The sequence below is a fragment of the Cupressus sempervirens genome, chromosome 1 (genome assembly GCF_028749045.1).
Source record: "Cupressus sempervirens isolate cs-2001-9-10 chromosome 1, ASM2874904v1, whole genome shotgun sequence".
Taxonomy (NCBI): domain Eukaryota; kingdom Viridiplantae; phylum Streptophyta; class Pinopsida; order Cupressales; family Cupressaceae; genus Cupressus; species Cupressus sempervirens.
In genome coordinates, this window is record NC_143118.1 from 849,493,893 (window position 1) to 849,565,981 (window position 72,089).

Consider the following 72,089-nt stretch of genomic DNA (forward strand, 5'->3'; position numbering starts at 1 on the left):
TTTCATCTTTGCACTTTCAATCATTTTGTTAGTAGCTTTGTTCAAGCCTTTGTTGTTGAAAACAATTGTTTAATTGTATATTTTCTTTGATGTTACACAAAATGTCAAGTCTTTACCAGTCAGTGTTTTTTGAGCTCACTTGGGCAATGAAGACAGTTTCCAATGTTTGCTGAGAGTTCTAGAGATAATCAAGTTCAAAGACAATATCTATTGAGTTCACTTGAGCACCAAAGAGAAGTTGGCATAGAACTAGTGCTAACTAAACTCACTTAGTTACCAAAGGAATTCAGTTAAGGATGCAACATTAACCGAGTTCACGCAGTTAATAAAGGAAGTATGAAGAAAGTCTTTTTAGAGTTAGTGTTGACCAATCTAGGTCAACTAACAAAGGATTTTCTCGAGTCAACATATTTAGTTTGATGAATTTATTTGGTAAGTCTTAGCTAAATTAAGGGATGAATATTAAATACTTGTAAGTGTATTCAAGCCGATTTGACAAGGAAAAAGATATAAGTACAAGGTCAAGTTGTGGGATTGAAAAAGAGAAGCATGAAATTGGAAAGATAAATCAAAGAAGCGAATTGGAAGGATATCAAAGTATCCTGAGTTGACCGAGCTGCAAAGTCTTATCTAATCAAGGAGGATCAAGTATTCAAGCCAAAATAGAGATATGAAATCAACAATTCCATTGCATCAACAATTATGCCATATCATTGTTACTATCTAATAATTCTAGCAGTGTATCAAATATCTTAACAGAGTTAGCTTAACAACTATTTACCAAATCCTCTAACAAGGTGGCATTTCTATATTGAAGTATCTAAAGACCTCTAACAAGGTCACTCCTAATAGGGTGATTTAAATCATTTAATAGGATCACACCTAACAATGTGTTTTGTAACCTTTAATAGGGTGGGCTCCTAATAGGGCTCACTTCAAAAGAGTGAAAAATAATAACTAGTTAAAATTAGTGGTTTTTCCCAAATTGGGTTTCCATGTTAAATCCTGGGCTCATATGTGTACATGTTATTTTATTTAAGATTCTACAACTAAGTTAGTTAAGGTAAATCACATTAAACATCTTAAGAAGCATTAATTTCAGTGATTTTTGAATAACAATAATTCTTAGTGTTTGTCGAGTGATTAAGTGCTAAATGAGTTTACAATAGTATTTTCAATTTCAACAGAGTTTGGTTTTAATTTGTATTGACATCTAAGGGATTTGAGATTTATTTTAGTGGTAACCAATTTACCCCTCCCCTCTTAGCTGCTCCTCTTATATTTCCAACAATTGGTATTAGAGCTTTTGGTTCTTGCAGAAAAGGTCTCAAGGACCTAAGCTAAAGATCAAGATGTCTTATAGAAGGGAGATCCCTAATTTGAATAGAGATAACTTCAAGGCATGGTAGGAACTCATGAGATTTCATTTGGAAATCATTGGAGACTGAGGCCTAAAGTACATAGACACCAAGTATGTGACACCTACTAGAACTATGACTATTGAAGAAATTATAGAAAAGAAGAATCATAACATCATGGTGATTAATATTGCCTCAACTCTCAACTATGTTGAATTTGATGAATTCAAAGACTATGGTACTGCTTATGAGATGTGGATCAAGCTAAAAGCCATCTATGGAGGAGATGATAATGTCAAGAGAGCTAAGGCAAAAATTCTCAAAGGACAGTTTGATCAAATGAGGATGAGAACATTGCAAAATATAATGATAGAATTAAAGCCATTGTGTGCAATTAGAGCCTCAAGAGGAAATATAGAAGATGAGACAATGGTAAGCAAGGTTCTTAGAACCCTTCTTCCTATATATGCAATTAGAGTTTTAGCAATTCAAGAGATGAGATGCAATCCCAAGAATGATATAACATTGAATACAGTAGTGGGAAGGTTGACAACATTTGAGTTAGATAACTATGCTAACTATATTCCTAACACTAGAAACCTTGAATCTGCATTTCAAGCCAAGATATCACTCAAGAAGAAAGATGAAAAATCTAAAAGGCAATCTGATAGTGGGGATGAAGATGTTTCTAATGAAGATCTTGAAGTCATTGAAGCATTACTTGCAAGAAGATTTCCCAAGGGAAAAGGAAAGTACAAAGGTAAAATTCCTTTCATCTACTTTTCTTGTGAAGAAGTTGGTCACATTGCTATAAGGTGTCCAAACAGAGAAGGCAAAGAAGAAAAGAAACATGACAAATACAAAGGTAAGAAGGATTTCTAAAGCTACAAGGACTACAAGGATAAAGGTAAGAAATCTTGTTATATTTCTAAAGATTCTAATAGTAGTGAAGAAGAAGATGAAATGGTCTATATTACTGTTAAAGATAAATTAGATGATGAGAATGATAAGATGTCACTTATCTCACATATTAGCAAGAAGGATACATGGATTATTGATAGTGGTTGTTCTCACCATATGATCGGTGACAAATCTAAATTTGAGAACTTGGTATACTATGATGATGGTAGTGTTAGATTTGGCAATGATGAACCATGTTATGTGAAAGGTAAGGGTTGTATTGCACTAACTGATGATCTCATATGTGATAATGTTTATTGGTTTGAAGGACTAAAGAATAATCTACTTAGTATGACTCAATTGAATAACATTAGGTTCAAGGTAGAATTCATGAATGGAAAGGCCAATCTACTAGATGGGAAAGGAAATTTGGTTGGGACTAGCAAGAAAAGAAAAGGTAATCTATTCTACCTAGATCTTAATGGAAGTTCATGTTTCATTGCTTAAGTTGAAGAAAGCTGGTTATGGTATAAGAGGTTATGTCATGTGAATTTTGATAATCTGGTTAACATAAGCAAAAAGAAAAGGGTTAGAGGCATTCCAAATCTCAAGAAACCTAACATGGGTATTTGAAAGAATTTTCAAATTGGAAAGATACGAAAGATAAGTAAGTAAGAATTATCATTTTGAAGAAGTGTTGGAGCTGGTCCATACAAACCTTTGTGGACCTACTAGCATAGAAATCTATATAGGGGATAAGTAATCTATTTTATTTGTTTATGACTGTTATGTACCTAAAGTATAAATTAGAAGTTTTTCAAAAGTTCAAATGGTATTTGGATAGAGTGGAGAAAGAAACAAGAAAGAAACTGAAATGTTTAAGATCATGTAGAGGAGAATTCATTTCTAATGAATTCAATAAATTCTGAAATGAAAGAGGAATCAAAAGGCAAGTTTCTACACCTAGTACACATTGGAATAATGACATTGCTGAAAGAAGGAATAGATTAATCATGGATTGTGCAAGGACCTTGATGATAGAGAAGAATGTTGCTATCAAATACTAGAAGGAAGCAATCAACATTGCAGTTTATACCTTGAACTGAATTTAGTTGAAGAAAGATTTAAAACAAACACCTTATGAGTTATGGTATGGCTATAAACCTATTGTGTGTTATTTCAAAGTATTTGGAAGTAAATGTTATATTCTAAAGGAGTCAAGAAAAGGAAAATTTGATGTGAAAAGTGATGAAGATATATTTCTTGGATACTCAAATAAGAGAAAAGCATATAAATGTCTAAATCTATCTACTCATAAAGTTATAAAAAGTACACATGTGAACATTGACGAGTTTGCAAAAAAGAGTGAAGAACAAAGTAGTAAGTGTAATAATTTGGCTTAGGCCAGAATTCATCCAAGAAAAAAAGCACTCAACACAAGCACACAGTAGACCAAAATGAGAGAGAGTATGATCAAAATGACAATGTATTCAATATGCCATCATTCATGCAATAACTGGTTGAGAGTACACTAGGACTGCCTAAATATAAAGGCCTCAGGAGAGCTTCTAGAATGCATAGAAGTCAGCATCATGATATGTCATACAATCAGGCACATGTCCACCAGATATGGATTATCCCCCATTGAGAATGGGATTAAGTGTGATGATGTGAGGATAAGCCTACAATGGTGTAGCATGCAAATCAGTGGTGTAGACAACATGTGTTAAATGAGGAGTGCGGATAACTGTGTTGTCATCATGACAACTCAGTGAATGATGCATACTCCTGTGTTGTAGACACCATGTGCATAATTAGAGTTGCATAACTCAATGAGAGTACACAAACTCCTAAGTGTGTCACCTAAAATAATAATAAAATAATGCAAAATAATTAAATAATGCATTAACCTAAGTAAACTTAAGTAAGTGTAATAAGTAAATACTTATTTACACCAACACACCCCCTTAAGTGCAACTTAGGGGAATGTCCTTAAGCTTATGAAATCTAGGATGAAATGCAGAATGGGTCCTGGCTACTAGGCCATGTTAGGTACCCATGTACATAATGATATGCAATCTCTCATAAAGCGAGGAAAGAGGGAAAACCTCATGAGAAAAACCCTCCCCCAAAAAGAGAGATAAATAGGGATGCATGGATGGATGGAGTAATCAAGACCCCCCATTATGACATACATCTAGATATACATAAGAGAATGATAAGAAGAGGAAGAGAGACATGATAGGCTGCCCCCCCGCCACCAAAGAAGAATGCCGAACAGTGATTGCTCTGATGAAGAAGTTGATCCAAGACTATAGAATGGCGTTCCTCCCCTTAGGAAGAAACAATGCCAAGGGTACACATGAGATGCTTCCCCTATGCATGGAAATAATCCCATGGATAAGTGATGTCTCTGAAACCTATTCAACTGAGTGAAGAACCTATCCCAAAGAACTGTCTATCTCTACAACTAATGAAGAACCTTGCTGCAATTGCTGATCATAAGTATCCACAATCACTTCAACCTGTGAGGATTGATCATGTAGAGAATGAACAAGAGAGTTTGATGGAACCCTCGTGACAACCAAAGAAGGTAATTTTGCATCAAGAAGAAGAGGTAGATCATGAATACTGTCTCCCAAATCTGTCACTGAACCTGTATCTGGAAGACTAGATGTACCCTGCTGTTCTAGACCTATCAATATGGCGATGTATGCATGTGGACTGAATTGATGAAGTGACCCCTCATTGTAACTATCAATAGAACCCCATGTGTCTGAAGCTATTGAAGAACATCACTGGGGTCACTATCAATATCCACACTGTATGATGTGCGAAGAGGAGTAGAGGACAAGCTGGGTGAACTTTCCTCAAAGTATACATCCTTCTCCACAAATATCTAATGTGTCTTAGGATCTAGAAGTCTATATGCCTTCACACTGTCTTCATAGAAAATGAAAGTAAAAGGTCGAGATGACTATGCCTTGCATCTCTTGGAAGATCTCTTTGCCCATGCAGGACAATCAAAGACTTTGAAGTGTGTCACAATAGGTTTTCTACCACACCATGCCTCAAAAGGAGTTTTTCCATCTAAGGCTAGATGATGAGAATGATTAAGAATGTGAGTGGCACTAGAGATTGCTTCGACTTCTAATGATGGATCTAGAGACTTGGCATGAATCATGTAACTTGCCATAAACTTAAGAGTTTGGATCCTCAATGCTACAACATTTGTCTTATGTGGACTGAATGTTGAAGGAGTCTAAAGATCAATTCTCTAATGTCTACAAAAGTCCATAAGTCTTCTATTCACATACATGCTTCCATTATCCATGCGGAGTACTTTGATGGCTTTCTTGGATTTTCGTTCTACATGAGCCTTGAAGTCTAGAAATTTGTCCAACACTTCATTCTTACTATGCAGAAAGTAGACCCAAGTGAACCTTGAAAAGTCATCAACAAAGGTAAGTATGTAGCGACCCTAGCTGAATGCAAAAGGACCGGCCAATACCATGTGAACCATTTGGAGAACACCTATTGATCTTGAAGACTTCCCTCTCTGTAACTTCCCTTCTAGATGCATATTCACTGAATCTATTGAACATTCACCCTTAGAGAAGTTGATTTGAGGTAGACCTTTCACCATGTGGTATGTGCAAAGTTGCTGAAGGTAGCGGTAGTCAAGATGACAGACCACTCATGCCATAATTGCATGGTTGAATTTGATTGAGATAACAAGGCCTTTGAAGGAGACTTGGGCACAAAATGAGAGAAAGAGTACAACCTCTTGTGATCATTCACCTTCCACACTACAACCAAGGAATCATCTTTGAGATTGTGCACTTTTACTGAGTCTAGAAGGAACTCAACTCTATGTCCATCTTCGAGATGAGTGATTTGGTAGATTGAAAGGAAATTTGAACTTAGGTTTGGAATATAGAGAACCTCTTGAAACTCTGCATTTTCCATTTCCACGTTTCCTTTTCCTTCAACTTCCATTTTGCTATCATTCCCCATGAAGATGTGTGGTACCTTGGACTACTTCATTGAAGAAAAATCCTCCTTTGAAGAACCCATGTGATATGAGGCACCTAAGTCAAATATCCATTCCTTTGAAGAGTTTGAATTTGCCATGAGTGCTTGCCCTTTGCCCTGGGAATTTGAAGATGATCCTTTATCCTTGTAAGCATTAGGAAATGGAACATTATGTTTCTTCATGATATTGGTCAACTCATCAATCTTTTTAAGATAACACTCATGCTCTTCATGACCCGATTTCTTGCAATAAGCACACTTATTCTTCTCCTTATTGTTGTCCCCTTTCTTGTTGGAATTTGAGGACTTGCCTTGTTGATTGGATTGTGGTGTTGTCTTTTCTGCATCCTCAGATTTATCTATCTTCCACTTCTTCTAACCCTTTCCTTTATTTGAAGATTGTCTAGTTGAATGTTGAGAACCCTCATTGTTGACCACCAATGCTTTGGACTGAGGTGATTTGAGAATCCCCATTATTTTCAACTTCTTTTCTTCATCATCCAACAGTTTAGCATATTCATCAAAAGTGACTTTCTTGTAGGCAGATCCTAAGGTAGTCTTAGAGGTGTTAAAAAAAGATACAAATGTGGAATATTCAGATGGCAGCTTATTATGTATAAGATAGATTAGTTTTTCATCTTTGATTGAACTCTCACAATTAGTAAGCTTTTTCCTTAGTTCATTTACCTTGATGATGAAATCTTGTATGGAGTTATATGACTTAGGATCTAAGGATACAAGCTCATCTTCAATCTTGAACACATCCTCTTCAGACACTTTCCCATAAAGGCTTTTGATGGTATCCCAAGCTTCCTTGGATGTAGTGCATTTCTTGATTTGATACATGATCTTATCATCTACCCCAAAAAATATATCACCTAGGGCTTTTCTATCCATTGCTACCCTATCTAAAATTTCACTTGTTGATACATTATCACCTACTAGTTTAGGAAGAGTACCATCTACATATTGTGAAACTCCATTATGCATTAAGTGATACAACATTTTGATTGACCATGAAGCATAGTTATGAAGAGTTAATTTAGGAAATTTAAAGTTGCCCATAATGCAGAAAATGCAAGAAAAGTGCAAAAAAGAGAGAACACAACACCAAGAACACCCCCCCTTTTCACTAAATCAAGAAACCCCCCCAAAATAGATGCTTTGGGCACTTTATTAGTAGTGCGATTACAATGAGCCACTTACCAATTTTGGCCTTTGTGGACTTTTGATTTTTCTTGTTACAATTTCTATATGATATAAAAATCTAGAACTTTACAATGTGCTACAATTCTAAAGCACTACAAAGAAAAGAAGGCCCTATTACTGAAAGTGACAATTTTGTCCACAGAAAACTACAATCTAATGCCAAATCTAGAAAGTAGACAAAAAATAACGCACTTTCAAAAAAAATGGAACTTGTTTTCGACTCGAGATGTGCTTGTACAGAGCTTTTGAAGTTGCAAAATTATAGGATTATGTAGGTACAATCACCAAAAAATGCAATTTCTAAACAATCATTACACCAAAACTAGAAAAGAGCTACACCACTAATTTTTTTAGAAAATTTTATCTAATTTCAAAAAAATTGCACCTAATTTGGAGTCCGAATGTGCGAGTTATGGCCCCTCGAAGTCAGACTACAAAAACCAAAATCAATTTGGAGAGGGGTTGCATTAGCGAATCACGAGGTTAAATTTGACAGTCATATGGTTGTTGCAGCAATTATATGTTGGCCTGAAATGACGTCCAGATGGGCTTTAAATTTATACATAGGCAACATATGACATCAACAAAAATTTCACCCACTGATGACGTGGCAGATGAGTCAATGCCTACGTGGTACTTGTATGAGCTGGCAAAAATGCCACATGGCAAGGGCAGATTGGTTGCTAACTAGGCAATTCAACTGATGCCATGTGTCTTTTTTGGGAGCTTACGAAGAGATATAGTCACTGATGACTGTGTAGTCGATGTGGCAATATGGGCTGCGTGGGCGTATGAGATTCCATCACGTGGTGATGCTTGTGCGGAGCTAGAGAACTTTGTAGGGTTGCCAAGATTCTCAGCACTCCTAAAATATCCTTCTGCCTACCGAATCATTATTTAGCGATGCTGGAATGCTTAGCGTTTGCTGGAGAAGCCTTTTTTGATGCCGAGATTCGGGTTACGTGACGTCAAATTTTTTTGTTTAGTCCCACATATGTGGGATAAGCACTAAGTGCTGTTTAAAAGCTATGTGCCACAGACATCAAGGAAAGAATAGACCGCTACAGAGGTGTCTGCTGGAATGTGTGGCTAGGGTTTGATGGGGCTCGTCTCGGATTCTATGTAGAGAGTGCCGCCGGTAGGATTAGAGGGGCACGGCAAAATGACACAGAGATTATGTAGTATGGCCCGAATTAATTAAAATAAAAAGCCCTGCGATAAAATAATAATATTCTTCCAAAAATAATAGAGCCGAGATGGGGTGTCACAACCCAGTTTGGCAAAAAATATTTCTCTACTTGAATGAAAAAATAAATTCCAAAAATAAAATTACAGCAGAGATATAGATTCAAAAAAATAATAATCAGATCAATGAAATGATCATACCCGTATTGCAAATCGGGGCCTCCGGGTTCCGATTTGCAAAAATTTTTTGCCTCTCGATCAACTTTCACCCAATATAGGTAAATTTATAGTCGATCTTCACTAAATTGATGCTCCAGATGCAATGGTAAGGTCAGATCTGGCTCTAGACGATCCCAATTTTTGCAGATCCTTTGGATTTTTGTCGAGGTGATGAAGCATGAAAGGTCTCAAATGGTTACATGTAGAGAATCTCCCTTAGCTTTGATACCATGTAAGAATTTGCCTTAGGCTAAAATTCATCCAAGAACTAAAGAACTCAAAACAAGCACACAGTAGACCAAAATGAGAGAGAGTATGATCAGAATGACAATGTATTCAATATGCCATCATTCATGCAATAACTGGTTGAGAGTACACTAGGACTGCCTGAATATAAAGGCCTTAGGAGAGCTTCTAGAATACATAGAAGTCAACATCATGATATGTCATACAACTAGGCACATGTCCACTAGATATGGATTATCCTCCATTGAGCACAAGATTAAGTGCGATGATGTGAGGATAAGCCTACAATGGTGTAGCACACAAATCAGTGGTGTGGACAACATGTGCTAAATGAGGAGTGTAGATAACTGTGTTGTCATCATGAAAACTCAGTGAATGATGCATACTCCTATGTTTTAGACACCATGTGCATAATTAGAGTTGTGTAACTCAATGAGAATACACAAACTCCTAAGTGTCTCACCTAAAATAATAATAAAATAATGCGAAGTAATTAAATGATGCATTAACTTAAGTAAACTTAAGTCACTGTAATAAGTAAATACTTATTTACACCAATAGTAAGGAACCTAAAAACTACAAAAACTTTGTTTACTATGAGCCTGACACTTTATCTAATGCAACTAGGAGTCAACAGTCTTCACCACCCAAGTCCCCAAAATCTCTAGTTCAACCTGAGTTGTAGCTAGTGTAACTTGAGTCATCAAAAGGACCCAAGTTTCAACCAGTGGAAACTAAGTAATAGTATGAAAGACCCAAGTCATAGTTAGTGGGACTCGAGCATAATTCAGAAAATCATGGCGAACCTAGTGAATCCAGAAAGGAGTCCAAACTTGCTCGATATGGTAGAAGGCATCATACGCCTAAGAAAATAATTGGAGATCAATTAGTAGGTACAATGACAAGGACCAAACTAAAAGGTACATGTTTTCTTACTGAATTCAAACCTAGAACAATTAAAGATACATTAAAAAATGAAAGTTGGATTGAAGCAATGAACGAAGAAATTGATTAGATTGAAAGGAATAAGACTTGAAATCTTGTTCCTAGACCTAAGGATAAGAATGTAATTGGGAAAAAATGGGTATTAAAAAATAAGTTGAATGAAAGTGGAGAAGTTTCAAGGAACAAGGCAAGGCTAGTTTGCAAGGGTTATGATCAAGAGGAAGGTATTGACTATGGAGAAACTTTTTCTCCTATTGCTAGACTAGAAGGTGTTAAAAAACTCCTTGCATATGCAACACATGAAGGATTCAAAGTATATCAGATGGATGTGAAGTCAACATTCCTGAATGAAATCTTGTAAGAGGAAGTCAACATAGAGAAACCATAAGGCTTCATTGATCCTAGCAAAAGGGACATGGTTTACAAATTACAAAAAGATTTGTATGGTCTTAAACAAGCCCCCAAAGAATTGTATGTGAGATTGCACAAGTATCTCATAAAGATTGGTTTTCAAAGAACTAATGACAATAGTAGCCTATACATCAAAGAAGGACTAGATAAGAAGACTGTGTTGGAAAAAATCTTTGTGCATGATACATTATTTACTGGAAATGATGATTTGTGCAAATCCTTTTATGAGGAAATGAGTAAGGAATTTGAGATGTCAATGTTTGGAGAGATCAAATTCTTTGTTGGCCTGTAGATTCAACATAAGGATGGTATCTACATTACTCAATCAAAGTACATTAAGGATATACTAAAACAGTTCAGAATGGAGGATTCTAGACTAGTTAGAACACCTATGTCTAGTGGACATGATCTTTCCAAAGATGGTGATTCAAAAGAAGTAAATCAGACTACATACAGATCAATGATTGGAAAATTTATTATGTGGTGCGTACAAGACCTGATATAACATTAGTAGTTGGAATGGTAGCAAGATTCTCTACTAATCCAAAATAAAATCACATGATGAAAATAAAATGAATCATTAGGTATCTAAAGGGTACTAAAGATTATGGTTTGTGGTATAAGAAAAGAGGCAATGTTGAATTCAAAACATTCACTAATGCTGATGGGGTAGGAAGCATTGATGATAGAAAGAGACCAGTGGTGGAGCATTCTTTCTTGGAAAGAGGCTAGTATCTTGGACAAGAAAGAAGAATAATAGTATCTCTCAGTCAATAACAAAAGAAAAATATGTTTCTACAACAGTCAATTGTTCAAATATTATTTGGTTTAAATAATTGTTGACAGGTATGAAGGAAGAGATCAAGGATCCAGTTGTGGTTTTATATGATAACACCAACGCAATTAACATTTCCAAGAATCATGTGATGCATACCAAAACCAAGCACATTGCAATTAATTATCATTTCTTAAGAGAGTTAGTGCAAGATAAGGAGGTAAGATTTGAATATGTGAATGCAAAAGAATAGATTGCAAAAATATTCAGCAAGCCATTACCTAAGGGTGATTTTTTGTATCTAAGAGGTAAGCTAGGGGCCATTCACCTAGTTGAAGCTCACTAATTAGATATTAGTGATGCATCAACAAAGCATGTTGAAGATTAGTCAAGTTGATGCAATATTGTAAAGGAAAGATTGCATATGAGTCAGTACATCAGGTACATGGAAATTCATTGAATGCTATCTTTGGCATGAGATGTCAAAGAGGGAGAGTTTTCTATCATACATCAGAGAAATTTTATGTTTGATAAGGAGTGTTTTCTATCATATATCAGAGATATTCTTATATATGTTAGAGATGTCAAAGAGGGAGAATGAACTTGAGTTGATGTCAAAGAGGGAGAGTTTGATATTGTTGTCAGTGGAATTAGAGTAATCAAAGAATCATTCTAGAGGGAGAGATTGATGTCGGAGGGAGATCACACTAATAAAGGGAGTTCTCATGGATGAGAATCATAAGAAACTAAGGATACTTTTCTTACTTCTATTTTTCTCTAAAATTTCATTATATTATGCCATGTTGTATTACCATCAATGCCAAAGAGGGAGATTGTTGAAAATAATTGTTCAATTGTATATTATCTTTGATATTACACAAAATGTCAAGTCTTTACTAGGTAGTGTTTGTCAAGCTCACTCAGAAAATGAAGATAGTTTCTAGTGTTGAAGTTGATGAAAGATAAACCCCACAACTCCCAAGAATCATCTACATGCAAACACCTATCACATAAGAGAGAACCAAAAAAAAAAGGAGGCTAGAATTTATAGATCCATAGATGAGACACTCTTGATGAGCAAAAAGATAAATTTCTATAATTAAAATTGAATAAATAAATTACAAAGAGATCAATCCTTATAAAAGGAGATCAAAACCCTAACATGTAACTAACCTAGGTTGCATGATAATAATTAATAAAAGAATTAATTATTATATGCTTAAAGTTTAGCTTAAGTAAACTAGAGATAATAAGTAACTAAATAATTAAATCAATTTTTTTTAATTAATAAGAAAATATCTTATTACTCTAACACCCCCCTTAAGATAAACTTAGGGAGTAGCTAAAAACCTAAAAACTACTGCTGAAAGCAAATTTGGGTTCCAAAAACAAGGCTTGATGAGGTACCCAAGCACAACCAAATCTCTAAAAAAGAGGAGAAATAGAGAAAACTATATGGAAAAAACTCTACTCTAAAAAGAGATAGAAATAAAATGTTCCAAAAGATAGGCACAAAAGGATGATCATGAAGAACATCACTAAAGCATGAAGCTGCAAACACTACCAAATTACTGATCTGAAGGACCTCCATTATATAGAACATGACCAGGTAGAGAAGACTAAGTCTCAAGAGTTGATCAATCAAAGATGGAAGCTATCTTCATGACCTCCAAAAATAAGAATGAAAGAATGTCTATATTGTAAATGATTCATCTCACTGAAATGCATAGGCATCCAGCCACTACAATCACCTAGTACATATGATCAAATACTAAATACATAGCTCACTCCATCAAGAAAAGAAAGAAATAGAACTAAATAACCCCCTATAATGTTAAGAGGTAAGACATCAAAATTGAAACTAAATGCAATATCCCCTATATAAAGAAGAACCATGAACATCAAGAGTGCAAAAGAAGTACAAACACCTATAATGGCATGTGTTATTGACACATCATGAGGCTAATATCATGGAAGAAAAAATCACTTGACAAAGGAAGATGGAGAATATGGCCAACATGAAACCCCCCAAGGCACTTTATAATGTAGTGTGAGTGCAACAAAACACAAAGATGTGCAAGATCTTAAAATGCAATAAAGTGGCACTTTATCTCGGTGCATTTGCAAAAATACTACAAAAGGATGTCAACAAAGATCAAAGGAGACATAAAGATGATACAATATATAGTATAACCCATGAAAAATCATCTAAGACAACAAAATCAATCCTCGGACCTAAAACAACCAAGATATCTATTAGAATGAAAAAAAAATAAAAAACTAAATGGGATGTGCATGGAGCACAATCTAGAATATAGAATGTCTCAAAATATGTCTCTTGGAGTGGAAAATAGAACTTTTAAATTTGATAGACAAAATAGGCCACCAAACAACATCAAAAATGTAAATAAACTACACCATCATTACGGGCTCAGAATAAGCTTTCCGACACTTCTTTTAGATTGAAAAAAGGAGTCTAGATGAGCAAGTTATGGCCAAAAATTCACATGTAGGTAAAAAGAGTGCTAGAAATTTTTTAAAAATACCACCTTGGGATTCGTGCCAAATGCCTCAAAAAGTGTGCCCACCAATACTAGAAATTACCTCAAGAAGTGTCCTAGTTTCCTAACAAGACTATCTCAATTTGTGTGCCCAAAAAGTTTAATTTGCATGCCAAAAAAAATCTTGATTTTTGTGCAAAAAAGCAGAAAATTGCCGCCTTAGAAAATATTCCAAAATATTGATTTCTAAACAAAAAATTTCAATTTACGAATCAAAATTTAGAAAATCACTACCTCGTGAAATGTGCCCAATCCATGAGCAATATTTTTAAGCCTCAAATTCCAATTGTGTCCAAATTGGATAAATTTTTATGAAAATAGAGGTTTTTGGGTGTACTAAGCTCAACGGTGATGTCTGTTTGGGCTCAAGCTACACTAAAAAATGGGGGCTTCCCAGATTCAATATAAAATAAACTTTAAAAGATGAAACCCTTTGAAAGAAAAAACACATATATGAAAGCCAAGATACACTTCTCATAAACAGAATAGAGGCATGAAGATCTGGAGTTTTGATACCATGTTGAAGTTGATGAAAGATCAACCCCACAACTCAGAAGAATCATCTGCATGCAAACACTTGTCATAGAAGAGAGAAGCAAAAATTTATGGAGGTTGGAATTTCTAGATCCATAGATGAGACATTCTTGATGAGTGAAAAGACAAATTGCTATAATCAAAAGTGAATGAATAAATTACAAAGAGATCAATCCTTATAAAAGGAAATCAAAACCCTAATAGGTAACTAACCTAGGTTGCATGATAATAATTGATAAAAGAATTAATTATTATATGCCTAAAGTTTAGCTTAAGTAAACTAAAGATAATAAGTGACTTAATAATTAAATCAAAATGATTTAATTAATAAGACAATATCCTAATTCTCTAACATCAAGTGTTTGCCAAGCATTCCAAACGAGTTCACTCGAGCACCAAAGAGAATCTGGCATGGAATTAGTGTTAACTGAGCTCACTCGGTTATGAAAGGAATTCATTTCATGATGCATTATTAACCAAGTTCACACACTTAACAAAGGAAGTCTAAAGAAAGTCTTTTTTGAGTTAGTGTTGACTGAGTTGAGTGGGCTAATGAAGGATTGTCTTGAATCAACATATTTAGTTTGATGAATTTATTTGTTAAGTCTAGCTGACTTAAGGGATGGATATTGAATATTTGAATGTGTATTCAAGCTGACTTGACAAGGAAAATGATATAAGGTCAAGTTGTGGAATTGAAAAAGAGAAGCATGGAATTGGAATGATAAATCAAGGAAGCAAATTGGAACGATATCAGAGTATCCTAAGTTGAATGAGTTATAAATTTTTATCTGATCAAGGAGGATCAAGTATTCAAGCTAAAATAGAGATTTGAAATCAACAATTCAGTTGCATCAACAATCAAGTCATATCATTGTTACTCTCTAATAATTGTAGTAGTATATCAAATCTCTTAATAGAGTTAGTTTAACAACTATTTTTCAAATCCTCTAACAAGGTGGCATTTCTAGATTGAACTTTCTAAAAATCTCTAACAAAGCCACTCCTCATAAGGTGATTTAAATCCTTTAATAGGGTCACACCGAATAGTCTATTTTGTACAACCTTTAACAGGGTTGGATTCTAAAATGGCTCATTTTAGAAGAGTGAAAAATAATAACTAGTTGCAATTGGTGGTTGTTCCCAAATTGGATTTCCATGTTAAATCCTAGTATCATGTGTGTTTATGTTATTTTCTTTATGATTCTGCAACTAATTTAATTAAGGTTAATCACATTAAACATCTTAAGAAACATTTAATTCAGTGATTTTCAAATAACAATAATTCTTAGTGTTTGCCAAGTGATTTAGTGCTAACTAAGTTATAATAGTATTTTCACTTTTAGTAGAGTTTTCTATTGATTTGTATTAACATCTAAGGGTTCTAGGATTTATTTTAGTGGTAATTGATTCACCCCTCCCCTCTCAGTTACTCCTCTTATATTTCCAACATTTGTAAGATCTTCTCTTAGATAAATAGCCAAAAAATATACCTTCACCTCCTTTTGAATCAAATATTTCATTCCTTGCATCCTTATAAATATAACAAGTACTTCCAAAGATTTTGAAATAGTTTACTTTAGGTGTATGACCTTACTAGAGTTCATAGGGTGTCTTATTTTTTGTTTTCTTCAACTAAATTTGGTTGAGAGTATAAATAAAAGTGCTAATTGCTTCTCTCCAGAACATCTATGAAAAATATTTTTCAATCATCAATGTCCTCGCCTAATCCACAATTGATCTATTTCTCCTTTCAACAATCCCATTTTGTTGTAGTGTCCTCATTGTAAATAATTATCTCTTAATACCATGCTCAACACAAAATTTAGTGAATTCAATAGACATAAACTGACCACCTCTATTAGATCTTAAACATTTCAAATTTTTACCCATTTTTTCCTCAACTCTATCCTTATACCATTTCAACATATCAAAAGCACGTGATCATGAACATGAAAATCATTATTCTAGAATATTCATCAACAAACAAGATGAAATATCTATCACCATAATAACTTTCCATACTAATAGGTCCACATAAATCAGTATGCACTAGTTCCAAAATATCAGAATAACCTGGGGGGGGGGGGGGGGGGGGGTTGTGAATCAATTATCCAAGGTCCAAATGTACAAATAAAACTTTTTCAGTGGTCAACAAATATATGTGCATGCATTGATTAGATCATCCAAAATCTCAAACCTTTGTATATTACTACCCTAGGTCAAATGAACTTTGCAAAAATGTAAACATAAGTTACCACAAATACAATCACACAATTTTGACATAAGGATTAAATGTAGAAACCCAATTTGGAAAAAACTACCAGTAACATGTTACCAATTTTCACTCTTCTAAAGTGAGCTCTGTGAGAAGCCAACCCTATTAAAGGTTACAATACATATTATTAAATGTGATATTGATTAAAATATTTCAATCACCCTATTAAAAGTGAGCCTTATTAGAGGACTTTAGAACATTTCATTACAATGTCACCTGGTTAAAGGATATACTCATGACTATTAGGTCAACCTTGTTAGAATATATAGTCCACTGATATAACTGGTGGGGGGGTGAATCAGTTATCCAAAAGTTATCACAATTATCAACCTTGAATAGTCTTAACCATATGATTAATATAATCTAAAACCACAACAAGATACTCATACACAATAACACTAGATATGTTAACTAGGGAAACCCTTGATCAAAGGGAAAACTTCGGTGGGATGGTACCCAAAAGATGATGTACTAATATAAATATTCCTTATTAGAGGATGGACCCTGTTAGGAGTCTATGAATACATTTAGTACATATGAGTCCTTGTTAGGAAACTTTGAATCACTATTAGGAGATTTCAACCTTGTTAGGAGTTGTAGAAGACAGTTGGACCCACTACCCAAAAAACTTCAAAGGCAAGATCAATGAACCAATTGTCCAAATGATCTTTGTATTATTCCTTGTAGAATAATAGAATTGGTATTGTATTGTTCCTTTCTCTTTCTCTGTCCTGTCAACCAAACCTCTTCTCCTTTTGATCTTGTAACTAGATCAAAAATATTGTATCCAATAATCCATTGGATCTCTTACATACATTCTTCAAACACTTATCCAATAATCCATTGGATCTCTTACATACATTCTTCAAACACTCTACTCTTTTTTGCACTTCACACTTCATAAAACAATGGATACCTTTTACAATCAAGAAAAACATATTTTCTTTATACCATATCTTCATAATAATTCCTTGAGTTAGCTTTGAGGCTTTCCTAATTAATTAAAATAAGATAATTAATTAATTAAAATTATAATAGCACTATCAGCTCATAGTCTAGACAAAACTTCACAAGTACGATACTAAGGCTTGCACACTCACTGACATCATCAGCTGATTGTCCTTTGTGACTACCTGATTGTGCATTTCTTCATTACATCTTAGATGAAAGATAACAAACAACCACTACAAACTACTTTCCCAATACTCTATCTTTGATTTTCTCTTTGTAATTTAGGTACAATTTCCATACATCATTGACTCAGACTTTGTACACTTAACCATGTCATTAGTGTGTGCTGAAATATTGCCACACTTCTATGAGTCATTATATCAAATATTTTTCAAGAATGAGATCTCAAATGGCGATTCATAGCTCTCTATTCATGGAGTGCAAGGGTTTGTAATAGAGGCCCTTGGTTTAACCTAGTTTGTGCCCATACAAGTACACCATAAAATGAGAGATTCAAAAAGGAAAATATGCATACAAATGAAGATGCTCGCTAATTTAAATGATAAAAATGCAAAGTAATGTGAGAAAGAAAATCTAATCTATGAACGGAAATGACAATGCGAGATTAATCTATGAAGGCAAATATGACTCTAGGATGATATGAAAATGCAAGGATGAGGCATGATGATGGAATCCATGGATGCATGAGAGAAGAAGATAGGAAGAGAGAAGTTACAATGAAGCTCCAATGTCCAAACCCTAAGGCTCAAATCCTAATGCTCAAACTCCTTCTACAAACTCACTATCCAAACATGCAACACAATAATACTATAGCAACTAACATCTATCCTGCTTCTCCTTTTTATTCTCCTTATGAAATGAAAAGGAGAGGGCTCCTTATATGGTCAATTGTAGAGGTGGGAGACTTCTCACAACCAATATGGGATAATAAGGCTTGATACATGTGAGAAAAAATTCTAACAATGAGAAAATAGGAGTGTTTGACAAGAAAGTGGAAAGAGGAAATTAAGGAATCCCACTTAGAAATATGTGCATTTACGTGTAGAGAAAAAATGATTAATTTATTTTTATTTCCCCTTTTTTATAATCATAAGGAGAGATTTAAGTGTGAATTTCATTTAATTAAAAGGGAGCAAGTTATTTTAAATAAATAGAAGCTATTTTATTTAAAAAAAAGAAAAGTTTTCTTTTAATTAAATAAGACTTAGGATTACATGATCAAACCTTAGGAAGTGTTGAAATAATTAAATTAATTGTAATTTGATCAAGGAAAATGATTTGAATTGAAAATATTGCAATGCATTGATTCAGGAAATTGATAAATTGAAGAATGGGGCCCCATAGTCTAGGCGACCATTTTAGGGTGCATATATTTGCCCCTCTTTAATTAATGTGTGATCATTTGAAGAACACATGTAGTCAAAGAATGCAGTTGAAGTGTGAGGTCGATTTGGGATCACAAAACAACATAGATGTGTGGTCAACTTAGGAACACATTAGGACAAAGAATAAAATTTTTTATAACAATTTTTTCCTGATAAAGACAAGGCTGTTCCAGATAGAACAAAGATTGATAAAGTTGAATCAAGGACTGAAGTTTGATAGGTATTTCTCCCTTGCAATCAAAATTGAAATGAAATAGAGGAGAAACAAAAAATTGAACTAAAGATAAGGTTCTTGATGTAAAATGTAAAATATATGGTTTATAGAACCAAGGTAGATCATCAAGCATGAAAGATTATGCCTCAAAGTTGAATGAGAACAAAAGAAGTGGGGTGAAAGAAAATAGAATATAGAAGTTTGGAAGAGGTGGAAAGAAATGGAAAGAAGAAAGAGAATTTTCCTCAAGAAAGAGAATGCCTCAAAATCAATCAACTGTTTAAGATAGAAAATTTTGATTGAGATCAAGAAATAATATAAGGAAATGAAGATCAAGACATGACCACAATTGATTAAACATCCACAAGAAAGATGAAGGAAAAGCCTCTTAAACTCATTATGCAACCTAATAATGCAAATTAACATGAATTCTAACAATGCAAGCTATATGAAAATGCAAAGGTGTACTTGTAATAGAGCAACTGTAACATAGGATTTTGTGTTCATCATTAATTAGAGAATATTAGTGACTTATTTTCATCATAGGGACATTATTAATGAACATCAAAAAATAACACAATCATCAGTAATCACAAGTGCAACTATGAAGATATGAATGCAATTTATATTGGATTGGAATGTGGAAAGATTCCAACATAAGCATCAAAGACATAATGGTCAAGATGAATTTGATGTTAGCTTACCCAATTTAATGGAGCAAAACCATGGTCACATCAAGACATAGATGTTGATATGGCCATAAGAATGGTTGTACAAAAAAATACTCAAGGGTGATGCCTCAAATCTCCTAAGTGTTCCAAGGGGACAACAAGAGACACTCTAGAGTTTCAAGACCATGCACACAAGAAGAAAGAAAATAAAAAACATGCCCCATGCCCCAAGTCCTCTAGCTATGCATACCAGAGAGACTTATTCAACAAGAACACTCAATGAAAATCAATAATAGTCAGCACACAAAGAAAAAATCATGACATAGTTGAAGCATTAAGTGTTTGTATTTAAAAATTTAAGTGTGTTAAATGATATGGAGTTTTCAGGATAAGGATTGAGTGCTTGCAAGTAGGTAAGATCACACGACAAAATTAGGTAAGACCAAACTGATAAATGTTGAAAAACACTTGATGTTAGGGGTTGTATTGAAAAATACAGTTGGGTGGTGTTGAAAAACACTGTTCGTGATGTGTCCTAAAGACTAATGCATCCAAGAGACCAAAGCTAATACAGTTATGTCCCCTAGACAAAGACAAAGAACAATTCCAAACCAAGGAAACAAGGACAAGGAATGATGGAGAAAGGGTAAGTGTCGAGGAAATGTGCTAAGAAATAGGGGTGCAAAGGCCTCAAGTAGCAGTTGTTTCCAAGTTTTCACCACTTGGATTTTATTGCAATTTTTTCATTTTTTCATTTTTCATTTTTTTGTATTTTTGGAATATATAAATTTTTTGGAGATACATCAAAGCACCTATTACTAGGTTTTCACTAAGATGATCATTTTTTCAGGACATTTTCTGATTTTTAGAATTTTTCACAAATACATCATTGGATTTTTTGGAAATATATCAATTTTTAGATTTTTGAAATATATCAATTTTTGGATTTTTGAAATATATCATTTTTGGATTTTTTGAAATACTTTATTAATTTAATAAATGTTCTATTTATTTTCAAAAGTTTTTCTTTTTCTTTCTCCCTTTTTGAATTTCATTTTATAATTTTGAATTATTTTTCTCCTCTTTTAAAAGTTGATTTAGGTCTTGTTGATTTGATAGATGATTAATGACCTGATGTGATCCTTGATTTGAAAGTCTATTGTGTTCCTCTAATTTCCTCCTTAATTTGTGTTGATTGATCAAAATTGCATAGTTTAGGTCTTTGCCAATTTTTGGGTGTCTACAAATGCCCCTCTTTGAGCTAATATGCAAAGCATATTAGTTTAAAGACTATCTTGATTTTCGTATTTTAGGTTAAATTCTGATGATTGAATGTCTGTTCAATGATATTTTGATGTTTTACAATTGTCATGGTGTATGGTTGTTGATGGCATGAGGATTGTATCCATGGCCCCTAGAGGCTGTAGGCAAATTGTTAGCCATAGATCTCTAGGTGATAGATAGATGTGGGTTCACTTATTTACTACAGATGCCCTAGTTCTGAGTGAGCAAAGCATTATTAATAGTTGTGGCCAAGCGATAACACTCAAACTACAACACCTTTCATTTCCCTATGGGTGGGATGATTGTGATGCAAGAGGATGTATATTGATTATTGCAAATCTCAATAGTGAGAGACTTAGTGTACTACGATTAGACTACAGATGGCACTTCCTTCAAAGAATTTTTTGGAGATGATAGCATTGGGGATGACAATGTATCATGGTTCCAGATGTTATAGTATGAGCCATTAATGATAGTTTTGGCTGGATTGATAGGGGGGGTTTTGTTTCCAGATAAGTGAGGGTGAGGGTGTCCAGTTGGATTGGGCTAGTTGATGTAGGATATGATTGATCGGCCATTAAGATTTGCATGGGGCAGTTGCATATTGGTCCACTTATACCATGACTTACATCAGGTTGTGTATTCTAGAGCCTCATCGCTATCAACTGGGGTGATATTGTTACAGCTATGGACATGGGAGCATCTACTCATTACTTTTCTAATATGTGTGTGACAACATCCTCAAAATATGCCTTATATATACTGACTTCAATGTGATCATGCAGCCCCATTTGGGCAAGATGGATTATTGGTTGTAGACCATATAGGTTTACTGAGCCATGGGTCAAGGACAGTGATGAGATGATATATTTCTTCAATCTGAGATATTTTCTTCGTTGGATACCCATTGTGATAGAGAAATTTTGTTTTAGGTAGGTTGGGAGATAGTTTGGGAGGTGCTAGGGCATGCGATAGGGGTCAACAGATTATGCTTAGGTTCAGTTAGAGAGGGTAGTGTGGGGGCCAACCTTGGAGTATGAGGTTTTCCTAGAGAACTTTCTTCAGATGATAGATATGCCACAACCAGGGGCATTGAGAGATGGAGAGGAAGATGTAGGTATGGAGGGGGACTATGCATGATGGTTTCATGACCATCCATTCTTGAGGTACATAGATCCAATGAAGCCTATTCTTGGCATTGATGAGCAGTTGAGTGAGGGAGAAGATAGGGATGATAAGGGTGGTTTAGGGAAAGGTAGAGGGAGAGAAATAGGTGTGATTAGAGCATGAGGGAGATATGGAGGCAAGGCTGAGTAGTCATTGTACTAGCACAAAGGGGTGTGGCATGAAGTCCTATGTATAGACTAGGAGATGTAGGTACAAGGAGGCTTGGAGGAATCTAGGGCCATGGAAGTGCGAGGGTGAGAGGAGGGATGGGTGGTGGTGTAGGAGCTGGTCAGTGTGATAGAGGTGTTGGGTAGGGTAGGATAGAGCAGGTGAGGGCCAGGTTGCTCGATGATATACAATTTATCTAATGATAAAAGTCATGGTTATAGGCTCCTATCAGAGGTCCACATGATTTACAACCACAAGGGGAGCAAAAGATGCTGTCAGATGTCCAGCCACCACCAGAGAGGCCAAGAGGATCCACTAATTTAGAGGCTTAGATGAGTGCCATGGAGGCTCAAATGGGTGAGTTAACAAGTATTCTATAGGAATTTATAGCATCAATGACACTAAGGCCACCACTACTACCACTCCCACTAGGGATAGATGGGGCTTTGACTAGTCAGACAACCATAGCTAGACATATCATAGCAATGATAGATGTGTCCAAGTAGGCACCACAAGAGGATAGGAGTGCTCCCAGTGAGTAGGGACCTTTAGGTCAGCCACCTACACATAGATGAATGTATATTATTTGTTATGGCATTACTTATCATATGTGTTTTCATTCATTTGATGCTCATTTGATATTCATGCTGAGGTACTTTGTGATCTTTGGATGTTTATGTGGATAGATATTGTGACCTTTTGATGTTAGTGTTATTTGATCATTTGGATGTCTTGTTGATGCAGTCCATCTTATATTCATGTTGATTTGATCCTTTTTCTTTATGAGATATTTGAGTTTATTGATGTTCAGATGTATGGACTTGTTACATCATAGACTCATGCATGCAAGTGACAATTTCATTTGATGGGTATGGTAGCAGTAGATATTGATATGTATATGAATGATTAGTGTAGCATGATATGTGGATAATGATTGAAAGAATTAAATCGAAAAAATGAATTGTAATGAATGAAAATGTGATGTGATAGTATCAACTGAATGAAATAGGCATGCATGAAATGTGGTGAAATGAAATTTGATGTAATGCCATGTGTTGTAATGTATGAAATGTAATGGAATGAATTTGTGGTAACGTTGTGTGATGTAATGAAATTGGATATAATGGAATGTAATAAATGAAATGGCATTTATTGTAATGTAACATGACGTAATGATATGTAATGAAATGAAATGAATTTTGAAATGACATTTGATGTATTGAAATGTGATGAGATGAGATGTAATGTGATGCAATAGAATGAAATTTAATGTAATATGATGTAATGCAATGAATTGTGATAAATGAAATTTAATGAAATGAAATTTGAGGTAGTAATATAAAATGTGATTTGATATAATGGAATGTAATAAATGAAATGTGAGGTAATAATATGAAATGAATTGTGAGGTTTGATGTAATGGAATGTAATAAATGAAATTTAATGTAATGTGATGTAATGTAGTGTGAGGAAATGGATTGTGATAAATGAAAATGCAATGAATGAAATGTGATGAATAAGATATGATGTAATGCAATGAGATTCAATGTAATGGAATGAAATAAATGAAATGTGATAAAATGAAATGAATGTGTAAATAAAATGAAAATTGCAAATGAATGGAAGTGTGACAAAGTGTAATGGATTGAAATATGATAAAATGAGAATGAAATGAAATGGAAATGTGATAAAATAAAATGGAATGATATATGATAAAAAAAGGAAAGAAATGAAATGAGAATGAAATGAAATGGAAATGTGATAAAATGGGATGTAATGACATGAAATGATAATGTGATAAAATGCAATGTAATGACATGAAATGACAATGTGATAAAATGTAATGTAATGACATGTAATGGAATGAAACATGATAAAATGGAATATAAAAAATGGAATGGGAATGTAATGAAATGTGTAAAGGAGATGAGAAAATGAGGTGAATGAAAGTGAAAAACGGAAGGAAATGAATGTGCTAGAGATGAAAATACATGGGATGAGACTCAACCTTTGTGATTCAAAAGCCAATTAATGAACTTGAGACCCAAGTAAGAATAGATGAAGTGAATGCATGAACATGTGATGAAAGGTGTAATGAAGTAGTGATCATAATTGTTTGAGATTTGAAAGCCACATAATGCAATAGGTGGCATAAGTGATATGTGATAATGAAGTGTGATGCAAGGGGGTAGTGTTGTGATGAGACTAAGTCCACAATAATATAGTGTTAACCATGCATGAGTATGTGAATAACTACCAATCTCATTTATAGAGAAATTATGAGTAGGAGCAAGGAGAAGGGAGCAAGCGAGAACTTGATTTTGAGTTCCTCTATTGAAAATGTGACTACTCCCTCTAAGTTGGGAGTGCAATCTGAGTTAGCTAGAGATTCCTCTATTGAAACTAGCAACCTCGATGATGGTGGGACCTCGAAGGACTCAGGGGGGTGGGGCAAGTAGATTAAAAAATGGTCTAGCCTATTTGGGGTACATCCTACTAGAAAATCTATCTTCCCATCGATTAAGGATACCTCTTCAAAGGATAAAAGTATGTATTCCATTGAAATCCCTAATCAAATCATTGATAAAAACATATCTTGTATGGATTTGACTCTGGTTGGAAGGTTTCTAGGTATCAAACCCAACATTAATGATGTGAGGGCCTTTGCCCATAAGAAATAGAAATTGAAAGGTCAAGTGGACATTATAGTGATGGTCAAGGGTGTCTTTCTTTTTATTTTTCTTGTGAAGAAGACAAGTGAGATATCCTCTATTGTAGTCCATGGGTTATGGGGAAGCATACCTGATGTTATAGAAATGGACCCCAAAATTATACTTTTGGGAAGATTTGCCTATCCAAGCCCCTATCTGGGTTAGGCTGATTAGCCTCAGTTCTGGGTGGAGGATGTTTTTTAGGTCATTTCTAATACCTTTGGGGAGCTCCTTTCTTTGGATCCTATGACTGTATCTTAGAGGAGATTTAACTACATTAGATTTTGTGTTGGCATTTCTCAAGGTGTTGATTTTCTTAAAGTTATCTCATTAAAATCTAAACTATGGATCTAGGACCAACACATTGAGTATGAATCTATTCCTTTCACATGCTTTCATTGTAAAAAAGCTGGTCATTGGGTTAAGAAATGTCCTTCTTTGAAAGGGAGACCTAACAAGGTCAAGAAAGTGTGGGTGAGAAAGGCACAGAACAATATTTCAGAGAACTGAAAGGGAGGAGAGGTAGCTATGGGTGAGAATGCTCCCCCACATAATAAGATTAAAAGTCTAGATAGTGGTGTGCCCCTGGGTGTGGAGGTTCCTCAGCTTAGATCTTTGGGTGAGAATGCTCCTCCTTAGGAGCAGACCAAAAGTATAGATAGTGGTGTGTCCCTAGGTGTGGAAGTTCTTCAACCTAGATTAGATTTAGCTAATCAACATGACATAGGTTCCCAAGCTCCTACTCAAGACAATCTAATGAAACCTAATAGTGATTGCTTGGGCAAGACCCCAGAAGACAATGAGATCAACCCTAACGAGGGGAGATAGCGATAAAGGGGTGACCCATAAGGATTTAGTTGAGCCTTCTAATCACCCAGCTCAGGAATTTGTGTTGGTAGGCATCTTTGTTAGAGGTGAAGTTGAGGACCTCCTAATGGTTTCACAAGATAAGGAAGCAATGTGGGGGGAGGAGACTTCAGACGCTAACTAGATCCCAAGTAGCAAACCTTCCAAAGGTAGGAAGAAAGCCAACCTTAAAAGGGATGTGGAGACTGCTTCAACCAAAACAATAATAAGAAAGGCTCCAAATTTGAATTAAGAAAAGGGGACCCTAAAGCTAATATGGGTAGAGATCATTGTCTTTCTTCAATGCCCACTAGGATTATTCTCAAGAATGGGGATGTTGGTTCCTCCCCTTCCCCAACAGGAACACCTTCCAATTTGTAGAAAAGAACTGCTAAGGAAAAAATATGCATTGTATATGGTAGTCAGAGGGCCATCCTTGAATCAAAACATTTTCATAAATTATGAAGATTGTTTTATGGAACATTTGAGGGTTAAATAATCCTCATAAATGTGACATTTTTAAAAATATGATTAGGGATAATAGGCCAGATAATTTTTTTATTTAGGAAACCAAGATGCTAAAGGATAAGGTGGAAGGCCTTTCAATTTTTAGGGGTGGGAAGATTATAGGAAATTATTTTGAGGGAGCTCGGGAGGTATGGTAGTGTTTTGGATAGATAGGTGAATTCAAGGGGAGCTTATCTCTTAGAATAGAAACATGATGAATGTTAGATTTTCTAACTCAAAGGATGGCTTTTCTTGGGTTCTAACTAATGTCTATGCACCCAATTCCAAGTGGGGAAGAAAGGCTTTGTGGGAAGAAATTTATAAAAATAGAAAGCTTTTTGCTGATGAAAATTGGATTTTTATGGGGGACTTCAATACCCCTCTAAAAGAAGCTGAAAAATGGGGAGGCAGTCAGACTAATCTGGATAATAGATTAGATTTGATGGACTTTATTGATAGTCATTTTCTTCATGATCTTGACTTGCACGGGATTTAGTACACCTAGACTAATAGAAGAACCAAAAAGGATCTCATTCAGGTCAAGTTGGATTGAACACTTATTAGCAATGATTGGTTCCTATATTACAAATGTTCTCTTAGTGCTCAAGTCCATGTGGGATCAGACCATTACCCAATTTTTTAAGTGGTTGATAAAATTAACTATTAGAGAAATTTCCCTTTTAGATTTGAAAAAATGTGGACTCTTCATCCGAACTTGGAGATCCTCATAAAGGAGTGGTGGGGTGTTCATGTAGAAGGTACAACAATGTTTAAAGTAGCAGTTAAATTAAAAAATGTCAACAAAAATATAAAAAATGGAACAAAGACACCTTTGGCAACATCTTTGAGAATAAAAAAAAGATTTTGGAGGAACTAAAGGATATTTAAGATAGGATTTAGATTGATGGTTATGAGGCTGTCACAAGGGAGGAGGAAAGCATAAAACTAGTCAAATTTCATGACATTATCACTAGGGAGGAGATTTTTTGGAGGCATTATTCTAGAAAGGTTTTTCTGAAGGAAGGTGACTGTAATACTAAGTTATTTCACATGACTAATTTGAAGCATAGGATGGCCAATAGAATCTCAAGACTTAAAATGGAAGAGGGCTTTACTAAAATGAGGAGGTTATTAAAAGTGAGGCTGTGGAGTTTTTTAGTAACTTGCTTCATGGTAACCTAGATTTGGATTTGGAAAAGAAAAAATTATTTCTTGATTGCATCCCTTCTTGTGTCTCTAAGGATCATAATAATTTTCTCACTTCTATCCCTTCCTTGGATGAGATTTTTAAGGCTATTTTCTCTTTTAAGGGAGATAAAGCCCATGGTCCTGATGGATTCCCATTTTTGTTCTTTCATTAGTACTAGAACATTATTGGTTCTAATGTTTGTAATGGGGTTAAGGAATTCTTTGGCTCTAGGAATAATCTTAAAGAAGTGAATGGAACTTCCATTGCTCTTATTTTTAAGAAGTTGGAAGTGGATAGCTTGGATTAGTTTAGGCTTATTAGCCTATCTAATTCTTTTTATAAGATTATATCCAAAGTGCTGACCCTTAGAATCATGCCTCTTCTTCCAGTTGTCATTTCAAGATAGCAAAATGGGTTTGTTCCTAGAAAATAGATTTTGGATTCCATTATTACTATTAATGAAAATGTTCACTTCCTTTCAATTTCCAAGAAAGAAGGGTTTCTTCTTAAGCTTGATCTTTCCAAAGCTTATGACAGAGTTGACTGGAACTTCCTTCTCTGAGGTCTAGAAGTGTTTAGGTTTAATAAGAGATTTTGGGATCTGATCTTCATGTTGGTTTCATTAGCTTCCTTCTTGGTGCTTGTTAATGGTTCTTGTACTCCCTTCTTTAAGGCTTCTAAGGGTCTTAGACAAGGAGACGCAATCTCTCCTATTCTTTTCATTTTTTTGGTTGAATGTTTGGGGATATTTTTGGAAAATATGGTGATGAAAGGAGACTTTGTGGGCCTTAATCCTTCCTATTCTACTTTAATATGCTCCCATAAACAATTTGTTGATGACTCTATTGTTATGGGGGAGGCCTCAATTAGAAATACTAGGAATATTAAAAAAGCTCTGGTTGAATATGGGAGTGCTTCTGGCCAAATCATTAATTGGAGCAAAAGTGTAATGTACTTCAATAATGTGAGTGAGGCTAGGAAAAATAAAATCAAAAAGATTATTGGCTGTGAGATTGGCTCCCTTCCTAGATCCTATTTGGGGTTACCTTTGGGTTTAAACCCTCTTGATAGCTTTTGGAATTCATTGATTGATAAAATTCACTTGAAACTTGCTAGTTGGAAAGGGTTTCTCCTTAGCCAGGCTGGAAAGATAATTGTGTTGAAGTCTATCCTGCAAAGTGTTCCACTTTATGCTTTGAGTGTTTTAAAATTTTTTAGAAAGTTTTCTCTTGATATTGAAAAAATTTAGAAGATCTTCTTATGGACTAGAATGGAGATTAAAAGAAGATTACCACTCATTGCTTGGGATAATGTTTGTATGCCACTTTATAAGGGTGGGCTTGGTTTGAGAAGAATTACTACAATGAATGAATTTTTATTGGAAAATTATTATGGAGATGGCATAAAGAGGAAGGGAAATGGAAGAATATTTGGGCTAAAAAATAAAATAGGGATAGCTATGATTTTAATCATTTCCTTAATAGTAATTTGGAACAAGTGGGTTCCATGATCTAGAAAAACATTATAAGGAAAGGGGTTAGATGGAAGGTGGGTAATGTAAGAACAGTTCTCTTTTGGGAAGATATTTGGATATTGGACCACCCACTTTGTGATGACCCAAATTGGAACACTTATATGGAGTAATTTAAGAATCTTATTGTCACTCTGGTGGCATATTATTGGAAGAATGATATGTGGTAGGACCTTAAAAGGGTGAATGATAACTTGGCTGATCTTAATAAGTGTCTGAATGCTATCTTTTTAAGTCAAAAGGAGGATGATTTGATTTGGAAGTCAGATCCCAGTGGAATTTTTTCTATATCATTAACCTATGCTAATTCTTTTGAATTATTGAAGAACCTTGCTAGGCTAAGGCTTGGGTGAAAGGCTTGACACTTAAAATTACTATCTTCTTTTGGATTCTTCTATAGAATAAGATATCAACTCTTGACAATTTAATGAAGAGAGGCTTCATCATTATTAATAGGTTTTTTCTCTACAAGAATTATTATGAGTCAGTCAACCATATCACTTTGCATTGCCCCTTTACCAAAATGCTTTGGGATAAGGTTTTTAACTTATTGAATCTAGATTGGGTTTTCCCTGCCACTATTCAACTGTTCTTTACTAGTTGGAAACCTCCTCCCAAGAATGCTATGATATTAAAACTATGGGATTTTATTCTTCCTTATCTTTTCTGGGCTATTTGGAAGGAGTGCAATGACAAGGTCTTTAGAGGAGTGGAATCCAGTTTAGATCAAGTGTTTTGTAAAATCAAGGCCCTTCTAATAGAGAATCTTAAAACTAATGGTTCAGGACAACAACCTCATAATGATTAGGAAGACTGGGTGTTCCATAAATGGAACCTAAGGAGCTTGTGTAAGGATAAACAAGAACCTAATCCAAGGGATAGTGCTATATGGGATAACCCTTTGGTGAATTGGTTTAAGATAAAATTTGATGAGGCTTCTAAAGGGAACCTGAGCATTGCTAGTTGTGGAGTTGTTATCAAGAATTCTTATGGTGATAAAGTGGGTTGCATGGTTATTCCTATTGATCATCAAACTAATCATGTGGTTGAAGCCTATGCTTCTCTTCATGGTCTTATTTATGCAAAGAGTTTGAATTTGATGAAGGTTTGGGTGGAAGGAGACTCTCTCAACATCATAAATTTTCTTAATAAAATTATTCAGCCTTCATGGACTATTAGTAATAGTATTTCTCAAGCTATTCATATTATCAATTCTTTTGATATATGTATTATCACCCACAATTTTAGGGAAGCTAACCATGTTGTTGATTGAGCAGCTAACATGGCTTGCTTAAGTGAGCATAAAGTTATTTGGGATAATAATGAGCCTTTACCTGCTGATGGTCACCAATTTATTGATTATGATAAATTCAGGTGTAGGAAAAATGTTTTAATAATGATAATGTTAGAGATTTCTAATTATGTGTTGATTACTCTCGAGATGTGTTGGGTTATGATTTTTAGAAAGCTGAGCTTTTATGGGTTATTGTCATCATTTTTGTCCTTTGAATGTGGTATTGTTTTTTGTAGCAGTGTGTATCGGGTGCCTTAGAGAGAGAAATGTAGTGACATCAAAGGGGGTAACATGGGAGGAAAAATGAGGAGAGTAGAACCTACAAGTTGTAAGGAGTGGATGAAGAAAATAGAGGTCTGGGAAATTTTAAGGCATGGGAATTTCACAAGTTATATGGAAAGACTCAAAGGTAATAATCCTACAATTACTCAACATTTCATTAAAAATTGGAGGGACAACTCTATCATGGTTGGAAATTAGTGTATGGAAGTGACTGAAGAGGTGATAGTGGAGGCTATGGGGTTAGATATGGAAGGCATCAATATTTTTTGAGATAGGAAGCTGTCAAATAGAGTCATTGATGAATTTGTGGAGTTAGATTATGAGAGAAGCCAATAGGTCAAAATAGGTAATTCTTATTTCAACATAGCCTCTATTTCTTAACCTTGGAGATTTGTGTTGTTTGTCATTATGGAGTACCTTACTTTGGATGGTAGGTTTAAAAAGCTATATGGGTATCATTTTATGTTAGCTAATCACTTTAGGCATGACGTGAAGATTAATTTCCCCTTCTATCTGAGCCAATCTCTAAGCCTCTCCATATAGGCTATTCAAAATAATCCAAATGGTGAACATGTGTGTCATGAGGGCTTAATGGTTCTTGTTATGAATATGTTAAATTCCAAAAAGGCTATGAAACCTAGGGGTAGCTTGAAGGTAGCGAATTATGACATGGAGGGTAGTCTCCTAGTGAAAAGTTGTGACTTAGATACTCAAGATTATGCAGAGGGGGTTAATGAGAGTCTAAAAAGAGGTTTTGGGTGTAGCTCTTAGAAGAAGAAGAAGATTGTTCAAGGAAGTGCCTTTGAGCACAAAAGTGATTTTGTGGAGGAAATGGTGAGAGATTACCAGAAGAGGATTTGGCATAAAGGAAAGGGTTTCAAGGGTCACAATGATGGTAGGGCTTCAACCCCATTTGATGATGAACCTCTTGCTCACACAATGGAGAGGAAGAAAAAATCTTTGAGGCTTTAAGGGGAGAAGAGTCAGAATGCTTTGAAGGATGTGGAGCTAGAGAAAGAGGATGAGGGGGATTAGGAGAAAAATCTAGATTTTGATGTTAAAATAGAGGGTGTGATTGGTTCTTCCAAAGGTCTATCAGGAAACCTTGGGACCATTCTGGAGGAAATTGGCATCCTAAAACAAAAAATGCAGTTTATTGGTAAGGAAGTGGAGTAGGTTAACAAACTAGCCAAAGGAGAGCACACCTTATGACAACATATTGACCAGCTCTTGGAGGTAATTAGAAATGCTGAAGAGATTAATAACCTCATGCACAAGATTCCACAGCTTGAAGTTAAAATAAGGGTGTTGGAGAAGGGCAATAGTGATAATCAAGGGAAGGTTATTAGACTAGAAGCCAAACCAAACAATATTGAAAAGATGATCAAGAAAATGGTAGATAATAACAACAAATTTGTAAAGGCTATGACTGATAAGGTGGGTTATCTTCTAAATAAGTTTGAGCATGATAAATAACAAGATTCCCCTTTAGTGGTAGAGAACCAAGGCCCTAGTAAACACACTCGAGATCACTCTAAGAAGAATGAGGAAGTGAACAAGATGGAAGAGGGGAAGGCCACTGTAAAGAATATGCACATTCTAGCTAACCAAGCTACTGACATGACAAAGACTATTTAGCTGGTAGGGTGCTAGTCTTTTGTTGTCTTTTGGCTATCCCTTACAACTTAGTTTTTGGTTGGCCTTTTGTATTCTTTTCTTGGAGGCCTATCTTTTGTTGATCTGTGTTTCTAAACTCTATTGTTAGCTTTTTGTTTTTCCTTTTAGACTTCTATTTTTGTACAAGGTTTCAGGTCCTTTAAAACTTTTTTTTACTTAATCAAAACCATGCATGAGTATGTTGGTTTATGACCTTTTGTTGGATAACCTTACTTGAATTTTTTAGCCTTTTTGTTGAACATTATTGATGAGACTTGCGTATGTGTTATCCTGATTTATGTGCCAACCATGTGTTCTCAAGGGACCCAAGATGAAAATGAAACTATCTATCACTTGTTTTGTAAAGAGATGCAAATTAACTGTCATCATAGAGAATTTAATAAAAAGTGACTAAATACAACCACCACTATCTTAGCTATGGTGATATGAATACTATGTCACATTAAGAAGTATCAGCAAACATGAACAATGTACATGGAAAATATGACAACTACTAGAAAACAAAAGTTATAGCCACAGAAGAATAAAAATAGGCACACAAATAGTCACATGTTAGATGAAAGACCTCACCTAAGATATACAAAATTGGTCAAGGTACACTTAGCTTTCCAAATGAGAGGAGGTGCTTACAAGTGGACACCAATGATGCATGAAATCCGATGATCGCTGGAGTTAAATAATAAAAAAACTAAGGAAGAATAAAATAGCATGACTTCATCTTAGTACCTCTAGTCAAACACATCATCAAGGTACTAGAAGTGCATAATAGTAGAAAAACCCATTATTTGCGGACTAGGCATGCTAATAGTTGTGTGTAATAGTGTCAAGTTTGTCCAATTCTTCCTAGAAGAAACTATTGTATAGGTCAATTAATAAAGCATGAGATGTGTTAGCGGTGATTCAATAGTAGATTCTATCTGGTGATGTGTCTCAACAGGAATTAGGGTGTCTAAGTATTAGAGATGAGGGTTAAGTGTACCTAGTACTAGTACAGTGGGATGCAGAGAGTAGATGTATGGTAAGACTAGTAAAGAACGAGTCCTAGGAAAGTGATGACTATAAATAGGCAGATATCATGGAGATGGAATGAAGCAAGGTGAAGAGTAGAACTTAGCCATTAGGTTTATTGAGAAGTTTAAGGAAGTGTGTAAGTGAAGTCATGTTGGGCTCACTAGATCAGTCGAAGTAGGAGGGTGATGCTAGTCAAGGAAGGTGGAATAGGAAAGGGCAAAGAGTGTAGCACATTTGGTGAACCTATGAGAAACTAGTGTATTAGTCTAAAATTCAAGAATTAGTTTAGGAGCAAGGTGACTCAAGCTATGCTAGATGGGGATCAACACACCTTGAAGATGTGGGGGTCAAGGTAGAAGAAACACCCTTGTTAGTGTTAATGGTGTTTTCAGGAACAACAGTGCAATAGGCAGTGCAAGTGGTATTGGATGATGAACTGATGACGAAGGTGGAGAATAGTCTACTTGGGAAGATAAAGAGTATGTCAAGAGTAGTAGAGGAGTTGGGGGAGATAAAATCTCTTGAAAAGTCTATAGGAAAAGCTTCAAGGGATGCAAAAGATGTTCGTGTGGGTGAGGTGATGAGTAGAGCACACCAGTTGATTAGTCTTAAGATTCTAGGACTAGGGTCAATGGAAGGGGAAGCAAGTGGGGTAAATATGGAGGATCCATGACTAGAGATAGGGGGTGGAGATCAATTAGCATGTAACATGGAAGAATTACAAAAAATAATTGGCCATAGAGAGAGTTTGAGTAGAAAATGCCAAACAAGAAGCCACATTTTTGCTAGGGTTGATGGAGAAAGCATGAGAAGATGGAGTGCAAATGGAGGCAAGATGGCTCATAAATGGAGGCAAGATAGCTCAAGTAATGGTGAATACAGAGCTAGCATGGGTAAAATCACTAGAAGTGGAACTGTGTGTGGAACAATCACAAGCAGAGGGAAATGACACGAGGATGTAGGTAGAGAAGTCACAAGCTTAGAGGTTGCGAGAATCTCTAAAGATTTTGCAAGTGGGTTTGGAGAGTGCACAAAATGAGTTGGTGTTACTCACTAATACATTTGGAGTGAAATTGTGATGGAAATTTGCGACGACGGGAAAATTTTATGTGTTTTTGGCTCATTTTTTTCAATTATAACCCAACAACGTCGCAATTGCAATGCTAATGGGATATAAGAAAAAGAAAAGAATATGTTGCTCATTTGAGATCAAATCTGCCTGAATCATCGGTCGAGACTGGGCTTGCTATAAATTTGATGAATGTTGTTGCTACGGTAAGGGGAAATGAGGGTTTGTGCTTTGGATTTATCATATTATGCCCCTTTTTATGATCAATTGTTTTCATTTTTTTTCTTTGGGGTTTTCGTTTGTGTAAACATTTTGAGTATCCTTTCAAAAACATATCATTTCTTGTCTGATGCATGTCGGTAGTCTAAGTTTGTGTGAGATAATCACTGTTTTTTATTTTGTCTCTATTTTGTCATATAGGGTTGTGGTGCAAGTCCTGATGCTGATGAAAATGTGTTCATGTGGAGTGCTACCATCTTTGGTCCTGACGAGACTCCCTAGGAAGGTGAAGCTGGTTTTTGTTCAAAAATTATTTTATTTTTGAATGATTTTGTTCATCAATGATTTTTATTTTTTTCGCTTGGATTTGATTTTGTGTATTCAGCTCAGGTGGAATTTTTGGCCTGAGATTGAGTTTTGGGGAAAACTATCTAGAGAAGCCTCCTCCTGTGAGATTTACATCGGATGTGTTTCATCCCAATGGTAAGTATTGTTGTTGTTTTGGATTTATATGGTCAATATAATCTTTCTTTGTAAACCTAAATCTCTGCAACAAGTGTTGTGGATCTGTTAATTTGATTAAAATGGAGCAATTTTTATGGTAAATATAGTTGAAAAAGTTTGCAATTGGCTGAAATCTCGTAGGGTTTTCCCTGGCCTTAAAAATTTAATTTAACCTCATCCAGAAATTTACTAAATATCACTCATTTAGCCCAACTATTAATGCTTGTTTTCAGACTAATGATGAGTTTTTAGTTTTTATATATTACATCCTAAATTTGTGATTATAGGAGAGTGAGGCGATGTGCTCGAAAATCTATTGAATCTACATGATGATCAACAGAGTCAACATATGACTCCATGCAAGCTGATTGATGTATTTTTGCAAAAAACTATTCAATTTTTCCAAGATGCACAATTCTCTATGCACTGGAATTAATCTTTTCATATAAAGATAAATCACCGTACTTCGAAACATTTTGGGTCAATCTTCCAGTTGTCTCTTCATTTCTTTTTTCTTAGAAGAATGGTATCTGCTAGTAATATTGAACATTTTAATTTATGAAAATAATAGTGATCATCGAAAAGGATTGATTTGTTATAATCTAAAAACATTTGTTTTAGTAAGAAATGTTTGTCGGTGGGTGACTTCATAACTCAAAAGTTGCTCTTGAATGAAGGCCTAACATAAAGCTTATGTTCACTACTTACTTTTAAGGTAGATCATTGGTGCTAATGAATCAATTTTTTCATCTAAAAGATAATGATGAAACAAGATGATCTTGAATGAAGGTTAGAATATCTCTTATGGGTACCCAAAATATGTGCAATAATGTACTATATATATATATATATATATATATATATATATATATATATATATATATATATATATATATATATATATATATATATATATATATATATATATATATATATACGGTAATGCTATCTATGCTCACAGCATATAGAATGGTGAATAATTCTCCTCCAGAATGTATCTTCCAGTGCTCTAGATCTCTCTCTAAAAATGCTGCAATAATCAAAAATTGGATGACACCAAAAAAGAAAGTGAAAGATGTGACTGATAGACATGCTGGGTATTTCTTGAGGATTGGCCCCTGCATAAATGATCACATTATAGATTTTATGCCCAATAAAACATATTTTAGCAATAATACAACTTGAGCTTAACACATAATAATAATGAATCTCAACAAATCTTGGCATTGGCCCATTACCTGTATGACAATCCAGCCTGACCATTGGCCCATTACCTATATGACAATCCTGCTTGACCAGGCCAAACAATTTCCAAGGAGGTAAATGCATCCAAGTGTCCAGTTCTCAAATCTTGAAGAGAGATTAGGATCTTGGAATGCATGGAAATGATTAGCAAGGGTAAAACTTGGCTGAAATAGAGTAGATATTGGAGGACTTTTGTAAAGTGTGATAATGGTTGCACTACCCACACATAATACAGTCCCTATTATTTTTTCCAAGCCATCTCTTCTCTTAATGTGCACTTCTTCCAGCCTATTTAAAACACATAGAATGGATCAGACTCAGTAGAAATGCTTTAAACAATATAAAAGCCACTTTTAATAATTGGTAAGTTTCACCTCAGAGATGCTGCCATTATGAATGTGATTACAGGTATAGAATTTTGTATGGCTGATGCAAACATTGGAGATGTGCAGTAAAGCCCCAATAGGTAAAATCCTTGATTGGTAGTGATTCTGTCATACAATTGCAATTATACAAAAGTATTCTTCTTCTAAAGTGTGCCCATATCTAAGCTAAATACATTTATTATTACATGGTATTGATAACTTATCTTACTCACCCACATAATGCAAGGAAGAAAAACTGAATCAAGAGAGAGTATGTTAGAGGTGGACATTGGTGCCTGCACATGTGGAACAGTTCAGCCATACAATAAAAACTCATGAATCATTAAGGCTGACCTACATAGCAGCAGTAGTTGAAACATGCACTGATTTGATACTTATGACTGGTCTAAATACATATCATAAATTGGTTATAAGCCTTTTCTAACTAGTAAAAATACATGTGAAATTTTTTTATTTATTCTTCTAAATGAAATGGTTGGTTCTAGGTAGGGTACATGAGGGCCTTTGCTTAGAAACTGTATAGTGATATTCTTGAAGATTTCTTGATTTTAACTCATTTATTTTTTGAATCAACATTTCAGATCAATTTCTCTTTCCTAACTCTCTATTATAATGATGGGTCATATAGTATGATTTGAAACATTGATTCAAAGAAAAGAACAACTAAACTATAGAAACCTTCAAGAATATAATGATAGACTTTTGAAACTTAATGTCTCTAGACTCTAACAGTAGAGTGTATCAGCTTACTTCTCAAGAAAGAAAGCAAAAGGTCCAAGCAGCATCAAGGCAATGATGTTCCTATAAACTGGAAACACCACCTCACTAACTCCCATATTCAGAGCTACTCTTGAAACAATATGAAACCCTGCATACCCAAATTGTAGAGAAACCCACTATTTTACCTATAGAAACTACTCAATCCTATAAAGGAATACCCAAATTGTAGAAGAGCAAGCCATTATTTTACCTATAGAAACTACCCAATCCTATAAAGGACTACCTGCACCCAGATTTTCTTTCAATAAGTGATCAATTTACCTGTTGAGTTTCTGTTCCTCATCGCTTGTGTAAAATGATCTGAGCTTTTCTAACTTAAGCAGTCGAATGATGGAAAAATATACAATATCTAGTTATGGTTATCTAATATTGCACCATGCATTCACTGAATATTATTTTCTTTTGATTCCTACATCAACTAGGTCTATGGTATAAGAGGCGGGTGACAGTGGGATTTTGGTAAAGGTGAACGGGATTGCCTAGGTTGGTGTTCAAATTCCAAGTATACCTAAGTATGAATTTTAGATCTATGTTGTAAGGATGGACTCCACATTTATAATTAATTTTTGTGACTACTTGTTTAGGGTGTTATTAGAGTGCTTACATTTAAAAGTCCAAGTTTTAGGGTTTATCTCTATTTGAAAGTTCTCAATTTGTGAATGGTTGAATTGAAATATTCCCCTGTCATCACCTGCATCAATGTATCATTAGACCAGGCTTCTATCTCATAATATTTTCATGGGCTGTGCACTCATTTGGATATGCATATCGTTAAATTTATAAAGTTTTATGTTTGTAGTTTATAATGATGGCTTCATCTGCTTCTGCGCTAGGATTTAAGTTAAGATTAACTTGCCAATTTCTTTTTGTTTTGTTAGTTCAATTTTCAATAATCTATGGGTGGATGAGCCTTTACATGCAGCTGAGTCCAATTGAGTTTTTATTAGCAATCTAGGAAGATTATCCAAATTCTACTTTTTTAATCTGTGAAATGAGGGTTAAAGGGGTCCCTAGCCTGTCGAAAAGGACCAAAATCTTTCACAAAGATAAAAAGGCATCCATTTATACTTTTCTTTTCCTTTTTTTACAATAGAGATTCTTCGACCCACTTTCCCATCTGAGAAAGGGACAAAAAGAACTTTTGCTGTGAGGGGTAAACCCCATTATATCTGGCCTACAGATTTGCCTTGCTGCTTGAATAAGCTTCCACATACAGTTCTTTATTTATTTATTTAATTTTAATAAATTATGCATTTTTGAGTGCTCGATTTGACTACTCAATCACTTTCCAAAACTATAAGGCAAGGATACTATGCATTACCTATCATTGGTCTAGCTTATTGGCATTTATCACAAATCAAAATAAATGCTACGACTCACAATTCATAATAATTTCATTAAGAATGTTAAATTAAAATATTAAACTTTTTTTTTGCATATAAACAAATATCTACCATTTCATTCAAGAATGACAAATTGACATTAAAGGAGTATTTAAGGTAGTTTTGGTGTGTTGTATGGTAAATCTCAACTTCATGTTTGATATAACTTGTAAATTTCTATATATTTATGATTTTGTATAGATGAACCTAGGACATAGCCAGCTACTCCTCATTTTTTCCCTTTTGCTTACTCTTGTACTGTATACATGCTCCGAAATCTACTTCTTATTTGTATTTTAGGTTTCAGCCATATGATCTGTCTAGATTTTTCTTTTTGATGAGAACTTTGTTAAAGTAGCAATCTCCTCATCAAGGTTTCTGACATGGTGTAGATGGAGAATGGGCTAGATTTTGCAAGTTTCGGTTAGGGGATGGGGAGGAGGTTTAGCATGAAGCTTGGATCTTATGATATGATTTAGCTCCATGATAAATGTGACTCCATATAGTCAGTAGTTTTTGGATTTTACTTGGGACATCTTCCTTACACTCCACACGATTGATTGTATGCCTTTACGTTGTCACAAGACACTCTCACCAAATAGTCATTGTGCTTTCCTTGTGTTGATCATACAAAGATAGTGAAATATAGTATTTGTTGAAGATGATAGAAGACGGTAACAATCTCAGAGCTAGCAATAATATTTAAATAGTTATCTATCAAATTGCAATACCCTATATTAGGTTATGAAGGTTGATGATTATTAAATTTTATTGTACACTTCAAAGCTACATGTTAAAATCTCTTTACATTTTATTTTTTCTCTACAGATATGCTAAAGCTTGTAAATTTTTTTCCTTTTGCCATGTCATGTAATATGTCTTGCCTTGTAGCTTATATGTTTTGAAATTGTTGTTAGGCCTTGTAGCTTGTATAATTTGATTGCTGGAGAGCTTCTACAACTAAGCAAGAAGGCTGTTGCACGAGTTATAGCCGCGTGCTCAAGTATGAAAATTGTATATTTTTTAATCTAATGTATATTTTGACTAGACTTTTAGCTTATATGTATTGAAATTTCGTTTAGTGGGTTAATGTTGTAAGGTCTCTTGAAATAAGACCTTCAGGAAGTTGGTCAAAGTTTCACAAATAATCTTATCCACAAATTTCCCTAGAGCAATTGACTGAATGTTATAAAAGGTGATTGGGTTAAATGTCTTAGGAATAAAGTCAAAGAAAGTATTTTTAAAATATTAAAGTATTTAGCTAGGTCTAAGAAGATTTGTGTACTTTTGATAGTTTTGCTTAGTTTGTGAAAGTTGTAGACCAAAGTTTTCATAGCCCAATTTTTGCTTCCTGTGAAGAATGATCATGTCAGATAATATAAGTGAAGAACAAAATAGGGAGACAATCGATAGATTGTGGTCTAACTTGAAAAGAAAAGGTGATGGAAAATGTTATTGTCCTTTCAAAATTTGTAAGGGCTTAAACTGTAGAAGACTGCTAATCAAAACAATTAAGAGACATTGTAGGGAGAATGGTCACATTGAAGGGGGGCATGACTATCATCCACTAGTAAGTTGTTCATTATATCATTTTAACAATTTATATACATATGAAATCACTTGATGATTAGTTGATGATCATGCTTTATTTATGTTAATCAATTTTATATAGGTTGATCTCCCCAGGGAAGTACATGATATGAACCACAACAATCCGAAGAATATGGTTTTTAAAGTGGAGGAACATGGAGGTGCGAATATCCAAGGTGAAGATAATGATCCCATGGAAGATGATGATCATACGCCAAAAAACACAATTGAAGATGATGGTATAAATACATTGATCCATGACACATTTAGTCCAAGCATATCTGATGATGATGATGATGATGATAGCCTCGATGTACCTCTACTTGAGAAGGCATATGAGCCCCTATACAAAGACTCCCAAACAACTCTTCTCTTTGTTGTATTGTTGTTGTTGAACTTGAAGTTATCCAACATAACAATGTCACGTATGTTAAGGTATGTCATATATGTCTTTATAGTTAAAAAAGGGTGAATAATATACCACTAATATTGTTTATATTAACAACTTATATTTTTTTTTGTAGATTGATAGGCGAGTTTCTGTTACCAACATCAAATATTCTACCTCGCTCATATCGAGAATTATCTGCTATTATGAAAGATATTGGAATGGAGTATGAAGCAAGACATGCTTGTCCCAATGATCATATCATATATTATAAAGAACATGAATTTGCAACACAATGCCCTATATGTCATACAAGTAGATATTGAACAGATCGACTAACAAAAAAGGTGCCTCAAAAGCTTCTTCATTACATCCCCATTATTCCACAGATGCGACAATTATTTAGGTGTAGTGGCTTGGCTCAATTTATGGATTATCATGCATGTAATAGAAGTTGAGATGACATTATTAGAATCCCTATGGATGGTTTAGCATTTATGCACATAGAGGAAAAGTGGCAACACTTAAAAGAAGAACCTCGTAATCTCAGGCTTTCATTGGCAGCAGACGGTGCCAATCCATTTGGAGAGATGAGATCTGTTTACTTGGTGTGGCTTGTTTTTGTTATCAACAATAACATTCCTCCATGGATGTCAATAAAGAGGGAGCACATTATGTTGGCGATGATTGTTCCGGGTATCTTATCATTTGATAGTTATTAATTTACATGTACTTACAAATCTTGTAGTAAAATGGTCACAATAATTATGTAATGTTACTGTTCATTCAAGTAGGTAAATATCAAGTAAAAAGATATGAATGTATATATTAAGCCTCTTATCGACGAGTTGGTGGAGTTATGGAATAGTGTCACTATGTATTATGTGTCTAGACCAATAGGACAAAGACAATTTCAATTCCATGAAATACTTGCATGGACATTATATGATGCCCTGGGGCTAACACATTTTTTTGGTATGTTATAGTGAATTCAAGTTGCACACGATAATTCTAATTATAAAAATCAACATATTTAATAATCCAATTATATCATTATCTTGTAGGTCTTCAAAGAAAGGGAAAATTTGCATGTCCAGTTTGTGGTCCAAAGATGAAATCTCGTCATTCAAAAAGTTTAGGACATAAGTATCGAAGTACGAAAAAATATCTTTTCAATGGGAAAGAAGAGACTACATCAAAGCCACAAATAATGACACCTCACCTATGGAAGTTTGAATATAATAGAATTAATCATTGAGGTAATTTCATTCCACCTAATGATTTATGTTTGTAATTTATACATTTCTATTGTGATTTTTGTTTACTAATTGTGTAATTGATGATCGTGAAGGTCATCAAGGCAGTACTGACAACCTTCCAAAGGGACTAAAAAGCTATCCCAGACAATTTAGTAGGTTTCCCTACTACGAGCACTTACAAATTGTGCATTTGTTTGATACTATGCATATTGGAAAGAATATAACAGAGACATTGTGGAAAATATTGGATGGAAGGTGTGATAAAGAAAAAATTGTCAAAATTTGTAATGACATTCATGAATCCAATCATGCATTGAAGAATTTCATTCACTCAAATAGCAATAGAGATCATATTAATATAAGTGCCCTTCCTTGGTTATTAAAAGAGCAACAAAGTGATGCCATAAAAGAAGTCATACAAAAAATTCGATTTCCCATAGGATTTGCTGTGAACATAAAATATCTCATATAAAAAAAAAAGTGAATTTGGGCCAGGGCTCAAAACACATGATTGGCATACTTTCATCAAGGTAAGTTATGTTCTTCTATATTTACAATATATTCATAAACTATGTGTACTATTCATTATGTTATGTTAGAAAACAATGAAATGATTGGTTGATAATTACTGCAGTATGTGCTTCCTCTATCTCTCCCAGAGCACTTCAACAATAACATCAAATAAGTGATATATGATCTTGGAAAATACATGAGGTAAGCAGTAATATCTATTCAATTTGTTGTATATATTTATGATATTTGTGATTTATTTTTCTTTCTATGTAATCTATTGTATATTATTTGGTAAAGTCTCATATCTACATATTTTTTGTGACTTGAATCTCTTAATGTAGGTGGTTGTCATATAAAGAAATCCATAAAGAAGATATAAACTATTGGAAGAGAAGAATTCCTCATTTACTGTGCAAAATGAAAAAGTGTCTACCTCCAACTTTTTTCAATGCACAGGAACACTACCTCATACACCTAGTTGAGAAGATTGAATTGTGTGGACCTATACACACTAGGTCAATGTGGATGGTTGAGAGGCACTTGAAATCTTTGAAGGCTTTGGTTCGACAAAGAGCACATCCTGAGGGTTCTATGGTAGAGGGATATATGGTATACTAGACTATGGTGTACCTTACTGAATATCTTCCTAAGTTTGCATTAAATATCCATGTAGATCACATTTGGGATCTCGAGCCTTTTAAAAAATTAGAAGGGGAGTACTTGATGGGGAAAGGTACATTGAGGAAAGTGAGAGGTAATAAATTATAAGATGTTATTGTAATAAATTATTTCTTAATCTTCAAAATAAATCAGTTGTAAGCTATCTATTTTTTTTTTTGTACAGGTGCTCGAGAGTGGGATGCACTACATTTATATATTGCAAACAATCTTTGATTGGATGATAGTATGGATTGAACGATGTCAGCATTTTGGTTGCACATTAACATGGGAAGGTGTATCTTCATTGTTTAAAGAAGCTCATCGTAATGGAGATTCCAATGGTACGCAAAGGGAAATAGATTTAGCACATGGTTTAAAAGATTTCTATGTACATACAAATTTATTAATCACCTGTATGTTTATCAACTCATGATACAATAATTTTGACATGTTTCACATATTATTGCAGGTTAAACACCACAAGGCTATATTCTGTAATGGTCAAAAATTTTGCATCAAAGTGTTGGATGACACGAAGAAAACTTGTGATTCAGGAATAACTGTAGTCTTTCAAGTGACTAATATTTCATCTAGAAATGACTTACATCCTCAAGAGTTTGAAAATCGATACTATGGCATTCTGAATGATATACTTGAGTGTGACTTTAGTTCCTTCAAATTAGTACTCTTCATTGTTAAATGGTACAGGCTATGACTTAATCCAAATGATCCTGATAGAATTGTTATTGAACACGATAATGGATTTAAAATGGTTAATACAAGGTCATTTGAGCCAGTTGAGGATGAGCCCTATGTTCTTCCAAGCCAATGTGAGCAGGTATTTTACTCAGAGGTTCCACATAAGCTGGGTTGGTCATTTGTTGTTAGACATGAACTGAGAGGAAAGCCAATAAAGTATAATGTGATGGAAGAAGAAGATACCGAAGAAGTAGAAGATGATGTAGATGGTGATCATGATCAACAATTATTGGATGATGTACCTGAAATTTTTTTTCATGAAGAAGAAGAAGAAGATGATGATGATGATGTTGCTACTGATGATGATGATGAAGATGATGTTGATGTTGATGATGTTGATGTTGATGATGATGATGATGATGACAACGAAAATGATGATGATGGCGATGATGATTATGATGGCAAGGATGATTGATGCAGGAGCATCTAGAGGTATAAGGGCAATCCTGTGTCACCCAAAAAAATGTACTTAGACTTAGTTTCTGTTTCATGTCTTTATATTTTTGGATACCCATTTGGGTCAAATAAAGGTTCCAACTCTCATAGTTCCACTATCAGTGTGTTTGAAAATCCCAAAAAAATAGGAGCATGTAATTTGGCCATCATTTTGGTGACCTAGAAGGTGTGAATTGGCCAAATGAATGTAATTATGATTTAGAGCATTCCAGAAAAAGAATCAGGTCAATAGGCCCCACGGTTTGAAAGTTATTGCAGTTTTTCAAGTTTTGGAGACCTCCTAAGAATGCTTCAAAGTCAGGTTTGGGTCATTAAATGACCTCAAAAAGGGTCAAAAAATGGGGGATGAGAAAAGCAAGTCCATAGGGCTATAGAGCGCTTTGAGAGCTTTCCAAAAATGTAAACGGTTCATCAATCGGAGCTACGGTTCAAAAGTTATGCCTCCCGAAAGTTCGGTTACCATTTCTGGATTCTTCTAGATTTGCACCGACTTCTAACGCAGCTTCTAGAACCTTCTATTTTGTCGATGGATGCCTACTAGCACTTTCTAGAATGTACTCCTAGTCCTTAACCCTCCGGGGTCTATTTAAGGAGATTTATGGCATTGTAAAAGCCAGTTCAGAGTGGAGTTTGAGAGGAGGTACTAAAAGGAGAAATTATCTCCAGATTTATGCTATTGTAAGCCCTTAGGGCATGTTTTGAAGTTTATTTTCTCTACACTATTTGTACTAGCTTATTTTCTCAGTTAATATAATTTTCCCCTTCTGTTGGTTCCATTCTATTCTTGGGTCGTGTCCCCATCAATGATGACGATGATGATGATGATGAGGATGATGATGATGATGATGATGATGATGATGATGATGATGATGATGAGGATGATGATGATGAAATTTAGAGGTATTCGTTAATCTATTTAATATTCATTTCTTGATAGAAATATATTTGTCTTATATGGTTACATAGTTTATACATTATCTATTTAAAAGCTACAAGTTTCAACTACAAATAGAATACTGCTAATATAAATTAACTATTAATCTAAATTAATTAAATAAAACTATAATATAAGTGCTTACCCAATTGGTTGGTTAATAATTCTGCTTCTATAGGTGATGTAGAGACCCTAGGTGGACTTGCAATCATTCATAACAAGAGGGACTTCCATAGTGTTCTAACAACACCAGCCAAGCATCTTCATAAGATCTGTCTCCTTGATCCAAGCCAACTCCATAACCTATTAGAGTGCACACAAAATCCTTATGCCACTTTAGGTTCTACATCTTTGGAATAATCCCATGAATGTCCCTCAATCCATCCAATGGATTCATCCAAGCAATCTAATCAACAAACTATCAAATTCTCACAATGCCTCAATAGGCGCCAAACTTGACTTCACCTTAACTAGGTGTTTCCTCCACCTCCATACACATCAAAAAACTTTAAATATCATGTCCCCAAGGTGACTAAGCCCTCAACTCATCAGCTGATACAAAAACCTAGTTTTAGCCCTTCACTAGGCCTACTTCCCTAGTAGGCTTATAATGTGAGCTTGATTTAAGTGTTATATTGTGTACCTTTTAATGTTTTTAATTTTTATGTGATGCTTATGATGGATGTGATTATGATTATGATGTGGTTATGTTCACGATAATTGAATTACATTTGCAGGAAACTGAACCCCTTTCAGGAGCATCCCGCATAGTCTCATGGATTGACAGGTATAAGTCAATACTCCTTGTAGATAGTCTATTTAATACACTTATCATTAGTAGGATTGATGTCTTCTAAGATCTCTCCCATTTGTAGGTATCAGTGAATAGGTATTTGTCAAAAGTGTCTTCCTTGAGTGAGGGAAATATAGGAATAGAAGAGGAAAGTGAGACATGCAGTTTATCTAGAACAGGGAGATTAACTAGAGGTCAAAGGACTAGAAGGAAATTCAATGAATGCATGAAAGTTTTCCTTGCTCAAGGGGGGTCATTTTCTTATGATGATGAGATAGAAGGCGACATCGAGGTGCCCTTGAGGTACCAACATCTATAGAAACATTGGGTACCCAAGGAACTTCCTCCAATAAACACTAATTTTTGTGTTAGTGAGAGGATATATCGCATAGCACCATCATCATTACATGGTTTGGGCCTATTTTCTATGGACGGCATAAAGGTGTCTTATAATAAAGTTTTTGAATTGATGGAGTATGTTGGACCATGTTATGATTAAAAAAGTTGGATACATATTGTTCAATATAAAAAAAGCATGCATAGGTATGCCCTCTCGGAAAATTATATACAACAACAAGACAATAATCAAATTAAAAGTGTGGCTATATACATTGATGGAAGGCCAAAAGAAACAGGGAATATTGTGGGTTTTATAAATAGTACATGACCTGGGTCAACTATAAAGCAACCCAATTGCATATTTTAGGTGCGCGAGGGAAATTGTGTATTCATTAGTGCGATAAAATCAATACATGTAGGGGAAGAGCTTCTTATTGATTACAATTCAAACTACATACATACAACTGAGGCTACTATTATGGGGTTGGTACATATTATTAAACCAACTTCTAATCAATCACTCCAACATACCATTTAGTCAATATATTTTTGGCTAACATTTTTATACTTGATCTTTGACACCCGGGCACAATATGGAGCAACCGCTCGGAGGGGATGCTAGAAATTTTCTCAAATCATATACACATGAGTAGGAAAAACTCATTGTAATTGTGCAAACTAGATAGAAAAAAAATCTTATTTTTTAATGTTGTTTTCTTCATTGTTTTGGAGTAATTTTGATAATACTAATACTATTGTTTTCACAGAGGGCTAATGGTTGGAGGGAGGGAAAGGAACCTGCAGCCCCTCGGCAGCCCCCTCTTGAGGAGGACCCTTTCTATATTAATTTAGCAGAGACCGATGACCTAATCGGTTCGATTAAAAAGGTGCTAAAGAAAATTGGCAGAGAAATTATACATTTGGCAACCATAAAGCCTACAACTCAGGAAATAAAAGATAGGGGATCTTAATTGTTGAACAACTCTAAAACCTCAAAAGTAAGTATTAATGAAAATTTTAATTATAACAAGAGTTCAATAATGGTTTTTATGTTATGCTCTTTTATGGCATTAATTAAAAATATGGATGCATTGTCTTTATAAAGTTTTTTGCATGATTTCAAGCCCCATTCCCATGATGAGGGTGCTGCAGGTGGTTCAGGTAGATTGCATGTTCCATTCTCCACTTGTGTTTTCCACTGAATATATATAGGAATGATCATAATCATTGACAATACATGCTCGAACAATCCTTTTTTTTAATGCTCTAACAATCTCATCCATGCTAGTCCACGCGTTCTATATTTATGCATGCTCTAATAATTTTATTCTTCATCTTCAAATTAATTGTATACTATGAAAACACTACCTCCATCTAGGACAACCACAAATCTCTTTCCGACTATTGAGTTGACACCACGTAGCTTATAGGCATTGACTATTGCACCATCTACTGGTACAAAAATCCCTCTTTTTCTCTCTTATGACAGCAACAAACAATTTTTTTTTACAACTTTTTAACATCGATTATCATTTGTTCTTTTATACTTTGTGACAAAGACTTATGAAACTTATGAAACTTTTTGCAATAGGAGCCACAACATCATTTCCTGGATGTTCCTATGTTCCTAGTATGAGAACAGTGAAGGATGTCATATTGATCGTTAGCGATGATGAAGGCATTCCTTTAAAAGTAGCCAAAGTTATAGGTACTTTAAAGTTATTATTATTCTATAGTGATATAATAGTAATTTAGTTTTTGATCACTCTTCATTGACTATTTATCCCATGATTGTTTTGTAGGGAATGATGTTTTTTGGAAAAAAATTGGTGATGAGTGTTTGCAAATATTCGGGCCCACCCTGTGTACTTGGTGGAACATCATATCCTAACTAAAACCCCAAACCACTATTTTGATTTCCTAGAATAGTTTTCCTTTTCATCCATTTCTTGAACTATATTAAAGGTAGCTTCACTTCATTTATGAGTCTAACATGTTTTTTTTTACTTAAAAGGTGGAATATCCAAGACAAAAAGTTGAAGGATGATCTTATAAAGAGCATGACCCAACTCTTTGGACCTCATGCATTCCAGAGAAACAAGCTCCTTGAAAAAGCTAGTTTATGTTTGAAGTATATTAGGGACCAGTACAGAAAAAATTTATAGGATAACCCCAGGTATGAGCGTCCGCCCTATGTTCTTGAGGTTGAATGGCAAGCTCTGATTTTGGATGGAAAGTATAAAGCTGACAAGAAAAATAATATTACACCAGTAGAAAGTACAACAAGGTATGTGATACTTTTGAGAATGTAATTATGTACTAATTAACCTCTATATTTATACTATCTAACATATTTGAAAATTTTCATAGATTGCCTAACACATCAAAGGCAACAAAGGCAAGACTAGAAAAGCATGGGACGCACGAGCTCGGCTCTGGTGGTTTTTCGAAACTTCAAGCACAAGTTGTAAGTATTAGTAGATGAAAAATTATATCAATTTTTTTATATATTGTGATGGGAAATGCTAGGATAGATTAGCTTGTCAAACAAGGAAGTAATTTTCTGTTACATCTACTCCTTTAATTCATGGACCCAACTCATCACATAAGGCTGCATACTAGTTACTTCTCCCTTGTACCATTCAAGGCCTCATACACCCAAGCTTGACACCAAGTGTTTTGGGAAACTCCAACCCTCTAACATAAATGGAAACCAAAACAAACATCAACACAACCCAAAACAAATCAGGTCTAAGGAAAACTTGCTGTTACCAGTCATAGGGAAAATTGCAGCACTTGACCTTTATTCTACACACCCAACCAAGAGTGCAATTGGATCCTCTAGGACTCCCAAACACCAAAGACAATTTAGAACAACTCCAACATGACCAAAATAAGGTATAACAAGGGTTGGAAACCCTGCTAACTATTTACCATTTCCTTTTGATATTTTAACTACCCTCCATTGGTTGATGAAACAATGCAAGTAAAATTCACCATACCACACAAAAATGTAGGGCTCAGAGTTCAAGAGATGCCTCATAGAAGAGGATAAGAGAATTGGCTTCCAACAAGGCTATAGAGTCGTGGCTGAACGCCTACGAGCTGAAATCAATGTGGAAGGTTCTAATAATGATGCATCTGAGCCACATGTAAATAAGCTAAATGAAATTTATTTCAAATTGAATACTTTATCAATTAGTTTATTTGATGTTAAGTTCCAATATAAAGTGAGTATATCTATGTTAAGCAAGTAATGATAACAATGCGTAGGATGTTGGAATGTAGCTTGACAGTCCTTCTACACAATTTGTGGATGCTGAAGGTTCGTATGATGTGCATCCCAGTGGTGGAGGTATACATTTTCTATTAATTTTTTTATATGTAATTGCAATTGGTGTTTGGATTAACGTAACATTTTGTATAGCAGCTATAGAGGATCGAGGGGTCGATGTTCATGAGCATGTTGACATTGAGTCTAGACAAAATGATGTGGTTAGATCAGGTAAAAAGTGACACAGTTATGTTATTTAAAATAATTAAATACATGTAACAATTATAATAAACTATTTTTAATTTAACTCTTTTATTTGTTATTGCAGAGGACCCCCCTTTGCAACAACATAGAAATTTGAGATCATCAAGAATAGAGAACTGAACAACTGATGAGGGGGGAGTTGATGATGACACTGATGCTCCTCTTAGAGCTTACATAGAAAAAAGAAAAAAAAAGAAATGATTGTCATCTACATACCTTAATTGATAATGACTGAATTTTATGTCTCAATGAATTTAATTATGTGCTAATGAGTGTTCATGAATTATGTGTTAATGCAAAATATTGATGAATGTTGCATGTTAATGAATCTAATGTGTTAATGAATGTTATCATGTGATATTGATTGAATGTTACATTTTATTAATGGTTGAAATAATGAATGAATGTTAGATGTTAATGGGGAATGTAGAGTGAAGTTAGGGGGAGGGGGCTAGGGCCAAATGAGCTTCCACGTTCACATGGTTGGCCTTGTTTAGTAGAGAATATTAAACTATTCTCGAAACAAAGTGAAGCTCAATAAGATGTTAAAATTAGAAATATTGAATCACAATTCTTGATCAAAAGCTCTCACACTTGCAGCTCTAGAAAGTGATTCAGCAAAATGATGAAGTATTGGAGCTCTCCTAATGCCCAACAATCTTGATAATTCACGAGAAGTCAGTATGGAGTATTGCTGCAGGCATGTGTCATCAAATTTAATAGTGGTAATGGAATAATGTCAAATACAAAAATATAGACTATTACAAATATTTAGTAGCACGTGACTCTTTGTTTTACATTTTATGATATGTATTAAATTTCATGCAACTCTTTGTTTTATTTTATGATATGTTTCATATATCTTTATGTACCAAACATTGGCTCCCTCTGTTGGAAATAACAGTAACCCTCTAATTTTTGTATCTATAATAGCATAGCTTCATTCCAATAAAAATATCAAAAATCTTAAAGTCCAATAATGCAAGCATCATTTTCAATATTTTCACAGTATGAAAACGCTTGAAAATATGATTTTTTGACAAAGAATCAACATAGTAAGAGACAAAATAGGGTTAAAACAACTTGCATATACCATTTAAGGAAATTATAGCACTAAACAAGGAATGACAAAAAATGATACCAAAAAACAATTAAAAGGACTACACCTTCTGCAATTATAATAGTAATGAGAGACACAAAGAAGGGGAGGAATTACCTAATACCATATGTAGAGTGCAGTCATAGGTATAAATATCGCAAATACTTGCCATGCTAGCCCTGACATAATAGCTATAGTCCCTAAGAGCTGAATTATTGAGAAGGATAACCAACTCAATATATTACAAATTTCTAAATCTAATACTAATTGATCAGTTGATGCCTGTAGACATGATTTGGATTAGTATTAGTCATTAGCAATTGACTCTGTGTGTGTGTGTGTGTGTGTGTATATACATATATGTCTGTATATATATATATATATACATATATGTATGTATGTATATATACATATATATATGTATGTATATATATGTATATATACATATATATATATACACATATATATATATATATGTATATATATATGTATATATATATACATACATATATATATATATATATATACATACATACATATATATATATATATATATACATACATATATATATACATACATATATATATATATATACATACATATATATATATATATATATACATACATATATATATATATATACATACATATATATATATATATACATACATACATATATATATATATATATATACATACATATATACATATATATATATACATACATATATACATATATATATATACATACATATATACATATATATATATACATACATATATACATATATATATATATATATATATACATATATATATATATATATATATATGTATGTATATATATATATATATATATGTATATATGTATGTATATATATATATGTATATATGTATGTATATATATATATAATTGTAAAAAACTTCCACTTTAAACGATATGCAAAGGAAAGATATAGATTATACACCAATCTATACATCTGATTTATGTGCCAGTAGAAAGCACCCTATAAGTCTATATCCTATGCAATTTAGAAAGCAATAAAATTAATATTTACAGTTGGAGATAGGGAAAGTATCACAAACCCTATTTAAGATCCGACCAGCTGGTGATCTATCAAAGAAGGACATGGTAGCATGGAAAATACTTTGAAGCATGCCCAAAAAGAGTTTTTGAGATGTCTGAAGGCCGACAAATACTAGAAGAAATGCTTGTATCAACAAAAATATAGAACTTCCTATTGAAATTGCAACATATACTAGAATGAGTATTCTAGTACTAATTATTGGTACCATGTCTAGAGTGGGAGGAGATGCCCATGCCATCTAGTAGTTACTTCCAAGTTGAAACCCCTGAAAAAGAATTTGTGATATCAATATGATTGGAACCAAGGCACCACCATATACTGTTGTTAAATAAGACCAATAGACCTTTTTGCTGATATACCCTATTTCCCTCTCCTCATCTTGTAGAATCTATGAGTCTTTAAACTCATGTTTTGCATTTGTTTCCCTTTGTACCTCATTACACATTTTTTTTTCACTGTTGAGAATTTTCAGGTCTCTCATTTAATTATTTGATTGAGCATCCAAATTAATATCAGACTGTTTTGTAGGGTGTTTTATATAAGTTGTTTCTTGAAACTTTTACTTAAAAGAGCTATTACTGTTCATGGCTTTCCTAGACATTGTTTCTTGTTTATTTGCTGAAGTTAGCTTGGGTTGTATCTCAATATGTTTTGTGTATTTATTTTAGTGAAAGTTGCAAAGGGCTAATATGAAATTACATTTTTAAAAAACCACATGTAAGCCAACTTTCATAGAGCTCCCTAATCATTTGCTGTTATGAAATTTTGCTATTTCAAACTGTGATAATAAATTATAATATCTAAATTTTGTGTTATTTTGTCATTCTGTCTATTTATGGTCTCAATGTTTCTTTTGAACACAAACTAGTTTCTTATTTCAATTCTAAGGTGATAGGGAACAAATTACTTCCCAAGCATGCCCCTCTGGATTTAGGGGTGTTCATGAAATTCACAAAACAGATCTTTGTTTTTTTGTTGTTTTGATTTAACTTCTAAAATGTGAGGTCAAAAGCTAAATAGTAAATTTTTAAAGTATGATCATGATAGTTTGATGGTTGGGCTTTGTTTTTGATAGGAAGAATGTAGAAAGGTCTCAACAAAAGGGCAACAGAAACGGTTGGAACTTTCAAATAAATTTCATGATGCAATTAAGGTTTGTTCTATATCTGAATTTTATTTTTTGATATACAGATAAGACATCTACGCATTCTGATTTTCAACACGATATTTATGTTTTATTTGCCCCAGGTTGATTACAAAGTATAGGCCTACTATGCCAGTAATTTTTGTTGTCATCCCAAGATTGACAACAAATCAACTAAGATGGGGCTTAATGGGTGCATTTTAGGTATGCTATACATATTAAAAAAGAAAGTTTTTCTATTTTTCTTCTACCTGAGTGACATGGATTAAAAATCAAAGTAGCTTTATTATTCTATGTAAGTTTTTGTTCAAATCATTCAAGTAATGTTAATTAAATAAAGAATGATGAGATCAATACACACATCTCAGAAAATTATGAAGCTGCTTTATTGGCATTAATATCCAGAGATATTTTTGATCCAATTACATATATCGATGTATTCAATCTAATGCCACATCATTGCAATCTTTCTTCATAATATTTGTTTTCATTGAACCTTCCCAATTTTACTGGCTTTTGCTTCCATGGTTTCACTACTTCTATATTTGTATAATTGGTTTCACTACATGATATTGTAGTGCACAAAATATATATTGCACATTCCTAGTCCACCATAGCCGGAAAAGTGTGTGCATATTCAAGAGATTGTTTCTATCATAGTTTATCTTTATAAGAAAGCTTCTGAAAAGAGAAATGTAAGGAATCAATTTTAGCAAAATTGTCAGTACTCAATGATTTAAGGAACATAATTATGACATATTAAGGCCTGAGAAGGAGTGAGGCAAAGGGAGGAGACAAGGGAGGTGAAGCTGTCCAGAAGGGTTTAAATCCTCCACAGTTTCTTCAAAATAGCACTTCTATGACTTTAATGTTTTGGATTTGGATCAGTCAACCACTTTCCCAAATACTTCACCCATTCTTACTCTTTGCAACAAAATATATAAATATTTCTCTCAGCTAATCCTTGGCCACATATACTTCGGATCATTTTACTATCAACAACACTTGGAATTTTTGAAACGACAACAAAAATCAGCTAAAACTTAAAAAATTCTTGCTCAACTAAAGACTAAAGCTATCCACCAATTCTAGTTACCCAAAACATCATAAAACATAATATTATCCTAAATTAATGCATACACTGTGAGCTTCTGTACAAAATAGACCATAACAAATACATGTAATTTTTGGTCGTCATGCCATAACAAACAACTTAAACACAAATAAACTAGAAGTGGCAAATAATGAATCTCTCATGGGCATATAACTAGCCCCATACTTTCCTGAATGTACACTTCAAATATGTGCACTAAGGCCTAGCAGTAGAGCAATATTAATTGAGTTGCAGTCTTTTAAATAGAACAAGTTGCGGTCTTTTAAATAAAATACTAGAAAAACATAAAAGGTTGATATAAATGTCTTTCAAGTTCTCTATAAATTTCAATATAGAGAGCCTTAATAGTGGCCCCTAATAGGGCTGATCATAAGCCATGTTCTTTGCACTAATATAGCCTTGAGGAAAAGAAAATTCATCATCAGTTTATTTAAAGACTTCTTCCTACTGAATTGATATAAACAAGCACATGTTTAGCCTTGTAATCCATACTGAAATTGTATATAGTTAGAGTTTCAGGATCTCAGGAACAATTCCATCCATTTGTAACACATTCAAAGTGGAAATATATCTGAAAACTAAATTTAGCATCGCGTGAACCTTAATCTCATTGAAATTGGGAAAAGGTGACATTGATCCCTCATATATTCTATTATGAAAATGCTATTGAGCATTTACAAGGAGATACCAGAAACTCTCAAGGAATGTTGTGTAACATGAATCAATTTCACAATATATCCCATATCCCACTAGTTGATTTTGTGAAATATGCCAATGAACATTATAAATTAATGAAGGAAAAGATGGTCCCCTACAAAGAAAAACAGAATTATTAGTATAAGCAAAGTCTTATAGCTGAAGCTTGCCTTTCTTTACAACCAAGTGGGAAATTGTTCAAAAGATATGCAAGTGCAAATCCTTTGAAATATCTACCAACTGGTAGAGGGGATTTAAATGCCACCTAGAAGACATGTTTCTCTATCTAGAGAAACTGGTCAAGGTTAAATAACCTGCAGAAACAAGAAGCCATGTATCAATTCTTCCACATTCTGCTCATTTTAGGATTCAATGTATACTATAAATGACACAATTATGCCCAAGAATGGTTGAAGAACTCAAAAAAATTCCATATTTTGGTGACTCACATTACACTATCCTGCAGTCAGTTGAAGGATTGATGGTGCAATAGAAGTCAAGTATGCACCCACTTGCAGCACATGTTGGACCAAAAATACACATCCATAATTTGGTATTAGATCTCTATAGAATAAGTAATTACTGCAAACTTTCGGCTATACTACGGATGGGAATAAAGAAGATTGCTAGAACACATTCAATACTTGAGGACCACTATCAATGCTCTGATGAGTGACTGTACTAGGTTGGTTGCTCGTAATCATGCAATTTTTTGTGTTTTGATACAAAAAATTTGTCAGGGACCACAAAATGTCCATCCTGTACACTTCTCTACTTGCCTGAATGTAAAATTGAGAATCCTGGTTAAGCAACACATACCATAGCAAAAAAACAAAATACAGAACAGAATTTTCTCCAACAATTTCCAAAGAGAAATAGTTACAATTGGTCAGAACATTTGCTTGACCAAAATTTCATGGAGTAATTACCATCCACTTGTGAAAGTATATAGAATGCTTTTACGATCCTGCTTGTTACTGTGAATTTAAAGTAAATACTAATATTATAATAGATTATTTACTTTGTTGATTCTGACACGGTAATAAGAATTTATTCTGTTGTTTTAACATCCATTATATATTTCAAGCACTTGCTACAAGAATAGTAAGGTAATCTCATGCGGTAATTACCTCGACAATGAAGTGTGCCCAGATCATATCATTACAAGCTTCCATGACTCCTTTTAAAATAGTAAGGCCCAGCCTCCGTATGATGTCTGTTACTTCAAGAAAGAGTCCTCACTTCTCACAAACCATCTGCAATTGGCGTAGAATAGCACCATCACACCATGTTCTAAATGAATAAAACTAGATTTATTAGTGAAAATATAAACCTAGAGTTTTATGTGCAAATAAACACCTGCACATATGATAACTGGATTTACCTCTATAAGCATTTGCCAAGGCTAACTCATATTCTCCACTATGATAGGGCATGTCATGCTTTGACCACCCACTTCCAATGCCCAGTTGGTACCTCCTTTCATGTGACCTTTCCCAAGCAAACTTCTATCCTCATCAAGCACCTACACAGTTTTCCAAGGTGATAAGAGATATATAAAGTCACTAGAATTCAAAAAAATAAAAACAAAAAACTTGGAACATCTAGAAACAAGTAGCATACTAGTTTCAAATTGTCAATATATATCTGTGCTACTATTGGAATGGTCTCCCAGAGCTTAATTTCTTGCACAGAATAGAAAATAAAGCAATGAAGAGCGGGTAGATGAGCAATGAAAAGCAAAGATATCAGAATATTGCCAAAAAAAATTGAAGTTTCAAACATGGAAAAAATGATTTTAAAAATTGTGCATAATAAGTTTACAATATCATGCCAAAATTTGAACAAGCAAACCCTTTTTAATATTAAAATGGGATAGTTTATGACATTTATGACTGAACCTGAATGCACTGGCTGTTTAAACACTTTTTGGATAACAGATGCATCAGATTTCACAGGGAAGGTGTCCTTGATAATGCAACTCATCTACATTTATCATAGAAAACAATAATATGCCAAAATGAACTGGAATAAATAACATGCAGATTGAAATGGAACGATTTGTGTCTAGAAAGGAATGATTTATTAAATATGGCCTAATTTACATTCTTGTGAAATTCAAATGATGGGCAAGCGAAAATAGGGATGGCAATACAGAAACACCCGGAGGGAGGAAACTTTGAATGAACTTTGCCAAAAAAATTAATTTTGCTTGCGAAAAAATCAATATATAACATGGTAAAACAATTTGCACCCTTCACAGTACTTATAATGAAATCAATAGTTTTTATTACTAAATAGATATGCATATTATTTGAAGAAGAATGAATACACCTACACAAGATCAATGTGAGATCAATAAAGCCTCGGTCAAAAGACTAGAAGTGTCACACTGATAACCTTTTCAACAGGTCTACTGCTAGCAAAGGGTATAACTAATTATCTGCATTTTCTTACTATTCAAAAATTAAATGTGAGATGCTCTAATCAAACAATCCCTCACATGGAACAAAAATTTGTTTCCCAACTATTTGGCAAGCTAGTGTTGAATCAAAGATTACCCATTCACTGTGAGTTTACAAGGCCCGAAGGCCTCATTGGCAACTAGTTGATCCATTAGGTGTCTTGACCTCCACATTTCATGGATACATTGAAACAATCAAGAATCTATTCAGTTTTTATGCTCAAGCAACATGGTCTTGGATCCATTATTTCTATAAATTCAACCAACCAGCACCTTCATTTGGCACGATGTCCTTCTGGCAGGTAGGGCTAGATTTCCAAGTAGATTTGCCCAACAATGGCATGCTTTCAAAATGGAAATTTTGATTATCCCATGGAAACTAATACATACAATTTCATACGAACAATTACAGTACAAGCTGAAAAAAGGTATTAGTAGTAAATGGAAATACATAAAACAAAAACTTGCTTTCTAAACACAAACCAAATTTATAATAGAGAGAACTTAGTGCTACAGTGTTTTCTAATCACCATAGAGCAATTTAAGCCTCTGACATGTCTCAGAAATATGCCAAGCATCATAAGTCCATCTTATTATATTCTTCTTGTGCACATTCCTAGTCCACCATACCCAGAAAAGTGTGTGCATGTTCAAGAGATTGTTTCTATCATAGTTTATCTTTATAAGAAAGCTTCTGAAAAGAGAAATGTAAGGAATCAATTTTAGCAAAATTGTCAGTACTCAATGATTTAAGAAACATAAGTGTGACATATTAAGGCCTGAGAAAGAGTGAGGCAAAGGGAGGAGACAAGGGAGGTGAAGCTTCTAGCTACGTTATTCTCAACTACCTCCAACATCAAACCAAATCAAGACTCTTAAACCCTACGTAATTTCATTTAGTCACATCTTATATTTGAGTAGGATGGTGTCTTATTGGTGCTCCTTCCATTATTTCATGATATATTATTATCAAGCCATCCAATCAGCTATAGGACAAAGATGATTCCTGGACAATCATCTACATTGCATTTGGACACTTGGTTTGAGGTTCATCTCATTGATTCCCATTCATCAAAGGATCTTTATCTGATTAGACCTCGATAGAAAACATTGAGATTTCCCAAGCCCCAAGCCCAAATCATGTAGGCTTCAATCTCCACATATCATAAAGCCTATATATAGAGTTGAGCATCCCGTAGCTGGAAGCTTCACCTACATCAACTCTTGGATGGTGTAAGAATGCTCAGCTCTATATATAGGCTTTATGATATGTGGAGATTGAAGCCTGCATGATTTGGGCTTGGGGCTCGGGAAATCTCAATTTTTTCTATCGAGGTCTAATCAGATAAAGATCCTGTGATGAATGGGAATTGATGAGATGAACCTCAATCCAAGTGTCCAAATACAATGTAGATTGACCGTATTGCTAATTCGATTATTCAGGAATCATCTTTGTCCTATAGCTGATTGGATGGCCTGATAATAATATATCATGAAATAATGGAAGGAGCACCAATAAGACACCATCCTGCTCAAATATAAGATGTGACCAAATGAAGTTACGCAGGGTTTAGGAGGTTTGATTTGGTTTGACATAGCTGGAAGCTAGCAAATTTTTTGTTTTGTTTTACTTTGTATCCTTCGCAATTGCGACACCCACCACAAGCATTGCGATGGTGTTGTTGTAGCAGTGATGCCAACTACGATCACAATTGCAAGGGTTTCCATCGCAATTGCGATGCCCACCACAAGCATTGCGATGAGGTTGCTATAGCAGTGATGCCAACTACCATCGCAATTGCAAGGGTTTCTGTTGTAATTGTGATGCCCACCACAAGCATTGTGACAGGGTTGCTTTATTAGGGACACCAACTACCGTCACAATTGCAAGGGTTTCCATTGCAATTGAGATGCTCACCACAAGCATTGCGACGAGGTTGCTATAGCAGCGACGCCAACTACCGTCACAATTGCAAGCATTTCCATCATAATTGCGATGCCCGCCACAAGCATTGCGACGGGGTTGCTATCACTGTGACGTGGCAACCACTATTGCAATTACCTGGATGTCCGTCGCTATTGCGACAGTAGCTCGAAGAATTGCGATAGGGTTGATGTCATAGTTAAGTGGTTGCATAGCGACGGATATGCATCGTAATTGTGACGACAGAGGATAGACATTGTAATTGTGACACATAACCATTGCAAATCGATGCCAAATGTATTAGTGACTGTAGTCATAGTTTGAGTCATTTAGGGAGGCAATTGCAAAATCAAACTCCCTATCATTAAAGCTATAGGAGTGGTTAGCATTGAGTGAGGTGAAGGTGAGATAGTTGTAATAGCGGTTGGGTGAGGTAAAAGCAAATGTGGAGCATTGGTGAATGACGACTAATCAAATATAGCAAGTGTGGGATGTGGCTTCAATGAGTGATCACTATACCAAGGATAAATAAGTTGGTAGAAAATGTATTTGTAGAAATGCAATGGATGGCAAAGGTACACTGAGAAGACACTTATTATATGGGACTTTATCATTAGGCATTCTCGAATGAGAATAGGAAAGAGATGCAATTTTTGGTTAAGGAATTTACACAACTATTGAATGTGCAATTATGTAGTGGGAGGTTTTGGATTCCCATGAGCTTAGTGTGCGTACATAGAGGATTGATGTCAGGGGTTTCTTCTTCTAGAGTTGGGTTAGAAGAAATGCCACTAATTGGAAACTTTGTCTTACCACCTCCCCTAGGGAGGCTAGAATAAATAATTTGCTAGATGTTATTTCAATGTAATGTTGTCATTATCATCATAGTAGAATAAAAGTTGTATTTTCTTTTGTGGCAAGTAAAAGGACAACTGGTGTTGATGTTAATGTATTGGATAAACATTATTGTGTTTGTGTTTGGTCTTTTTGAAATGTATGTGGATGTTTTTCATTTTGAGGGATATGTAGATGTTTTGGGATTTTTGATAAATATTTGAATGTTTCTAGGATTTGTGATAGATATTTGAATGTTTTGGATTTTTGATAGATATTTGAATATTTTTGATGGATATTTGGAAAGGTGTCAATCTCCATAAAAGTGGGAAGAATATGATCTTTAGAGGGAGAAAGGCCTTTATGTGTGCGTGGGTTATTGAATGGCTATATGGGCTTTCAATGAAAGATGAGTACAAATTTGTGTAATAATTGGAATGTCGTGGTGTGTGAGGCATAATTCTATGTATATTGATAGCCTTACTGATAATCATAAGACCAAAGTTGGATTTTTCTCTAGATGTGTGTTGAGACAAACACTTCGAGGCCTTTGAAAAGGTATTAGGGCCATTTGGGGGCAAAAAAGAAATATGGGGCCTTGACAAAGGCACATTTGGCTTAAAAAGGCATTTGGGGGCCCAAAAAGGACACCTAGGCCTTGAAAAAGGTGAAGAAGGGGCTTGAAAAAGGCATTTGGGGCCTAAAAGGGTTCTTCAAGGGCTTGACAAAGGCATTTGGGCCTAAAAAGGCACTTTAGGGCCTTGAAGAAAAGTGTTTTAGTCTAAAAATGTGTTTGGGGGCCCAAAAAGGATCACCGAGGCTTTAGAAAAGGTGAAATAGGGCCTTGAAAAAGGCACTCTGGGGCCTTGAAAAAGGTGTTTTAGCCTAAGAAGGCATTTGGGGGCCCAAAAAGGTCAACTGGGCCTTAAAAAGGGTGAGATAGGGCCTTGAAAAAGGAGCTTTGGCCTAAAAAGGGGCTTCAGGTCCTTAAAAAGGATGTTTCAGCCTAAAAAGGCATTTGGAGGCATAAAAAGGATGGGGGGGTCATGACAATCTCTGAAACTTATGCTTACTTATTTTGTGCCCCCTATTAGGTGATGATGAAAGAGTTTGACAAATATTTGGGCTTTCAAGATAGCATTGATATATTTGTTGAAGGGGTCTAGATCAATTGTGGCCATTGCAACATAAATAAGATTAATAATCTATTGGAAATTGTTGTTCTTGACAAAAGGAGAGAAGAGGGAACTCTATCAGAGCCTCTTGCACTATTTGCATTGCATCAAATTTTCCAAAGCCAAATGAGATGTTTCAGGTCATAACTATGCTACTTTGTAATATCGTTGAGGCACTCTTATTATTTTTCCAAAGGTAATGGAGCCATAAAACATGTCATAAAATATTTAAATATTTTTCAATATAGTGGGCCTCAACATTGATTTTGTATAAGACCAGTCGAGGTATGCAAACCTGTCTTGAACGACCAACATATTATAGACGAACGCCAGTTTGTCATGAAATCAATGGATCATCAGTTTGAAAAATACATCAACAATTTAAGCATAGTTTGCTTGAGTTGAAGTGAGCCACGTTTGACTGGAATTTTGGGATGTTAATTTTTTGGATTTTTTGGCTATGTTTGGCAAATATTACCTCCTTTTGAATGTTTTTGGCAATTTTTGACAATTTTTGAATTATTTTAACACTTTTTTGACAATTTTTAAATGTTTTTGATAACTTTTGACAATTTGTGAATTTTTTGATAATTTTGGACAATTTCTAATTTTTAAAAATAATTTTTAACAAGTTTTGAAATTTTTTGATAATTTTTGACAATTTCTAAATTTTTTGATAATTTTTGACAAATTTTGATAATTTTTGATAATTTTTTACTTTTTTTGATAATTTGTGACAATTTTTGAATTTTTGGGAGTGGAATGAGGATGTGAGTGAGATTTTTTGGAATACAGGGATAACCAAGACCGTGCGGAGGCACTTAAAGAATCAAGGGGACCAAAAGTGGGGCAAGAGGAGAAAAATGGGCTTGGATAGCTATATTTGAGACGTGGGAGGCAAAAAAGTAAATTTGGGACACCAAACGGACATTGGAGATCTTTGGTCATGGAAGATAGCTGAGATGTGCATTATTTTTCTTGTAATTTATGTCTATGGTATCTTAATACATAATCTTACTCCATGTTTCTCTTGATGTGTTGTTCTCCCCTTTGTTGTTGTTATACTGATTGTCTCTACTATTGTGAACTGCATCTAATGGCAAGGAACCACTAAATTGTAACCCACAAGTGTTTCTCAATTGGGTATGTGTGAAATTAACTCAACTGTGCTAGATAAGCCTCAAACAAGAAAAAAATTTCATTGAGGAAGTTTCTTGAGTATGGTCTTGATTGTCTTTTAGCATTGAAGGACTTATGTTGTTTAGGGAAGTCCAAAGGTTCTATCCCTTGCTCCTTTTGAAACCAAAGGTGGCATTTCTCACTTCTTTTGTACCAATATCTTATTTTATGGTATTTTTTGGTGTTTTTAATTTTTTGGTATTTTCGATGATGAGGTGTTTCTTAAAGCTCTAGACATAAAACCCTTTGAGATGGATGCTATTGATGGGATCTGATAGGTCTATGTCATCACAATCTAAAAATCTATAATTACCAGTCCCTAAAGACTCTATGATGATGTAAGGGCCAATCTAATTGGCTGCCCACTTTCCTTTCTTTTTCCTAGCACCTTGGTTCTTAGAGTTTTATCGGAGCATTAGGTCACCAATTTGAAAAACACAAAGTTTGACCTTTTTTTGTAATGTCTTGGTAACCTATTATGATACACTTTGAGGTGTTCATGCACTACATGCTAATGTTCTTCTAATAATTCTAGCTGCTCTAGATGGGTGACTCTTTAGTCCTCATCTGATAGAATGTCATGAAGAGTAACTCTCAAGGATGGGATTTCAACCTCTAAAGGAAGAATAGCTTCATAACCATAAACCAAAGAGAAGTCTATTGTACCTATAGGTGTCCTAGCACTTGTCCTATAGGCCCAGAGGGTGGGGTTTAGCTATAAATGTCAATCTCTACCAATATCATTGGTAGTTCTTTTGAGAATGTTGATAATGGTTTTGTTGGTGGCCTCTACTTGGCCATTTCCTTGGGGATAATAAATTGATGAGGAGTGGTGTATAATGTGATTTTTTTTACATAATTTGTCAATTATTTTATTTTTAAAGTACAAGGAAATTTTTATGAGAATGGCATGAGGTATGCCAAATGGACATATGATATGGTTTAAAACGAAGGAAGAGATTTTTTTTCCCATAGAGTCAGTAGGTGGTGCCGCTTACCCACTTGGTAAAGTATTCTGTGGTGGCAATAATCTATTTATGTCTACAAGAGGAAGGTGGATGGATGGCTTCAATCAAATCAATGCCTCACTAATAAAAAGGTCATGGTTTGGCCAAAGGGTTGAGCTCTTAGGTTGGCACATGAATAAGGTTACCATGGATTTGACATTTTTTGCAAGTCTTAACATAGTCGATAGAATCCTTTTCCATGGTTGGCCAAAAATAACCCTTCCTAAGAATCTTCTTTTCTAGTGTAAACCCCTTAGAGTGTGACCCACAAATCCCTACATGGACTTCCTGCAAAGTGACTCTCGACTTGTCCTTTTCAAGACATCAAAAAAAAGTACCATTAAGACCCTTCCTATACAATGTATCAGCCACCGAAGTGTAGCATGAGGTTTGTCAAATGAAATTACATCTTTGGTTGTGTGAGAGGTTAGAGGGGATGGTGTTATTGTGGAGGTAAGTGATGATGGGGTTATACTAGAGGGAATTGAGAGCCTCTAAATGGAAAATGATAAGGGAATTAGGTTGAGTAAATGCGGGTTGAACCACCTCTTCCACTAAGAACTCATACCACTCATGTTGTTTTGGTAAATGGAGTAAGGAAGCTAAGGTGGCCATGGCATCTACTAATTTGTTCTTATCTTTGGGAAATTTTTCAAAATTAATATGAAAAAAACATGCCTTAAGTGTGTCAACCATATGTTTGTAAGACAATAACTTTTCATCCTTAGTCTGATACGTGTCAGTGACTTGATTGATGATCAACTAGGAATCCCCATAAACTTATAGCACTAGTAGTTTCCATTCTAAAGCTAGTTTGAGGCCCAAGACCAAAGCTTCATATTCTACCATGTTTTTAGTATAGGGGAAAAGTAGTTTGTAAGATTTGGGGATGGTAACACCTAGTGGCATGATGAACAAAATACTCGTGCCTCATGGTGTGTGTAAGAACCATCAAAGTCGAACTTCCAAGTTACCATCTCTATTTGAAGAATGTGCATATCTAGAAAATTTTATAAGATAGGATTTGAGCTCTCTATAGGCACATCTACCAACTGATCAACAATGGCTTATCCTTTTATTTCTTTCATATCGACATATTCAATATCAAACTCACTTTCAATCATTACCCACTTGACCAATCTACCTATTAATGTTGTTTTGCTGGGAAGATATTTGCAGGGATCAATCTTGGAGATGAGATTGACCTTATGTGTCAGAAGGTAATGACATACCTCTTGGGAAGCAAAAACTATGGCTAAATAGGCCTTTTTAATAAAGAAGTAATTGAACTCATATTTGACCAGGGTGTAGCTGATGTAATAGATGGCTTTTTCTTTTCCTTAGTCATTTTATTTAGCGAAGAGGGCTCTAACTGATTTATCTATTAGGGAAATGTATAGCAATAATGGTTTTTGTGATACTAAAGACATCAACATGGGTGGATTAATCAAGTAGGTTTTGAGAAAATCAAAAGCCTTCTGACATTGATCATCCCATTTAAAAATTATGTCCTTGTGTAGTAAGTGGGTGAAAGGCACACACTTTTTTGCTAATTGGGAAATGGAATTGATGGATTGATTGAAGTCTACATTGAAGAGAGAGTAATTGACTCATTTTCTTTAGAGGTTGCATGCTGATTATGGCCTATACCTTTTCAAGATCAAATTCTATCCCTTTGGTCGAGACAATGTATCCTAGGAGCTTGCCATATTTGACACCAAAAGCACATTTCTTGGGATTTATCCTAACCTTGAATGCTTTTAGGTAGGTAAATATTTTGTCCAAGATGGGGAGATTTTCTTCACAAGTATAGGATTTGGCAAGGATATCATCCACATAATCTTCCATTAAGATGTGCATCATGTCATGAAAGGTAGTGGTCATGACCCATTGATAGGTGGCCCCTGCATTCTTTAGCCCAAAGGGAAACACATTCCAACAAAACATTTACCATGCACAAGTAAAGGCTATTTTCTCTTGGTCCTTTGGAGCTATCCTAATCTAATTATACCTTGAAAATCCATCCGTGAGTAAAAACATGGAATGGCCCACTATTAGATCTACAATGGGGTCAATGTTGGGAAGGGGGAAATCATCCTTAGGAAATGCTTTGTTTACATCTTGAAAGTCAATGTAGATGCACATGCTACCATTTTTATTTGATATAGGAACAATTTTTGGTATCCATGATGCATATGGCAAGGGCCAAATGAAATTGGTGCTTATCAATTTCTCTAATTCTTCTTTGACTAGTAGAGCTATATGGGGATGCATTTTTCTAAGCTTTTGCTTAACTAGCTAGACCTCTAGAGAAATGTTGAGGTGATGGAGGATTAAAGTTGGGTCTAATCCTAACATGTTTGTGTAAGACTATGAAAAGTTTATTTACCTTTTTCAAAGAATTGAATGAATGCACTTCTTTCTTCTGTGCTTATGGACTCTACCAAATATATGACTCTCATTTCCTACTCTATACCAATTTTGACTTGTTCTATTGGTTCAATCAAGATAGATGATCTTTCCTTAGAGTGCTCACGTAAGGTATCAATCACCTCATCTGTGGGTTCCATAATTGGGTTTTTACCTTGGGATGCATCACTTCTATTTGTTTCTCAAGATCAGCTGCAACATGGCAGTGATCATCAAGGCTATGAAATGCTTGACCTATTCTAGTGTGATTGAGATGATTGATATCAAACTTGGTTGTGTGCATTTCTTTACTTCTTTGTGGATGAGATGGTTCAACTATGTTAAGGTAGATGAAGAGATCATGGTAAGTGTCTAAATGAAGAATATGGTGAGGTTCAATTTTATCCTAGCTAATGAGTTCAGGATGATTCATAATATGGTAAGGGTTTGGCAGGGTTTAAAGACATGATCTCATTAGATGGCTCATACATTGTATTAGTTAGGTCTATGAAATGTGCTTCATCTAAAATGTCAGGAAACATATAGCTTGCAAGGGGCTCATAGTAGTCATCATCAACTTCTATTGGAAAGAAGTTAGGAAAATATATTCATCATCCCCTAAGTTTCTTTGTTGTACTCTAACTCTTGGTGAAGTGAAACATAGATGAGAGGTTAATCCTTATGTAGCAAAACCATCAAATGTGGGCATGTGAATAATATGACATTCTTTGTTGTGAAGAGACTCTTTGGATAATGATTTGAATTCCTATTTAGTGGAATTGTCATATTATTCATTATTAGAGGTGTCTATGGGTGGTTCTCTTGTGTGATGTGAACCTGGGAGGGATAAATTTACATTTATAATGTTAGCTATTTTCTAGTTATTACCATCCCTTTTTTAGGTACCCACACCAAGGTGGAAGAGGACGAATCACTATGCTTGGGACGAGACTTGGAAGAGGTGTGTATCTTGTCTTGTTTATTGTACCCTACCCCTATTTTGGATTTTTTAGACCTCAACTGTGCTATAAGAGGTTGGACAATGCCTATCCCTTTCCCTAAGGGACCATCTCCCATATATCCTATCTTTTTCATTAAATCAAAACCTTTTCCATATAGGTGAGGGGTGATGTCAATATTTTGTCGACTAATTTCTTCTACCAAGCTTGGAGGTGCTCCACTTGCTTTGACAAAATGTGTGTGATAGGGTCTAGAGGTAGATGATGGTTTTCCATGAGATATCAAAGAAAGTAGGGGATCAAATAAGGAGACCAAGTACTAACCTACACCTTTTCATTATAGTTTACACTTTTTATCAAATTCTTTCATTAATATATCCATTTCTTCATAGTGTGATTTTTTAGGGTCTTTGGATGATAATGGTGAAGGAAGAGAAGATCTTGAACAACCAAATTTCTCTTTACCCTTAGTTAATTTTGATAAACATTTGTCATTTGACCCAGTAAAGCATGAAGCATATGTGGATGTGGACTAGTTGATGTTTCCTATCAGGGTGCTAATTTCTTCCCTGTTATGAGGAATAAGGGGGTTACAATATTGGGAAAAGTGTTGATCCCCAAGTCTGGTCACTTCTTAACCCATGTATAGAAATTTAAGACATTGACAGTAATTAGAGGGAATAGCCTGCATATCATGAAACCACAGTCTTCCTAATAGGATGTTATAAGTTAATTGCAAGTCTAAGACCTAGCAAACAATTTCTTTTAGAACTGGTCCTACCTTGATCGACAGAATAACCATGCCTTTGGAGGATCTGTCCTCATCATCATAAGTTTTGATGGTGATTTTCTTCCTTCAATCAACAAAATCTTCTATATATCCTAGGGCTCTCACTAAATTTAGCATGCAAATGTTGAGACTTGCCGCACTATCAACCAATGCTCTCTTAACTCTATTTCTATGGATAAAGACAAATATACAATGGAGAATTTTGTGATTGGATGATAAACATGTCATCTTGGACTAAAAAGGATATGCAATGAGGGATAACTAGATTGCTAACCATATTTTTAAACCTACTCACATCTAGGTCATTTGGTACTAGGGCTCTGATAAATATTTCTTTATGCTCTAGGGAAATTTTTAAAAATTCAAAAATAGAGATATGGGTAGAAGTCTTAAGTAACTAGCTAACCATGTTGTATTTGGGCAAGGATGAACTCATAGTTGTATGATTAGAATTTGTCTTAGGTCCTTGTAAAATGACTTTAGAGGCCTAACTTTGAGTAAAAAAATTTGATGATTGTTTCTTGTTTGTTTTTATCTTTAATTATGATGACATTTACAATGTCATCAAATCTGGAGATCATGTTGATGGTGTTGTCATAATAATGAGTGTAATTAACCTTAGTGTGAGGGGGTGGATTCTGATTAGCTCTAGAGGATTCACCTTTTTGATGGCCCATTAAAGGGTTCTTGAAGGTCATATGGTCTTCATTATTGCTAAGGTTATTCACTTTGATAGTTCCATCATTGATTAATTTTTGTATGGCTCCCTTAAGGGTGAAACAATTGTTTGTTAAGTGCCCCATATTTTTCTGGTAGGTACAAATATGCTTTTCATTTCACCACTTTGGTTTGACTTGAGGTTCATAAGGTTTGGCTTTGGGGAGTACAATGAGCTCATCAACCAAGAGGGTTTGTAAAGCACTCTTATAAGACACGCTAACAGGGGTATACTTCTTGGGTATATTAGAAGATTGATATTTGAATGGAGGAGAAGCTTGATTATAAGCAACTTGTTGATTATATGTCAAGGGATTTTCCACATTTCTTTGATAAAATGGATGGGCATTGTCTTATCGAGGTGTGTTTGGATTGTTTTTGTTGATGATAGGATACAACTAATTTGGATGGGGTTGGGTTTGCAGTTTAACATGGTTAGCTTCAACCACCCCATCATTGATAATGTTTTTTTTTTGTTTCTCCACCATGAATTTTTTTTATCAATGGTCCAATGAGAGGAATTGTGAGTCTGCGTGGAGTTATTTGAAAAACCCTTACCATCTTTTGATAGTTTAATAATATCATTATTTATCAGGGTCTCTTCTACCTTAGTGGCATTCTATAAGGTAGTCTTGAAGTTTTTAGGCCCATGGAGTTGGAGCTAGTAATTCATGGGTTTGGAGAGACTATTGATGAAGATGTCAGTCTTCTCTTTGTTAAGTATGTCTCTATGATACTTGGAAAATGTGTTTCTCTACTGTTGTAGGAAGATCTTGAATGACTCACCGAGAAGTTGTTTTTTGTTGCACAAATTGATCATTGTAACTTCTCTTTGATATTATAGGAATATTAGGTGATGAAAATAGAAGCTAGTTGGTCAAAGATTTTGATGTTGGAGGGTAGCCTAGAGAACCACTCCATGGCTTGCCCTCTGAGGCTTTTAGGAAATAGATGCATTAGGTAAATTGTATCATAGAAAAATTCCATACTTAGGGTATAGAATTGTCTAAAGTGATCTTGTGGATTTGATGTACCAAAATATTTATCGTACTTTGGTATCTACACATTTGGAGGGAAAGGTGTGAAGGTAATGCTTTTATTGAATGGAAGAGGGCACAACTTTTTGAGGTTGAATTCTATAGGTTGTATTTTTCCTCACTTCATCCTATCTATTTCCAATTGTAGATCTTGTGATTTTTGTGTTACAATATCTAGGGGTGAATCTTCTTCATCTCATTTTGGATTGGTCACATCAAAATCAGATGACAATTTCACACCTTGTTCTGCTAATACTAGTATGTAACGTTCTTTGTGTTTCTCAAGTATCTTGTCCATGATATTGACAAGTTCAAGATTTTGTTGAAAATCTTCATTATTAATTTCAATGCTCTTGTCATCCCATATGTTAGATGAATCCATTTTGGAAAAGGATTCTAAATTTTCATTGAACAAGGGTGACTTGCGTGTAACTGCATTTGGTGAACAATCTATTGGTGTGATAGGTTCAATAAGATTTAGAGGTTTCATGTGTTTGATGCTCATGTTGGCTATCCTGGCATTCACCTATATAAGTGATCATTTTAGCTTCATGGCTATCTAGTTTTACATGGTGGCATGAAATGAGAACAAGATTCCTTTATTTCCTATGCATTTTTGAAATATGAGGGTTTTCATTGACCATGATTCATTTGGAGTAACAAGCTAGGTTGGACAAGGTGTTTAGTGATGTTGATAGGGTGAGTTCACTTTTACAAAGTTAGGTAGGGAATAGATGTGTGTCTCTAGACATTTTTGGCTTTATATGTGAAATGAAGCAATAATGACTATTGGATTAATAATGAAACTTTTAGGTTTGCTTGTTTCTAAAATGGTTTTGATCAATTTTAGGATCTCTTAGTCTTGGAAAATATCAGTGACAAAAAGGGCACCCAAATCTGTTGTTGGTTTGCAAGTGTCCTATATGTAGATAGCTTCTATTTTAGATTTTTTAATAGATGCATCATAGGATTGATCAAATGCACTATTTTATTGATTATATGCACTATTTAGATATTCAAATGCATTATTTTATCTTTTAGATGCATCGTTACACTCTTTAAATGCACTATTATGCAAAGCAGATGCACTGTCTAAAGCTTTAGATGTGCTATTTTATAGTCATACATGTTGTAACAGAGTTTAAATGCATCACAAGATTGGCCAAATGCATTGTTTTATGCAGTAGATGTGCTATTTTAAGACCTTTTAGAAGCATTCTCATTTTGGACTTGGTTTCTCAATACCTGTTTATATTTGCATCTTTTGGAAAGATTGTGATTTGCATTGGTGTTTGTTATCAAGCTTTTAAAACACCTCCAAGCACAATAATAGTAGAAATCACAAAAAATAATAAAATTTTACACACCTAGAAAATAAAAGAAAATATCTTCCTAACAAGGTTATCTAAAGTTGGTGACTAGTGGGTTTTAGTTTTTAACCAATGATGTTCAGATTTACCTCTCTTGTAATAGAGAGCATCCTGCCAACACTAAGGATATTTGGTACAATCCCTCATAGGACTACTAGAAGAAGGCTACACTCAAAACATGGGTAGCTTGCATTCAATTGGGAATACAAGATTGGGAAGCATTCCCCCTCACTGACCCTACTAAGGGAACTCGAGAGGTATCCTTTCTATGGCTAGATAATTCTACCTAGTGGAAAGCAGGAAAAATGAAAATCACAACAAGTTTGGGAATTTGATCACTCAAAAAGAGTGAGAGAATATCCCTACTGTCTTGACTTCCAAAACATAATAGACACAAATTTTCAATCACTAGCCCTTGTACTACTAAAGACAAAGGGGCTCCTGGTTAAACTATGTGTGGGTTCTTTCCTCATTTGATTATAATTGATCTTTATAGAAGGTCAGGCCTTTTGATCAACTCAAAAGAGTTGAGAGCATAGGCCTACTCCTATTTAGATCAGCAAGATCAAATGCTTCTATTAAACTAGGTTTGGAATTTAGAAGTGCCATACTTTGAATTAAAAAGGGTCGAGGTCCACTTACCTGATTCGACGCTAGAAAAGACTAGGCATATTTATGAGGGTCTTCATTCCTCTCATATGTT

At 34.6% G+C, this 72,089-nt stretch overlaps 1 protein-coding gene across 1 annotated transcript; it reads right to left on the reverse strand.

The window, feature by feature from the left end:
- Window positions 1-8,198: 8,198 nt before the first annotated feature.
- Window positions 8,199-59,998, reverse strand: LOC149580512 (auxin-induced protein 5NG4-like). Its single transcript, XM_089804811.1, has 9 exons — window positions 59,904-59,998; window positions 59,690-59,771; window positions 37,739-37,884; window positions 37,201-37,263; window positions 36,977-37,093; window positions 36,649-36,890; window positions 36,596-36,612; window positions 36,296-36,475; window positions 8,199-8,384 (listed from the first exon to the last, which is right to left on the reverse strand). The coding sequence occupies exons 1-9, from the start codon at window positions 59,996-59,998 to the stop codon at window positions 8,199-8,201; spliced, it is 1,128 nt and encodes a 375-aa protein (XP_089660937.1).
- Between the last annotated feature and the right edge of the window lie 12,091 nt (window positions 59,999-72,089).

What these genes read in the sequence shown, in the direction of transcription:
- LOC149580512 (XM_089804811.1), bottom strand. Translation starts at nt 59,998, where the DNA reads ATGCTTGTGGCGGGCATCGCAATTATGATGGAAATGCTTGCAATTGTG. An exon ending in ACCTCGTCGCAATGCTTGTG is followed by an intron (nt 59,772 to 59,903) that starts GTGAGCATCTCA and finishes TTGCGATGGTAG; the next exon opens with TTGGCATCACTGCTATAGCA. An exon ending in AAACCCTTGCAATTGTGATC is followed by an intron (nt 37,885 to 59,689) that starts GTAGTTGGCATC and finishes TAGGTAAAATAG; the next exon opens with TGGGTTTCTCTACAATTTGG.